General features: G+C 45.2%; 1 protein-coding gene across 1 annotated transcript; it reads right to left on the bottom strand.

Annotated features, from left to right (window-relative positions):
* Nucleotides 1-5,367: 5,367 nt before the first annotated feature.
* On the bottom strand, nucleotides 5,368-51,482 carry CCDC83 (coiled-coil domain containing 83). The gene is made up of 11 exons (XM_077842148.1): nucleotides 51,392-51,482; nucleotides 45,456-45,576; nucleotides 32,637-32,721; nucleotides 29,345-29,513; nucleotides 27,305-27,472; nucleotides 16,488-16,579; nucleotides 13,977-14,045; nucleotides 9,488-9,609; nucleotides 8,308-8,402; nucleotides 7,420-7,607; nucleotides 5,368-5,544 (listed from the first exon to the last, which is right to left on the bottom strand). The coding sequence occupies exons 2-11, from the start codon at nucleotides 45,539-45,541 to the stop codon at nucleotides 5,368-5,370; spliced, it is 1,251 nt and encodes a 416-aa protein (XP_077698274.1). The 5' UTR covers nucleotides 45,542-45,576; nucleotides 51,392-51,482.
* Nucleotides 51,483-64,336: the final 12,854 nt, after the last annotated feature.

The following is a 64,336-nucleotide window of genomic DNA, read 5'->3' as shown; positions in this document are numbered from 1 at the left end:
AGCCGTGGAGGGGATGATTGTGTTGTTAGAGGGCTCTGATTCCTCGTAGAAACTGATCAGACTACTTGAAAAAAAGTAAAAGCAGCATGCAAACCCGGGAAAAAAATTTTAAAGAAACAACCTTAGGGTATAAATTAGACAATAAAAGGAGTCAGAGCAATGGAGCTTTTCCTTTAAGTTATTCTGGCCAAAGTCATCACAAGAATCTGTCACTGGTGTAAATTTGAGAAATAAATATTGGACATTACATGTATTTTCTAAAAACTCAAATGTACCGAACACCCAAGGTGAGTAATACATCTAAAGGTGTTGCTGCTGTGAAAACGCAGTCATTAGGGAACAGAAATCACAGGGATGTATAAAATACTGGTTTAAGTATGGCAATATTGCATGCAACAGATTGTCACTGATAGCTTGAAAACTGTCCCTCCGGAAGCACTCTGTGCAGCACAGAATCACTAACTTCTTTCAGAACAGACAAATATTAATCATATCAGAAGGCCACTGAGGCCCACCACACAGATAGCCGCTGCTGCTCCTCCCCCAAGCTGTTAGCAAGGGAAAAGATGTTAAGCCAGCAGACCTGAAGACCTTTTGCTCCAAGTGCCCCCTCCCCTTCCCCGCCCCGAACCAAATAAGAAAAGTAGAAGCAAGAGCAATGCCAGCCAAGAAGAGCCTGTTCTTCAGAGGTCATTGCTGGGCAGAAGAGGATGGAAGCAGGATCGGGATGGTACCTGGGAGAAATGAGTTAATTACAGCTTGGGAAGCCATGGGGAAACTGCTGAAAGGGGATCTGGAACCCCAAAAATAAAAAAACACGCCATGAATTTTCAAAGAAAACAGTTAATGGCTCTGCAATCATATCAGCCAACTCCCTCAGCATCCTCAGATGCATTAGATCTGGCCCCATGGACTTGTGCACATCCAGCTTTTCTAAAATATTTAGGTAACTTTCTTTGGAGATAGCTGTGATGTCCGTGGCAATAGCCTACCATGTTCTTATTCAGTATTAAAAAGCACTTTCAAAAGATGAGTGAACACTAGTTCCATTATACAGACTGGGAGGGACAGGTTAAGTGACTTGCCCAAATAAGTAGCAGAACTGAGACTCGAAGTGAGGTCCCTTGCCTCACTCACTCTCTTGGGCCAATGATAATAAAATCCTTCCACCTCTTGACACAAAGATGAAGAGTCTGGAACTCTACAGCAAACTCTTTCCTGGAGCGAGACAGACCCTACTATAATCTGATACCAAAGACAGTGCGGCTGAAGTATTTTAATAAATACAACTGAGTTTGAGTTATTCTTATGAGGAACTTCTATCCTGCTGATGATGATATATATCGTGACTTTTCAAACTTCCTTTCACAGCATGGACCTCCCCCCTCATACCCATTCATTCACAACTGCCTGCCTTCCCCATGGCACCTACAACAGTTGCTCATGAAATACTAGGTAAGTATTTGTATTTTGAGCAGCTTGCTACATTTTAACCACTGGAAATAAGAGCTGGCACCAGCCTGCTCTCCATGCAGCACCAGCGAATAGTCCATGGACCACCCTAGAAGAGCTGCTGCTGTTGACTATATAAAGCTAGACAGTACCACGTGGTCAATATACATTTACTAATATAACGCTGTAAAAGGTATAGTTATAGTGCTACAGCATGTACTCTAGACTACCATATGCTAGTCACTGGTCACTCACCAGTTGGTGAGGTTCTCTGAAAAGTGACATTATGGTGTTCCCAACTGATGGGCTCTCGGTGACTTCCTGTAGATTAAACCTTGAGTCCATGTCAGGCTGGGTTCTTTCTGGCTCCAACACCATCCATAGAGTCTGCAATCAGCAGTAGGTTAGCGGTTGTGATGGCCTAGGTCTTGGCCAACAAGTCAGGCACTGAACAGGAGACTTCCAGGGCTAAAAGCATGAGTCTCCACAACTTGAACTAAAGAGCCAGACTTTGCAACAACTCCTACCCTCTGTAGGTGGGGAACACGACACACAGCCCAGTGAGTTACTCGACCATGCTAATAATTCATAAACCAGAACAGAAGGCAGCTTGCTGTCCCAGAGCTGCATTGGCTGTACAGAGCAAACAGGAGTAAGTAGGAGCTAGTTTTACTTGCGAAAGTGAGCAGATATGCTGAGCAAAATGATGCCATTTTTAGTCACCTCAGACTAGAACTGCATTTGTGGAGTGAAGCTACCTTCCATTCTCACCATAGGTCTAGAGCCTCTCTCTGCTTCAGTGATACCATAAGCTCCATACATTTTCATGGAGACACTAGCATAAAGCTGGAATAACAGCGGTGAAGCACATTCCTGAGCCAAACCAACACACCTGCAATTTCCATGTGTGTTTTTTATTTTCTGGAAAGTTTGAAGCTGATTGAACAGAGAGATGAGGCTGCAGTGACTGAGATCTCACTTGTATGTCACCGACAAACTTTTCCTTAGTATCTCTTCATCCTAACCCCAGGATGGCTTTGCCTAGAAACTCTTCCAAAACTGGGGCCTTTGCCAAGGAATCCTGCTTTCAATTATAGTTCTGGTGGGGACTGTTGGCAGTGTCCATGAATTATAGCTCCAATACAGAGTTTGAACTCTTCATTGTCTTGATGAGGAAAGAGCTGCAGTAGGGAACCACCTGTGGGGCTGGTCGCTTAGAACTAGAGCCACATTGGAGGGCAGAAGTGTTCATGCTGGGCATGAGGGGGCCAAGAAGTGAGAGACACAGACAGACACAGGAGAGTAGAGGGAAGGAAAGAAAACCCATCTAGTGTTCCAGAAATTGCTCGCTTAATAACAAGCCCCGCTGTAGCACTCTGGCATCGTCTCTTACTGTGGTGGCAAAAGCATGAGGCAAGGAGCTGCATGGTGGGATGGCAACTGGTCCATGGACAGAGTGGGAGGATCCCACAGGAGTGGGCTCTTCAGCATTAATTCCTGTCACTGAGTAATTCCTACAGGAGAGGCATTATCAGGCAACCCACAGCACAGAGCTGGAATTAAGGTGATAAACAGCACTCACAGGAAATCGTTTAAGAGTTTTTACAAAACTACAAATCCTAGTCTGGGAATTCCACGTTATGGTTAAACAAAAATATGGCATTGCATCATGAGATTCACCCAAACTCCCTTAGTTCTGCCCCATAGCACCAATTACAGAGGAACCAAAAGCAAGTGCCAAGCCCGTCTTCAAACAATGCCCCTCTTCAACACCTCCATGACTCAGAATGCTGAGCCATGAGCTAATCTTGCCCCTGTTGATAGTTTGTGCTACTGTAGCTTTTTAATCAATTTGCTTCTGTCTTTGCATCACTTTGGAAACTACTGCTCCTTTTTGTGTTTTTACACCTTCCCATGAAAGTGGCCACATTCAGAACCCCTACTGGGGACAAGTCCCAAAATACATAGGGTTGGCCATATAAAAGTGTTTCTGCAGTGTTACCCAACACAACTGTCATATCTGAGACTAAAGACCTTGGAAAAGCCAGACCAAAAATGAAATAAGTGATAGACACTCCTGGGGTGGTGAAGATTAACACTTACATAAACCAGATGTATAGCCATGTAATCCACAACTGCTTGGCTCAACAGGAAAATTATACAAAGAGGATTCAAGCCTGAGCACTCTGGCTGCAATCCAATTAAGCACATGCTTAAGGGCTTTGCTGGATGGGGGTCAAAATACTTAGCCCTTTGCAGGACTGCACTCAAAGAGGATTTTAGTGGATTCAAGATGTTTACACTTCCAGCCTATTAGCTTTAGTCCTTATCAAAACTGCATTAAAATGTGCCTATTTATTTGATACTCGGTGGACTGGGGGAAGGTCAGCAGTGGGAGGAGGGCGGAGTTCAGGTAATTTGGGTGATGTCCATGCTTCCTAATTATTGTACCCTTAACTTTGAATTGCCAGACTACCCTTTGCTGCCCTGGTGAGAGGTTTGTGTGTTGGGATGTGAGCTGGGTTGGGGCAACACCTGACAGAGAGTCCCGGTTATCAGCTGCCGACTGCAGCGAGGACAAGCCTACAGCTGAGCAGGGCACATGAGTGGAGAACAGACTAGGTCACAGAGGGCTCAGGGCTTGCTGCGAGAAGGTAAATTGCTTTGGTTCTGTTCCTGTAATTTAAGAGGAAAGCCTGTCTAACTTAGCTGGTCATGGAGTGTAAGATTAGATGAGACTGAATATGCATACAGGCTGTTTGCTGTTTTAAAAGCCCTTTTTCTTCCAACGTTTTGTTCCAACTACTAAACAAACATACTTTGTTCTAATCAGGCTGTTGGCTCCTGAAGAAAGGAAACACAGATGCCCGAAGCCCAGTCAGGCCTGCAGGGCGATAGGGGTTGGTAGACAGGAGGTACAGTACCCAGGTCCTTCTCAAAGAGCAGAAAAATCAGTAAGGCTATGTCTACACGAGAGACCTTACAGTGGCACAGCTGTACCAATGCACTGTACCACTGTAAGATCCCTCTATGCTGAGAGGAGAGAGCTCTCCCCTAGACATAATTAATCCACCCCCAACGAGCTGTCGGCAGGAGCGCTTATGCCGGTGAAACATCTGTTGCTCGGGGGGTGCAATATTCACACCCATGAGCTACATAAGTTTTGCTGACATAAGTGGCTGTGTAGACATAGCCTAAGGCACTCAGAGTGAGCAAGGAGACAGATACACAACCAGCCTCATAACCATGACAGGTCTGAACAATATGCCCAGCATGTTTTAAAATCCTTTAACTGAAGAATAGATACATTTTTAAATCCACTTTCTGGTGTTGCAGTTTAATTTCATGCCATTTATTAAAATGTGTCTGATCTTTTGATTTACGGAGGTGAAAAGAAAATCATTCAAGCAAATATTTTGGCAATAGTTTGGATTATTCTCAACATACTGTACATTGCTTAAACCGAGTAAATACTTAGCAGTTTCCACATTTTATGTCAGCCTTCGTTTATTGGTTTGTAATGTCTAATCAAACTAGAAATCTGCATCTGGGAGACTGCAAGTATGGACCATAGAAGTAAAATATTGACCCTGATCCTGCATTAGCTACACCCCATCCACATTAGTGGGAGTTTGCACTGCAAAAGGAATGTGCAGGTTCATGCCCTCAGTCTGTAGTACTAGAGAAAGAAACCTTTATATGAGCCATCTAGAGACATTCCTGTTAATGCATCCAGCTATTTAAATTATCTAATATTTAAATCTAATGCTTTAGGTACTTAAGAAAAGAGCTTCCATAAAGCATTGTGTCACAGATTACCTGGAAAACAGATCAAAGATTTAATGAACTGCAAATTACATTTCTAAATGAGCAACATAAATTAGTCTATTTTTAAGCAACCAGGATCTTTTGTTCCTAAGTAAATACAGATTTGATCATGCGGTATGTGATGTGGCCCTCTGATTTATAGGTATCAAAACTGTCTTCAAACTGGCATTTGCTTGACATTTCTCTCACTTCTTCATGAATAGGCATGGCTCTTCCCACTACACTCATCAGTTTCATCCCCAGGGGACCCAGTTTTGAGTATTCCTGGAGTTGCAGAAGAGAGAGGGAATATTGTTGTTCATCAGCAATTGCATAACAAAAGAGAGGCACTTCAGAAGATGACTGTTTTCCTTTTCAAAGAGACTTCCTCAAGGGGTTCCGTGTTCAACAATTTCCATATCAAATGTGCAAAAAGAAAAGGAGTACTTGTGGCACCTTAGAGACTAACCAATTTATTTGAGCATAAGCTTTCGTGAACTACAGCTCACTTCATCGGATGCATACTGTGGAAAGTGTAAAAGATCTTTTTATACACACAAAGCATGAAAAAATGGGTGTTTACCACTACAAAAGGTTTTCTTGGGGGGGGGAGGGATAGCTCAGTGGTTTGAGCATTGGCCTGCTAAACCCAGGGTTGTGAGTTCAATCCTTGAGGGGGCCATTTGGGATCTGGGGCAAAAATTGGGGATTGGTCCTGCTTTGAGCAGGGGGTTGGACTAGATGACCTCCTGAGGTCCCTTCCAACCCTGATATTCTATGATTCTATGATTCTCTCCCTCCACCCCACTCTCCTGCTGGTAATAGCTTATCTAAAGTGATCACTCTCCTTTCAATGTGTATGATAATCAAGTTGGGCCATTTCCAACACAAATCCAGGGATTAACAAGAACATCTGAGGAGGGGGAAGGGGGTTAGGAAAAAAAAGCACTGGATTTGTGCTGGAAATGGCCCAACTTGATTATCATACACATTGTAAGGAGAGTGATCACTTTAGATAAGCTATTACCAGCAGGAGAGTGGGGTGGGGGGAGAGAAAACCTTTTGTAGTGGTAAGCACCCATTTTTTCATGCTTTGTGTGTATAAAAAGATCTTCTACACTTTCCACAGTATGCATCTGATGAAGTGAGCTGTAGCTCACGAAAGCTTATGCTCAAATAAATTGGTTAGTCTCTAAGGTGCCACAAGTACTCCTTTTCTTTTTGCGAATACAGACTAACACGGCTGTTACTCTGAAACATATCAAATGTGCTTAGTTTACAAGTAAAAAAAGGAGTACTTGTGGCACCTTAGAGACTAACAAATTTATTTGAGCATGAGCTTTCGTGAGCTACAGCTCACTTCAGCAGATGCATTCAGTGGAAAATACCACAAGTACTCCTTTTCTTTTTGCGAATACAGACTAACACGGCTGCTACTCTGAAACCTGTCATTAAGTAAAAAAAGGTTTTCATTCCAACTGCCAGCCCTGCTAATTGGGTTTCAATGGCCTTAAATACGCTCTGTGCCCCTTTGCACTTACACCTGGGAAGCCCTAATCCAAAGCTATGTCTACACTGCGCAGCTTACAGCGACACAGCTGTGCCACTCAAGCCTTGCCGCTGTAAGGCGGGCAGTGTAGCCGCTCTTTGTCGGCAGCAGAGCGCTCTCCTGATGACAAAATCAAACCAGCCCCAATGAGGGGCGGTAGCTTTGTCAGGAGGAGGGCATCTCCCGCTGACAGTGTTTTTTTCATACCCCTGACCAACAAAAGTTTTAACGAGAAAAGTGCAATGTAAACGTAGCCCAAGCCCCTCCACAGAGAGTGAGGTCTGGAAGAGGTGGCCTGGCCATTTACCCCTCCCAACACAAAGTTCAGAAAGGTCTAAGGCCCAGACAAAGGAGAGCACTTGAACCCACACAATACCCTTAATGGCACTTGGGGTGCAGTGTCTCTATAGCAGCATCTCCAACTCTTTCCCTGGGGATTGTCACCCTGGCTGCTTATACAGTGTATATATAATCCCAAATGTGGAAGCCAACAGCACCTTTCACAATAACAGTACTGAAAGCTGAACCAGTCCTGCTGGTAGTTCATTTCCTGATTAGAAAAAGCTAGTGCCACACAAGTGAAAGAAGTCCCATTGATTTTGAACCTTTACCTGGGTATCTTTTTCATCTTCAAACAATAGGTAGTTGAGAGCAGGAGCCATTGGCTCTCCCCACAGATCCTCATAGCTGTCTTCCTGCTTCTCGGCCTCTGTCTCAGACTGAGTGTCTGAAAACACTTTGTTCTCTATGGCTAGGGGTGCTGTGCTCTTGGGGCTTTCATCTCCAGCATCTGTCTTTGCTTTTGGGGGGAAGTACAAGGAGATGTAATGGGGTTATACCTTGTGAAGGTTAGAAATAAAGCTTCTTATGGAAATTTTCTATAATCTTTACTATGAGGCTGCCAGGGAGACTCCCAAATATAGACTATGGACAGGTAAAAAAAAAGAGCAATGGACAAGTTTTATGCCATAATGCACATGCAAGCTGTGAGATACTGCTGCTCTCCCCGTAGTACCACTGTATATCGCACAATCCAGTAGAATCTCTCTCAAGTTGACCGTTAATTCTGCATGTGTCTTGGACAGACACACTGAGACCATCCTCTTAGAGCATGGGCCACTGTACTGCTGGAAGGACCATCTTTTGGATGAGATGTAAGACAGTATATGATGATTCATGGGCAGTAAAAATCCAAGGCATCGTTTTGCACAAGGCAGCTGATCCTAGCATCTTGGCCTGGCCCAGTTCCATTTTGGGAAACTACATCCTACTGACCTAAATATCTATTTCACTTAACACAATAGTGTATTATTTTCTTCCTGTCCTGCACTGTGAAGTAGAGCTGCTGCGCTGGCTGCTAAACCCGAGGTAACTGCATTTCAGTGGTAGATTAAATGATCACCAAGTACAGTAGAATGATTGCAAAGGACTTTGCAGATGAAAAGTACTTAATGTAAGATTACTTATAAAATTCCGTGACTTTTTGACATGTGCATTACCTCCATAATCTCTACACTGTAGTCCTTCCAAGTCCTCACTAAGCAATTCCTCTCCTTGAACTTGCAGGCCAGCTCCCTGGGTAAGAAATAAATGCCTAAGAAATTTAAAAAAAATACATGATATTAGAGCTCTGAACATATTTCCCTAGAAACTGGAACAATTAACTATGCCTTGTTTTCAGAAAAGACATACTCGAAAAGCCATCTGACATTTAACCGCAAGCTCAGAATAATGCAATGGTTTAAAAATGTGATTGAGGCAGCCAGGTAACTTAATGACTATGCTCTTTTGTATTCCTAATTCAAGTCTGCCCATACAACTCAAAGAAAACAAATGTTTTCTCGAATCAGTACACAGTCCAAACCACAGCTGGCAGTCTTCACTTAGAAGCAGTCCAAGGTTCTTCTAGCAAGGAGAGTTAGAGACCCCCTTTTGTGGTTAAGATGTGACTGCTACAGCAGGGCTGAAATCATGGGGCAGGGACAGTAAAGAGATGAGTGATAAACATAGTGTGTAACACCAGAGGTTATGATACCACATGTTCTAAATTAATCCTCTTTTCGGGAATAAGTTAGCTCCTTCAAATGTGAAGGAACTTCATGCTGTGCAATGTACCCTTACAGTGCTATGCAAGAGCCTCTTCCTTATTTCTGCTTAGTTCAGCATGTCATCTGCAGTACTTGGGATTGAAAAAACTAAATTAGCACATTAGCCTTCACGCCCCCAAATATTTGAACCAACAATAAGGAGAAGAGATATGCCCTAGTGTCCAGCCTGCACAGCTAGATATAGGGGGAGGTGTGACAGGAAGGAATTCTTCCTCCAGCACCATGGGACTGCAGCCCTAAAGTGTGAGCCTTGGAGGAGGAGATAATGGGAGGATCTGTACAGCAGGAGATAATCCAGCTTTGCCACCCCCACATCCTGATCCCTATGTGCTGGTGCATACAGAGTCACAAGGTAGCTGAGCTTCAAATCATGTCCTCTTTTGAATAAGAAAGCTGCATTGGTTCTACTGCCCTGGGTCGCTGAATGGCTGAGGAGGCAGCAGAAGTAGTTTCCAGGGCCCAGATTCTCAAAAGTATTTAGGCTTCAAATGTCCACTGAAATCAGTGGAAGTTAGGCATCTAAATACCTTTGAGGATCTGGGCCTAGGTCTGTAAATGGAACCATTCTTACCCTGATATTTTAAGATTCTGAAGTCTGCAGTTAAACAGGCTCCTTATCATATATATATTTTCTTCTTCTAGTAGCTGAGCAGATGCTTCCAAGTCACTTACTTCCTTTCGGTATATTTCAACCTGTCGCAGATGAGAAAAACATGAGGTAATCTTGAAAGAGAGGGGGACCTGCACAATGGGTCCTGATCCAGGAGCTTCCTGAGTTCTTATCCTTACAACCTATCCTGAACAATGATCTCTCACTCTCACAGATCTTGGGGGACAGACCAGTCCTCACTTACAGACAGTCCCCCAACCTGAAGCAAATACTCTCCAGCAACCACACACCACACAACAAAAACACTAACCCAGGAACCTATCCTTGCAACAAAGCCCGATGCCAACTCTGTCCACATATTTATTCAAGTGACACCATCATAGGACCTGTTCTGGTTTAACTTGGATTTAAACTTGGAGAGTGGTCAGTTTGGATGAGCTATTACCAGCAGGAGAGTGAGTTTGTGTGTGTATGGGGGTGGGTTTTTGGAGGGGGGTGAGGGAGTGAGAGAACCTGGATTTGTGCAGGAAATGGCCTAACTTCATTATCATGCACATTGTGTAAAGAGTTGTCACTTTGGATGGGCTATCACCAGCAGGAGAGTGAATTTGTGTCGGGGGGTGGAGGGTGAGAAAACCTGGATTTGTGCTGGAAATGGCCTAACCTGATGATTACTTTAGATAAGCTATTACCAGCAGGACAGTGGGGTGGGAGGAGATATTGTTTCATATTCTCTGTGTATATATAAAGTCTGCTGCAGTTTCCACGGTATGCATCTGATGAAGTGAGCTGTAGCTCACGAAAGCTCATGCTCAAATAAATTGGTTAGTCTCTAAGGTGCCACAAGTACTCCTTTTCTTTTTGCGAATACAGACTAACACGGCTGTTACTCTGAAACCCATCATAGGACCCAATCACATTAGCAACACCATCACGGGCTCATTCACCTGCACATCTACCAATGTGATATATGCCATCATGTGCCAGCAATGCCCCTCTGCCATGTACATTGGCCAAACCGGACAGTCTCTATGCAAAAGAATAAATAGACACAAATCTGACATCAGGAATCATAACATTCAAAAACTGGTAGGAGAACACTTCAACCTCTGTGGCCACTCAGTAAAAGATTTAAGGATGGCAATTTTGCAACAGAAAAGCTTCAAAAACAGACTCCAGCGAGAAACTGCTGAGCTTGAATTAATATGCAAACTAGATACTAGAAACTTGAATTAATATGCAAACTAGAAACTTGGGTTTGAATAGAGACTGGGAGTGGCTGGGTCACAACACATATTGAATCTATTTCCCTATGTTAAGTATCCTCACACCTTCTTGTCAACTGTCTAAATGGGCCATCTTGATTATCACTACAAAAGTTCTTTTCTCTTGCTGATAACAGCTCATCTTAATTAATTAGCCTCTTACAGTTTGTATGGCAACTTCCACCTTCTCTGTGTGTGTGTGTGTGTATATATATATATATATCTTCTTACTATATGTTCCATTCAATGCATCCGATGAAGTGGGCTGTAGCCCACGAAAGCTTATGCTCTAATAAATTTGTTAGTCTCTAAGGTGCCACAAGTATTCCTGTTCTTTTTACCTCCCTCTGTTGCCTTAGACAATACAGAAGGTCAAGAGGAGAAAGACCTGGGTCTACTGGTTAATCACAGGATGACTATGAGTAAGGCTGCGAGTCTGTCACGGAAGTCACGGATTCCGTGACTTTCCGTGACCTCCATGACTTCTGCAGAGGCCAGTGCAGGATCAGGGGCTGCCCAAGCTGAGCAGCCCCTGGGTCAGCAGCAGCAGTTTGGGTGTGTGGGAGGGGGCTAGCAGCAGGGGTTTGGGAGTGTGGGGAGGGCACTTACCTCGGGGTGGGGGGCGCTTACAGGGGGGAGACTTCCCGGCTCCCACTGGCATGACTCTGTAGCTCCTCTTAGGTGGAGGGGCTAGGGGTCTCCGAGCACTGCCCATGCCCAGAGGCCCCATCCCTGCAGCTCCCATTGGCTGCAGTTCCTGGCCAATGGGAGCTGTACAGCCGGTGCTTGCGGCGGAAGCAGCATGCGGAGCCCCCTGGCCTCTCTACCTCGTAGGCGCTGCAGGGACATGCGGAGCCAGGTAGGGAGCCAGCCCCGCCAACACCCCCAGCGGGGGTCCCAAGCCAACTCCTATAGCACCCGTGGCCCCCACACCCAAGTTTTAGTTAGGGGTATTTAGTAAAGGTCATGGACAGGCTACAGACCATGAATTTTTGTTTACTGCTCGTGATCTGTCCATGACTTTTACTAAAAATACACGTGACTAAAATGTAGCCTTAACTATGAGCCATCAATGTTGTGCACCCATGAAAAAGGCTAATGCAGTACTAGGATGCATCAGACAAGGTATTTCCACTAGAAACATGGAAGAGTTAAGGCACTGGTGAGACCTCATTTGGAATCACAGACGCTGGAGCACCCAGGGAAAAACATTAGTGGGTGCTTAGCACCCACTTGCAGCCAGCTCCCCCCTCCCTCCAGCATCGCACCGATCAACTCCTTCCTCCTGGCACCTCCTGCCCACTGCAATCAGCTGTTTCACAGCATGCGGGAGGCGCTGGGAGGAAGCAGAAGGAGTGGGGATGGGGCAGGCTCAGAGGAGGGGACGGAATGGGGGTAAGAGGTGGGGAGGGGTGGGGGTATGGAGGAAGGGGTCGGGTGGGGGCAGGGCCTGGGGATTGAGCACACCCCGAGCCCAGAGGAAGCCGGTGCCTACTGTGTTGCAATATTGCAGCACCAGGCTTTTTATACAAATTTAAATTACATTCCATAAATGTTTGAAGGACTGAGCCCTAAAATTGTATACTGGATGATCTCATACACTTCTACTTATTAAACAGTTGATTGTATGAAGTGGTGTTGTCAAGAGCAGAGCCAAGATTCTGGCTGTCATAGAATCATAGAATATCAGGGTTGGAAGGGACCTCAGGAGGTCATCTAGTCCAACCCCCTGCTCAAAGCAGGACCAATCCCCAACTAAATCATCCCAGCCAGGGCTTTGTCAAGCCTGATCTTAAAAACCTCAAAGGAAGGAGATTCCACCAACTCCCTAGGTTACGCATTCCACTGTTTCACCACCCTCCTAGTGAAAAAGTTTTTCCTCATATCCAACCTAAACCTCCCGCACTGCAACTTGAGACCATTACTCCTTGTTCTATCATCAGCTACCACTGAGAACAGTCTAGATCCATCCTCTTTGGAACCCCCTTTCAGGTAGTTGAAAGCAGCTATCAAATCCCCCCTCATTCTTCTCTTCTGCAGACTAACCAATCCCAGTTCCCTCAGCCTCTCCTCATAAGTCATGTGTTCCAGTCCCCTAATCATTTTTGTTGCCCTCCGCTGGACGTTTTCCAATTTTTCCACATCCTTCTTGTGGTGTGGGGCCCAAAACTGGACACAGTACTCCAGATGAGGCCTCACCAATGTCGAATAGAGGTGAACGATCACGTCCCTCGATCTGCTGGCAATGCCCCTACTTATACATCCCAAAATGCCTCTGGCCTTCTTGGCAACAAGGGCACACTGTTGACTCATATCCAGCTTCTCGTCCACTGTAACCCCTAAGTCCTTTTCTGCAGAACTACTGCCTAAGCCAACTACTGCCTTAGTCTGTAGTGGTGCATGGGATTCTTCTGTCCTAAGTGCAGAACTCTGCACTTGTCCTTATTGAACCTCATCAGATTTCTTTTGGCCCAATCCTCTAATTTGTCTAGGTCCCTCTGTATCCTACCCCTACCCTCCAGCGTATCTACCACTCCTCCCAGTTTAGTGTCATCTGCAAACTTGCTGAGGGTGCAATCCACGCCATCCTCCAGGTCATTAATGAAGATATTGAACAAAACCGGCCCCAGGACCGACCCTTGGGGCACTCCGCTTGATACCGGCTGCCAACTAGACATGGAGCCATTGATCACTACCCAACAATCTAGCCAGCTTTCTATCCACCTTATAGTCCATTTATCCAGCCCATATTTCTTTAACTTGCTGGCAAGAATACTGTGGGAGACCGTGTCAAAAGCTTTGCTAAAGTCAAGGAACAACACGTCCACCACTTTCCCCTCATCCACAGAGCCAGTTATCTCATCATAGAAGGCAATTAGATTAGTCAGGCATGACTTGCCCTTGGTGGATCCATGCTGACTGTTCCTGATCACTATGATTCTATGACAGGATTGTGACAACTGTGCAATTGTGACAGGATATGCATCTTCACGTCTTGATGTCACAAACAGAGAACCAGTCTTTCCCTCACAACTGTGGCTTACTTAGGACAACATCCTGCTCACCCTTCTCGCTGAAGTCCTTAGAGGCCTATGATAAGAAGCAAAGTGATGACTACAGACCACCACTAAATTCAATCTAATACCCTAATTATCATAGTGTGAAAAACCAGATACTCCTTTTACCTCTTCTTTCAGCCATTCGTTTTCTTCAATCTCCCTGTGACTGGTTTTGTCAATGTGCTTTACGGCATTCTGAGAAAACAGAATTTCAGATCTTCTCTGAAGACAGAACTTTGACAATGGCACATATTTGAGGAAAACATTTCTAATGGGCAGGTTAGTCCTCTAGGCAAGAAATAGCCACACAGGGAACTAGAAACTGTGCCAGGTTCCCCAAAACCAGAGGTGGGCAAACAATGGCCCACGGGCCACATCCGGCCTGCGGGACCGTCCTGTCTGGTCCTTGAGCTCCTGGCCGGGAGGCTGTCCCCCCTTCCCTGTAGTTATGCTGCCATGCGGGCAGTGTGGCTTGTGCCCACCCACCTCCCAGGCTTTCCAATAAGCCTGTCCTGCCGCTCTGAGCAGCATGGTAAGGGGGCGGGCTTGGATTAGGGGCCGGAGGTCCCGGAGGGGCAGTCAGGGGGCGGTTGAATGGGGCGGAGGTTCAGGGGGGGCGGTCAGGAGACAGGGAGCGGGGGGGGTTAGATAGGGGGTGGGGTCCTGGAGGGTCGGGAGGGACAGGCAGAAGGGGGTTTGGATAGGGGGTGGAGTCCTGGGAAGGGCAGTTAGGGACGGGGGTCCTGGGAGGGGGCAGTCAGGAGACAAGGAGTGGCGGGGGGGTTAGATGAGTCGGGGGTCCCGGGAGGCCTGTCAGGGGGCAGGGGTGTGGACAGGGGTCAGATAGGGGACAGGGAGCAGTGGGGGTTGGATAGGGGGTGGGATCCCGGGAGGGTTGGTTAGTGGTGGAGGGTCCCGGGAGGGAGCGGTAAGGGGACAAGGAGCAGATGGGGTTGGATGGGTCGGAGGTTCTGAGGGGGGCAGTCAGGGGGCGGGAAATGTGCGGGGGCCAGACTGTTTGCGGAGGCACAGCCTTCTCTTCCCGGCCCTCCATACTGTTTTGCTACCCCGATGTGGCCCTCAGTCCAAAAAGTTTGCCCACCCCTGCCCTATACCATTCTCTTGGGAGACTTGAAGGGGCTCCGCCATGGGGTAGGCAGGAGGGTTAGCCCTCAAATCAGCTATTCCTCACAGATGTTCCAATCCAATGCAATTTGTGACCAGTTATTACTTCTGATATCAGTTTCCCTAAACAAGAGCTTTCTCCCTCCCTTCATATCTGCTATTTCTGATTTACCTGCACTGAAGTCATAATCTTATCTGTGTAAAATCAGACTTTTGCAATGGAAGGAAGGCAATACCAGAAAATCAGTGTTGTGGCCCTGATCCTTTGGGGCTCCTTTCCGTACTAGTGAATTTGATTGTAGGATCAGAGGTTTGTCTTCATTATTGACTCAAGTAAGAAATGAACTACCAGGAATCCCTTGTTTAGCATCACATGTTTACAATCCATGGGTCTGATTCTCTTCTCACACCATTGTAAATCAGGAGTAACTTAACTGAAGTCAGTGAAGCTAAATCTCTAATCTTCAAAGGGATCTAATGAAGTGTGGAATCCTACTGATGGACATACAGATCCAGCAGTATAGATCACTTTGTTGACTGGATACTAACACTGGTATAAATGAGAGAAGAATCAGATCCCACATATACTGATGAAATCTAACAGTTTGTCTTTAGTCTATAGAAACCTGAAGTATGTTTTTCTAGCTTTCTGACTATTCTGGTACTCTCTTGGATCAATCTTAATTCTTGAGTGAGAAAACAATATGATATAAAACTTCAAGAAAAGAACATACTAAGGCTTCAAACTTGCAAACATTTATGCACACGTTTAACTTCAGTGGGACTACTCACATGTTTGAAACTAAAAATATATGTTTGCAGGAACAGGGCTTTGATCATTGCCAGTTTTGTTTCTGCAAAGACAGCATTCAGAAAATACTTATTCATGATTTTTTGAAATGTCAAAAGTTATTTAAGTTGAAATTCTAAACTGAAACTCTGTATTTGCCTCTTTTTGTTCCACATGTTCATGTTTACATTTATTTTTTGAGACTTTTTTACATTGCGAGAAATATCAATATTTGGACATTAACATTTGTCTGTAAATGTAAAACATGCCACTTTCTGTATTTTTTATTACAAATTCAACATTTTATTGTAAATCCCACACTCTTAGAAATTTTCACTAATTTTTATTTTTCAAAATTAAATTCCTAGTAAAAATGTCAAGTTCTTGAGTGAGCCTCTGTTCCTCAGTTTTCCCAACTGTAAAATAGAGATGATGCTACTGACTTTTGTAAAAGCACTTTGAGATCTACTGATGAATAGCACTATATAACAGCTAGGTATTATTCCTATCACAGTATATTTAAAATAAAGAGCACTACAATATTGGTTAACAAAATTTTACAGTTCATTTTATTCTGTTCCAACCCATAAGATACCCTGTCATTCCACAAATGAAGGCCCAAGTCAGTCTTTTTTTTAAAATCCAGTTTAAAATCAATAAGAGTGAATGAGTATTTGTAATCAAGATGCGATTAGCACGCAGTATAAAAGTAGAAAAAGTACCTCAGTAGCCCATTCCTTCTTTTCGTCCATTTGTTTCTCAACCAATCTGTCCATTTTTTCTTTTGTCATTTCCAGAGTATGTCTATAATATTCTTTCAAAAGCAAAGCAGAAGCCATTAGGTCACACTGATTCCCTCTGCAGATGATGAGATAACTGACTCTTACTATGGGACTCCACAGCCAGCATCTCTTTAGAGCATGTTGATATTGCAGTGAGGATGTGAGCGTAGCACAGGAAAGTGTACAATGCTAGGTATACTCTAGCTAGCATGGGTAACAAGAATAACATAGATGCGGAGGCACAGGCTTCAACCTGGGTTAGCAATGCAAGTAAAAACCCTAGAGGGAGTCAGAATATGTACCCAGGTGGCTAGCCCAAGCTCCCATCACCACCAAGTTCTGTGCTTCGTATAATTTTATATCCTATATAGATAGGCTACATACACACTATGAGCTAGGAATGTGCTTCCTGTGCTTATGTACACAGACTTGTGATAGCTCAGTGTAGCCCTGTTCTCACAGAAAACAGCAAATCCAACTGAAAAGGGTGAGTGCATACTTGGAACTGCTCAGCCATGCCTCCACTATGTATACTCACTCTAGGTCAATGAAAGGATTAGTACATGTACATGAGCAGGGGAATCACACGCTTAGCTTGTTGTGTAGATATAGTCTTAGACTTTTGTAAGGCTTTCACTTCATATTGCTCGACATTCTGATGAAGGAATTGGCACTATACAGTATTAATAGAGCACACGTTCAATGGATTAAGAACTGGCCAACTGACGAATCTCAAAAAGTAATAGTCAATGGGGAATCATTATCAAAATCTTAACTTTGGTTCCCAGAAAGATAATGGAGCAAATAAACAAGCAATCAATTTGTAAGCACCTAGAAGATAATAAGGTGATAAGAGACAGTCAACATGGATTTGTTTCGAACAAATCCTGTCAAACCAACCTAATATCCTTCTTTGACAGGCTGCCAAGCCTTCTGGATACTGGGGGTGGGGAGCAGTAGATGTGATATATCTCGACTTTAGTAAGGCTTTTGATACTCTCTCTCATGATCTTCTCATAAGCAAACTAGGGAAATATAGCCTAGACCAGTGGTTTTCAACTTTTTTCATTTGCAAACACGTAAAAAATTTTGAATGGAGGTGTGAACCCCTTTGGAAATCTTAGACATAGTCTGTGGATCCCCAGCGGTCCATGGACCACAGTTGAAAACCAATGTTCTATGGTAATGACAACCTTCGCAGACCCCTTAGAAAACCACCAAATCTACTGTAAGGTGGGTACACAACGGTTTGGAAAACCAAACTCAGTGAGTAGTTATCAATGGTTCACAATCAACCGGAAGGGCATATCACAGTGGTGGGCAAACTTTTTGGCCCGAGGCCTCACATCTGAGTATGGAAATTGTATGGCGGGCCATGAATGTTCATGAAATTGGGGGTTGGGGTGCAGGAGAGGCTGATGGCTCCGGCTGGGGGTGTGGGCTCTGGGGTGGGACCAGAAATGAGGAGTTCAGGGTGCGGGAGGGGGCTCCGGGCTGGGGCAGGGCTGCGGGGGGTGGGGGGTGAGGGCTCTGGCTGGGAGTACAGGCTTTTGGGTGGGGCTGGGGATGATGGGTTGGGGGTGCAGGACAGTGCTCCAGCCTGGGACCAAGGGGTTTGGAAGGCAGGAGGGGGATCGGGGCAGGGAGTTGGGGTGCAGGAGGGGGTCAGAGGTGCAGGCTCCAGGAGGCACTTAACTCAAGCAGCTCCCGGAAGCAGCAGCGTGTCCCCCCTCCAGCTCCTACACGGAGGTGCAGCCAGACGGCTCGGCATGCTGCCCCATCCGCAGGTGCCGCCCCTGCAGCTCCCATTGGCTCCCAGCCAATGGGAGCTACAGAACCCCTTGGCTGACCCTATGCATAGGAGCCAGAAGGGGGACATGCCGCTGCTTCCAGGAGCCACACAGAGCCACAGCACATGCGGACCGGGGCAAGCCGCCAGCTGGACTGCCAGAGCGGGGCAAGCCCTAGACCCCGCACCCTGGCAGGAGCTCAAGGGCTGGATTAAAATGTCTGAAGGACTGGATGTGGCCCCTGGGCCCTAGTTTTCCCACCCCCGGCATATATAGGTAGGGTCCTGCACGGATCTGTTCTGGGGCCGGTTCCAGTCAATATCTTCATAAATTATTTGGATAATAGCATAGAGTGTACACTTATACAGTTTGCGGATGACACCAAGATGGGAGGAGTTCCAAGTGTTTTGGAGGACAGGATTAGAATTAAAAATGATCTTGACAAACTGGAGAAACGGTCTGAAATGAATAGGATGAAATTCAAGAAGGACAAATGTAAAGTTCTACACTTAGGAAGGAACAATCAATTGCACAAATACAAAATGGGAAATGACTGCCAAGGAAGGAATACTGCAGAAAAGGATTGGGGGGTTATAATGGATCACAAACTAAATATGAGTCAGCAATATAATACTGTTGCAAAATAAGCAAATATTATTCTGGGATGGATTAGCAGGAGTGTTGTACACATGACACGAGAAGTAATTCTTCCACTCTACCGAGCAGTGAGAGCCTCAGCTGGAGTATTTTATCTGGTTCTGGGCACCACACTTTGGGAAAGAGGAGGACAAATTGGAGAAAGAGGGACGATCAGCGAATTATCTCAAGTGCCTATACACAAATGCAAGAAGCCTGGGAAACAAGCAGGGAGAACTGGAAGTCCTGGCACAGTCAAGGAATTATCATGTGACTGGAATAACAGAGACTTGGTGGGATAACTCACAAGACTGGAGTACTGTCATGGATGGATATAAACTGTTCAGGAAGGACAGGCAGGGCAGAAAAGGTGGGGGAGTTGCATTGTATATAAGAGAGCAGTATGACTGCTCAGAGCTCCGGTATGAAACTACAGAAAAACCTGAGAGTCTCTGGATTAAGTTTAGAAGTGTGGGCAACAAGAGTGATGTCGTGGTGGGAGTCTGCTATAGACCAACGGACCAAGGGAATGAGGTGGACGAGGCTTTCTTCTGGCAACTAACGGAAGTTACTAGATCGCAGACCCTGGTTCTCATAGGAGACTTCCATCACCTTGATATCTGCTGGGAAAGCAATGCAGCAGTGCACAGACAATCCAGGAAGTTTTTGGAAAGTGTAGGGGACAATTTCCTGGTGCAAGTGCTGGAGGAGGCAACTGGGGGAGAGCTTTTCTTGACCTGCTGCTCACAAACCAGGAAAAATTAGTAGGGGAAGCAAAAGTGGATGGGAACCTGGGAGGCAGTGACCATAAGATGGTCAAGTTCAGGATCCTGACACAACAAAGAAAGGAGAGCAGCAGAATACAGGCTCTGGACTTCAGAAAAGCTGACTTTGACTCCCTCAGGGAACTGATGGGCAGGATCCCCTGGGAGAATAACGTGAGGGGGAAAGGAGTCCAGGAGAGCTGGCTGTATTTTAAAGAATCCTTATTGAGGTTACAGGGACAAAGCATCCCAATGTGTAGAAAGAATAGTAAATATGGCAGGCGACCAGCTTGGCTTAACAATGAAATCCTTGCTGATCTTAAACACAAAAAAGAAGCTTACAAGGAGTGGAAGATTGGACAAATGACCAGGGAGGAGTATAAAAATATTGCTCGGGCATCCAGGAGTGAAATCAGGAAGGCCAAATCACACTTGGAGTTGCAGCTAGCAAGAGATGTTAAGAATAACAGAAAGGGTTTCTTCAGGTATGTTAGCAACAAGAAGAAAGTCAAGGAAAGTGTGGGCCCCTTACTGAATGAGGGAGGCAACCTAGTGACAGAGGACGTGGAAAAAGCTAATGTACTCAATGCTTTTTTTGCCTCTGTCTTCACGAACAAGGTCAGCTCCCAGGCTACTGCACTGGGCAGCACAGCATGGGGAGGAGGTGACCAGCCTTCTGTGGAGAAAGAAGTGGTTCGGGACTATTTAGAAAAGTTGGACGAGCACAAGTCCATGGGGCCAGATGCGCTGCATCCAAGAGTGCTAAAGGAGTTGGCGGATGTGATTGCAGAGCTATTGGCCATTATCTTTGAAAACTCATGGCAATCGGGGAGGACCTGGATGACTGGAAAAAGGCTAATGTAGTGCCCATCTTTAAAAAAGGGAAGAAGGAGGATCCTGGGAACTACAGGCCAGTCAGCCTCACCTCAGTCCCTGGAAAAATCATGGAGCAGGTCCTCAAGGAATCAATTCTGAAGCAGTTAGAGGAGAGGAAAGGGATCAGGAACAGTCGTCATGGATTCACCAAGGGCAAGTCATGCCTGACTAATCTAATTGCTTTCTATAATGAGATAACTGGTTCTGTGGATGAGGGGAAAGCAGTGGACATGTTGTTCCTTGACTTTAGCAAAGTTTTTGACACACAGTATTCTCCCACAGTATTCTTGCCAGCAAGTTAAAGAAATATGGGCTGGATGAATGGACTATAAGGTGGATAGAAAGCTGGCTAGATTGTCGGGCTCAACGGGTAGTGATCAATGGCTCCATGTCTAGTTGGCAGCCGGTATCAAGCGGAGTGCCCCAAGGGTCGGTCCTGGGGCCGGTTTTGTTCAATATCTTCATTAATGACCTGGAGGATGGCGTGGATTGCACCCTCAGCAAGTTTGCAGATGACACTAAACTGGGAGGAGAGGAACATATGCTGGAAGGTAGGGATAGGATACAGAGGGACCTAGACAATTAGAGGATTGGGCCAAAAGAAATTTGATGAGGTTCAACAAGGACAAGTGCAGAGTTCTGCATTTAGGACAGAAGAATCCCATGCACCGCTACAGACTAGGGACCGAATGGCTAAGGCAGCAGTTCTGCAGAAAAGAACCTAGGGGTTACAGTGAACGAGAAGCTGGATATGAGTCAACAGTATGCCTTTGTTGCCAAGAAGGCCAAAGGCATTTTGGGATGTGTAAGTAGGGGCATTGCCAGCAGACTGAGGGATGTGATCATTCCCCTCTATTTGACATTGGTGATGCCCCATCTGGAGTACTGTGTCCAGTTTTGGGCCCCACACTACAAGAAGGATATGAAAAAATTGGAACACGTCCAGTGGAGGGCAACAAAAATGATTAGGGGACTGGAACACATGACTTATGAGGAGAGGCTGAGGGAACTGGGATTGTTTAGTCTGAGGAAAAGAAGAATGAGGCGGGATTTGATAGCTGCTTTCAACTACCTGAAAGGGGGTTCCAAAGAGGATGGATCTAGACTGTTCTCAGTGGAAGCAGATGACAGAATGAGGAGTAATGGTCTTAAGTTGCAGTGGGGGAGATTTAGGTTGGATATTAGAAAAAACTTTTTCACTAGGAGGGTGGTAAAGCACTGGAATGCATAACCTAGGGAGTTGGTGGAATCGCCTTCCTTTGAGGTTTTTAAGATCAGGCTTGACAAAGCCCCGGCTGGGATGATTTAGTTGGGGATTGGTCCTGCTTTGAGCAGGGGGTTGGACTAGATGACCTCCTGAGGTCCCTTCCAATGCTGATATTCTGTGATTCTATGAAAGTTCAGAAGAGAGCAACAAAAATGACTAAAGGTCTAGAAAACATGATCTAAGAGGAAAGACTGTAAAAATTGGGTTTGTTTAGTCTGGAGAAGAGAAGGTTGAGAGGAGACATGATAACAGTCTTCAAGTATGTAAAAGGTTGTTATAAAGAGGAGGGTGATAAATTGTTCTCTGAGGACAGGACAAGAAGTAATGAGTTTAAATTGCAGCAAGAGAGATTTAGGTTAGACATTAGGACACATTTCCTAACTGTAAGGGTAGTTAAGCACTAGAACAATTACCTAGGCAGGTTGTACAATCTCTGTCATTGTAGACATTTTAAGAACAGGTCAGACAGTCATCTGTCAGGGGATGGTCTAGATAATACTTTTTTCTGCCTCAGTGCAGGGGACTGGACTAGATGACCTATCAAGGTCCCTTCCAGTCCTACATTTCTGTGATTCTTCATTACATCTACACAGTTACTTTTATCTTAATCCTTCTAGTTTCTTTACCTCACATGCACTTCACTTTATGAGTCATTTTAAAGAACCTGAGCAGAATAGTACTTCCAATGTCCAGTGGAAGCAGTATGTCTGTTATGCTGTTTGAATTACATAAATAGACTCTTGCATGTTCTTCAACAGTTAGGCTGCTGGTGTGCAGAGACCATAGCCTATCATGCTGACCAATATTGTCTCATTCTTTCCATCTATCTATAAGAAATAGTTACTAACCTGTTCTTTAACTGTTGTTCTTCGAGATGTGTACACATGTCTATTCCACTTCAGGTGTGTGCGTGCCTAGTGCATTGTTGTCGGAGATTTTCCCTCAGCAGTACCTGTTGGGATGGTGCATGCACCCTCTGCTGCTGCACGATGGTATAAAGGACAGAGCCACCCAAACCCCTCAGTTCCTTCTTACCGCACTGATTTCCGGTGCAGAGGGGAAGAAGGGTGGGTAGTGGAATGGACACGTACAACACATCTCAAAGAGTAGCAGTTACAGAACTGGTTAGTAACCATTTCTCTTTCTTCGACCGACTGCACATGTCCGTTCCATTCAGGTGACTCACAAGTACCTCGATATGGAGGTGGGATCAGAGTCTATCAGAATAACAACGGAAAGACCATACGTCCAAAGTTGGCATCATCCCTAGAGTGTTGAGAGGTAGCATAATGAGAGGCAAAGGTATGCACTGAAGACCAAGTTGCAGCTCTACGAATGTCCAGACTAGGCACCTGGGCCAGAAAGACTACACGAATACATGAGATCTGGTTGAATGTGCTAGCACCCTATTTGGTGGAGTTACACTGGCCACATAATAGCACAAGCATATCCAAGAGGAGATCCTTTGAGAAGAGACCAGAAGACCCTTCATCCTCTCTGCCATTGCCACAAACAATTGTGACAGTGATCTAAATGGTTTAGTCCTGTCCAAATAAAAGGCTAACGCTCATGGGCATATTTGGGTGGAGGTAGGGGTGGTGTTGCCCCTGCAAACTGCAAACCTCATCCAGGCACAGAATTTGCTCCCCAACTGAAGCTGGGACTCTCCCAATCAGTTTCCTCTGCTGTGCTAGCTAACCCACCCCGCCCCCTCACCTGCCTCCACCAATCAGCAGCTGAGACTATACGGCGTGACAATCCTTCTAACCAATAGTAGTGGGGCAGTGAACAGGGCCTATGGGGGTGGGACAGGCAAGGAAGGAGTCAGTCACGGTGGGACGAGAGAGTATAGGATGCCCCATGGTGGGAGCGCTTGGGGGAGCACAGGGGCCCCAGTGGTGGTGGGTTGGAGCCTGGCGGGGGGGAGGGTAGTGGGGTGGGAAAGGGGAATCAATCTCCAGGGAAAGGGAAAGGGGAGGGCATAGGGCTGTGCCCTAAAGATGGGGGCAGTGAGTGTGGGGGAAGCATCGGGGGGGGGGGAACAGTCGCTGGGGCAAGGAGCGTGAGGGGCTAAGAGCATCTAAGTGGATGCTTTTGCCATCAGAGAAGCAGGGAACACCCTCACCTCTCCCTGGGAAGAGACTGGGGACAGATCCTTCTGGTCCAGAGTTATCTGTCCACTAGCAATTGCAGCTCCAAGGACAGATGTGTGGCCATGCTGTGCTGCGAATTGTGCCAGCTGGTGCTGAGCTTGTGGGGATGAAGGCTGTGCTGCTGGCCAACAGAGATCGACCTGACATCCCACCCACCACGTAAGTCCCTTCAGCTATCACCAGTGGGCATCTCAACAGCTGAGTCATGTTACAGTAGTGCCCAAACACCTTAATCAGTAGGAGTCCCCCATTGTGCTATGCACCACACAAACCATTAAGAAGTCTAAACCAAACCAGTGTCCCTTAAGTGACTTGCTGTAAGATGTCAGAACATGTTAGTATTAGAGTTGAGTGAGTCTAATATTTATTTAATTTTTTTCTTTCTTTTTATAGGAATTAGATACAGTGCTCCTGTCAGTTACTTTCTAAGTTGTTATCTGCAAGAAAGCTAGAGTTTTCAGGTGCCTAATTAGCCTCTGGAATCATGGTTAAAGTTGCCCCCACAAATCTGAAAGGGTGCCCCTGCTCACGTGCAGCCCCATTGGCCTGATTGAAGCTCCCCCACCCGCAAATACAGAAGTCAAACTACACCTAATATTTACCTCTCCTAATGTCTAATGTATGAAGTCTCTCCTCATCCTTATAAGCACAAGGCTTCAGGAAGAAAAATTAGTAAATAGATTGTCTGATTGATGTAAAAGTGAGACACCCCTTTGATGAGAAATTTCAGATGAGGGCATACATATCTTGCCCTTAAAGGAGACTATACAGAAGGTCAGACACTGGAGCTCATGATTCACCCACTCACCTGGCTGTGGTGATTGCCACCAAAAACATTTAACCATTGGTTGAAAGGGAGGGCCTATTAGCTTTGTTAGCACCAGGTTTAAGACCCAAGGGGGGAAGTGTATCCTCTACCTGGGGATGTAACCTGGCCAAACCCTTCAAAAATCATATTGCCACAGGATTGGAGAAAAGCGAGCTATTATCAGTTGCAGGATGCCTGTAATCTGGAGTTGTAGTCCCGCTGTTGAATAACATTTCCTCCCAAAGAGATATAGGTCCCATCCTTTGATTTTGGGGCAGATGCTTGATGACCCTGGCATGCTCTCTCATTGACAGCAGAGAACACAAAAGATTCCAGAGGGGACAGGGGGGTTCAAACTTCTATGAGGGAATATAATACCTTTGGCTCAGTTCTTTTAGCTGTTTGCACCAGGGAGCACCTCGACCTTGAGTGCACTCTATCCTCCTTCCCAGAATGTTTGCTGGACTTTGGTGCCAAAGACCCTGTGCTTCCGGTCACTGAGTCCTTCAATGCTGCCTTCCAGTGCCTCTTCTTTGGTACTGGAGAAGGAGATTGGCATCAAGACTCTGAAAAGGCAGGAGCAGCACTCCTAACCAAAACAGATGTGCTCGGTACTCGCTCAGAATAGGGAGGCTCTGAGGATGGGCATAGGGCTGCCTCCATCAGAAAGTATTTTAGTCTAACTTTCCTATCCTTTTTTAGTTTTGGGCTTAAAGTCCCTGCATATTTGGTACCTGTCTTGGATATGAGGTTTTCCTAGGCACTTCAGGCACCTGGAGTGTCGGTCACTAGTTCCCAAATGGCAGGAACTTAAGAGTACAAAGAAAGTATCCCAGTAAAAGGAAAGCTACTATTAAACTATCCTAACATTAAAACTATTTATCTGTTAATCAAGTACCAACTATATACCACACTAGAATCAAGGGAAAGCTTGTAGTAGTATGGTGAATGCTCCAACCACCATCACAGGCAATAAGAAAGAACTGAGGAATGCTGAGGGCAGCTCTGCCATTTCTGCCATGTACCAGCAGCGCAAGGGCACATGTGCCACCTTGATGGGTACAACTGAAGTAAAAATCTCTGACAACTGTGCATTGGGCGTAGACACATCTGAAGTGGAATGGACACGTGCAGTCACTCAAAGAACCACCATCTTTTGTCTCTTATCTTTTGACTGTAAGCTCCTTTGGGCAGGGACTGTCTTTGTGTTCTGTGTTTGTATGGCACCCAGCAAAATGGGGTCCTGGCGCATGACTGGGGGTCCTAAATGCTACAACAATATAAATAGTAGTAAATCTTTCAAAAAATATGCTTTAGTTCAAACACATTATTGGATTAGATGCAAGAATCACTGTCTGAAAGAGACTAGATTATCATAATGGTCTCTTCTGGCCTTAAAGATCTATGAATCTATATAAATGTTCATTCTTTTTTCTGCTTTACATCTTGGTGCAATAACATTTTGAACTGTTTTAAAACAGGGAAAAGACAAAGTACAAAATACCTTGGTAGTTACTTAAAATACTAACTGACAGGCAAATATGCAATAGGAAAAACAGTTCAGATCTTCATCAAGATAAAGTATGTTTTCAGAACAATTACCCTGGGGAAGATAAAGAGAATAACTGAATGGTTCTTATCTGCAGCACTTGATGCTTGGTAATGGTTGGCACCGACTGCATGGGGACCAATCTCACAGTGGTGTCGCTGCCTGTCACTACCAGCTGCTTGGCTGTGGTAATGAATACTAAGAGTGTTACAAGGGAAAAAAATCAGGACTTTTTTTTAAAAATAAGAGTTACATAACACCTAAATAACTGGCATATTATTTAAAAGTCCGCTATACAAATGAATCTATATAATAGTTTTATAGAGCACACACCACTATATCTAAGCTCTTACATATGCTCCCTCAGAACTTAAACTATGCCTTGAATTTGCACATATTCATGTTGGGGATTTTGCAAAGCCGCAGACAAGGGACTTTGTTACCAGTAGGCTAAATTCAGTTCTTGCGTAACCTGGTGAAGCTCCATTGGCACCTGATTATACTAGGTCTGAATTTAACCAATCGCAGAAATGATCTAAAATTTCTCCTGTGTTAAAGGAGCTTTCAAATGGAAACCTGTGAAGCATGGTACACGATAAGAAGCACTCAGCACAGTAGCACAAACCAACACTTTCAAACTAAGGTACCTAAAATTAGGCTCCATAATCTATCACCTATGTAAAAGAAGCCTAATTTTCAAAAGGTATTGCACACCTGCAATGCTCCCTGGACTTCAGTGGAGCACCTCTGAAAAGTAAGTTGCTTTTATTTAGTTGCCTACATACAGGTATACAGGTTTAAATATTTTATCTTAAATGGATGTAATTAGTCTGAGCACAAATAACTTTCTGCAAATGAAGACTATAGCTTATTTATGCACTATATGTACTTGTATTGACCTTGCCGTAACTGACCTGTCATTTGCTCAACGTCATCTTTGAGTCCGTGGATATCATTTTCTAGGAGCTTGATCTGTTTGGCATGTTCTCCACTCCCCACATTTCTGTACTCTAACCAGTAATCCTTCTCAGCCTGTTTTACCACTAGTTTATGCTCAACTTCATTTATCTTGGAGCGTAGCTCTATTAATATAACAAAACCAGAAGGGTGAGTCCTTTTTTCTGTCATTTTTTGTATCAATTTTGTACCAATTTTTTTCAGTTAGGGAGCTTTCAATGGGAGTGGAGGAGGAAATCTCATATCCTACAATTTATTACAAAATCCTGGCCCTCTATATTCTCAGGGGCCACCATTTTCCCTGACGGCAGCTTGGTCTCACCTGGTTGGAAACAATAGGTGACCATGGCCATTTTGAAAGAGACCATTTTAACTGAGGGCACCAGTCCTACTAAGAACAATAGGAAATGGCAGCCAGTTCAAAAGAGGGCTGTGCTGGGAATTTCTGTAGTAGAACATTATTCCTCAGCCTCTGAGGAAAAAGAAACTTTCAGCTGTGAAGCATAACAGCAATAAATGGCTACTAATCTTAAAAAAAATCTCTACATGTAGTCAGTGCACAACATTTCAATCAGTTTTAACTACATGGAAAATTTGAAGAGTCAAATTTGAAAATTTGAAGAGTATTATGCCATTATAACTCGAGACATAAAAGGACCAACACAGGTTGTCTAATTTCTTACAGGAATCATTTAAAATTAATTATAACTCAAACCAATAAACTGATTTACTGATTTATTTGTAAATTCCTGGACAAATCATTCTGTACTCAAAGAGTAAGTGCTTTAATTTTGGGGAGGAAAAGCTGTATTCTTTCTATGTAACCAATAAGCTGAATCTCTGTGTCACATGGTGACTGGCCCTTAAGTGAAGATGAGGGATCCAGTCCCACCAGTAACACACCTCACTCACTTTGCCATGTGGAGAAAATGAACAAGGTCACATGACAGGCAGGTCATGAGGCTAAATCAGGCCTTCTGTAGTGGAGATAAAACAGAGGACTGTGGAGAGCCAGTACTGGGAATTGATTCTTGGTGGAAAGTGGGAAGAGACCCAAACGAACCCCCCAAAGGAGGGTCTGAGGTAGAGCCATCGCTTGGGTTCAGCGAATCGGGGCGACTGCCCTGGGCTCCACAATTTGGAGGGGGGGCCCCGGGCAAGAGGGAAGGGAGGCGGGATTTGGGCAGACAAGCGGGGTGAGGAGGCAAATAGGGAGGTGAGCGGCAGGGAGGGAGGGCGAGGAGGAGCCCCTCTATCAGAACCTCTCCCTCCCCCCAGCGCCTCCTGCGCACCGGCGAGCCTTGCCGATTAGCGCCTCCCCTCCCCTTCCAGCACCTACCGCCTGCCGCAGATCAGCTGTTTCACGGCCTCAGGAGGCACTGGTGAAGGGAGGGGAGAGGAGTGAGGGTGCAGCGTGCTTGCGGGAGGGGGCAGAACTGGGCAGGAAAGAGGAAGGGTGGGAAGAGGCAGGGAAGAGCCAGGGCAGGGGGCGCAGCCTTGGGGGAAGGGGTGGAATGGGGGCGGAGCCAGGGGGAGCAGCCCCCAGCAGATTAGAAACTCAGCACCTATGTTCCCGGCCCCGCTCCCCCCTAGGGATGGTCCTGGTCTGAAGGAAGAGACTGAGCAGAGCCAGGGAAGGGCGGAAAGCTGATTCCAGAGGGCAAGCTGAAGAGTTCTGAAATCAGATGAAAAGACAAGCCCTCAGGAAGGAGGGGGCTGTTCCCAGTTTGACACTGAGGGTGGAAGGCCGCGTTGTATTTTTTTCAATGTGGATACCCTTCAGGGAATTTTTCTTTACTGACTTTGCTGGCCAAAACACTGTAGCAATCAAACCAAGCTGGAAGATTGGGAGATGCAACTTGAGTGAGGGGAAACTGAGGAAGACACTAGCCTGACACCAGACTGGGGTTAGGTGGTGCTGCTTTAGTGCAAAATTCAACTCAGTCCTAACTATGGAAAACTGCAAACAGCACTTGCATAACTAACTTACTACTCACCTTTCAGAAGTATTTCTTGGTCCCTAAAATATTGCCATTTCTCCCTCATTGCTGCCTCTACATCATCCCTGGTTACAACCTCCTTTTGCTCTAGTTCTTTGTCCTGTGTTTTCAAGTTGCTTAGCAGACTGCGGATGTGTCCCAGCTGTTCTTCCTTCAGATAGTCATTCTATGAGAGGAACAAGAGTAAGATACATAATAAAAGGGGTTTAAAATCTCTTCCTGAGTAACAAATTGAAATATCACTTGGATCTGTGACAACATGGTTCCTTGCAAAAAAGTAGAGCTGAAGATGTTTTGTAAGTCCCAGAAGTTTCTAACTAAGCTCAAACCTGTTACTACCAGGAAAAGGGAGACAAATGACTGTTAGTCTGCTCAATATTCCCATTGCTAAGAATATAGGCTGCATGTTGCGTTTTAACAATAATACTTATTACTGACTTATTCGCTTAGATTCAGCAGAATTCTGGGCAACATACAAATATACCTTATAACAACATACCACTTAAGTTCTATCACCTTTGTTTTACACATGGTGAACTAAGACAGTGAAAGGTTAAATGACTTGCTCAGAGCCACAGAAAAAAATTAGCATCACAGTCAAAATTAGAACTACGGGGTATTCTGGTACCCGTGTCTGTACCCAGATCACTACACCATGTCTCTCTATCATGTCGCCCAAACTCCAGTTGGAAACAGTCTGCAGCTACCAATTTAGTGAGTTTGCTCCCAATGCAACACCATGAGAGATCTAAGTACACCTTTACCCGATATAACACTACCCGATATAACATGAATTCGGATATAATGCAGTAAAGCAGCGCTCCGGGGAGGGAGGCAGGGGCCTGCGCGCTCCAGTGGATCTAACCAAGTTCAATATAATGTGGTTTCACCTATAACGCGGTAAGATTTTTTGGCTTCCGAGGACAGTGTTATATCAGGGTAGAGGTGTACTATACAAGCCAAATACATAACAATGGGAATCCAATAAAATACACAGCCAGAAATCATCAGAGACACTCTGCTTCTCAAAGGATCAATGCCCAACTGACCAGAGAAATGAGGGTGAAAAAAAGAGGGAGCCCAAAACTAGGCTAAAGGAAACAAAGGGTAGTGCAGCATACTCTAAAATGAAAAGGAGTATTTGTGGCACCTTAGAGACTAACCAATTTATTTGAGCATAAGCTTTCGTGAGCTACAGCTCACTTCATCTGATACATAAAAGTAGAAAATGCAGTGAGGATGTTTTTATACACACAGACCATGAAAAAATGGGTGTTTACCACTTCAAAAGGTTTTTCCCCCCCCACCCCACTCTCCTGCTGGTAATAGCTTATCTAAAGTGATCACTCTCCTTACAAGGGTAGGTTTCAGAGTAACAGCCGTGTTAGTTTGTATTCGCAAAAAGAAAAGGAGTACTTGTGGCACCTTAGAGACTAACCAATTTATTTGAGCATAAGCTTTCATGAGCTACAGCTCACTTCATCGGATGCATACTGTGGAAAGTACAGAAGATCTTTTTATACACACAAACCATGAAAAAATGGGTGTTTACCACTACAAAAGGTTTTCTCTCCCCCCACCCCACTCTCCTGCTGAAATCAATTTATTTGAGCGTAAGCTTTCGTGAGCTACAGCTTCTTGCAATGTGTATGATAATCAAGGTGGGCCATTTCCAGCACAAATCCAGGTTTTCTCTCCCCCCACCCCACTCTCCTGCTGGTAATAGCTTATCTAAAGTGATCACTCTCCTTTCTTCCTACCCCCCCCCATGTTCCTCAGACGTTCTTGTTAAACCCTTTCCTACTCCCCCCCCCTCAGACGTTCTTGTTAAACCCTAAGGAGACTGATCAATTTAGATAAGCTATTACCAGCAGGAGAGTGGGGTGGGGGGAGAAAACCTTTTGAAGTGATAAACACCCATTTTTTCATGGTCTGTGTGTATAAAAACATCCTCACTGCATTTTCTACTTTTATGCATCAGTTGAAGTGAGCTGTAGCTCACGAAAGCTTATGCTCAAATAAATTGGTTAGTCTCTAAGATGCCACAAGTACTCCTTTTCTTTTTGCGAATACAGACTAACATGGCTGCTACTCTGAATACTCTAAAATATCCTCCAAGAACTAAAAAATTAAAGGAGTCCCATGAGAGACCGTGAGTTGGCTGCTAACTAGGGGGAAAATCACAAGAGACTACAGCTGTTGGTGGAGAGCAGAGCCAAATTAGCTGCTCCCAGTGATGTCAGCAGTCCACAGCTGGAAGAGAATAGATGCTGCAGGAATTTGGGAAACAGCAGCCACATGAAGCTACAGCTCTCTTAAGAGAAGACTTAAAATCAGTGGCCTAATCACACTTGACCACTTAGTAAAGTGCTACAAACAGAGGGCAAGGGGAGGATAGGGACTTTATTGTCCACTTCACCTTCTGGAAGAAGTCTAGTCTGCAAAACTGATTGCCAAGGTCCAACTCTTTCATTTCATTGAGAGAGACAGTCTTTCTTGATCAATACATTATATATATTTCTGGAGTCCAAAATTCATTGTGCTCTGACAGCAACCTAATTAGGCCTTGTACTAAATTTATCTTTGAAGTGTGATTCTTCTGGAACAGTGACCACATAAAATTAGCACCCTGGGGTTCCATTTTTCTTTGTTTCTAAAGTGACTCAATGTGGTTAATTTACAAGTAAGTTATTTCTCTATCTGGCAACATTGCAAACTCAGCCTGGAGAGTTGAGCTGGGCTCTTTTCCTCATTTTTCACTATATTTGAGGTTCTGCAGGCCAAACTAGTCCCACATTTTAATTTGTGCAACACCACTACATCAGAAGAGATTATAAAAATGACACCTTGTTATTCAACAGATCTGTATTCAGAGCCATTATCTGCTCACTTAAATGTCAGAAGTAAGATCATACTGATTTTTATTCCTCCTAAACCTGCACAGCCAGCATGGGTAATACAGAGGAAGTTGGATTCTACTTCTTCCTGCGCAAGAGCCACAGAATTGTTTACTAAGTTTCAAATCATTATACCCATGCAAACCATTTTTAGTTATTTTTAGAGCAGAACTCCATTTTGTTACATATAATTTAGAATGACAAAATTATACCTCCTTAAGCATATAAAGTGATTCACTAACCTTGTTTTCAAAATAGGCTTTGCAAAATATTAATTGCTACAAATACTGTAGTTACAGTAAGTGTGTAGTTTACCATGACAAATGATTTAGCTTTACTAACTAAAATATACTAGAGAGCATGAGATGGGAGAGAGATGCATGTTTACTTACTCTTTCATGATATTTTTTGTTCTTTTCTTTTAGTTGCTTTAGTTCAAACAGAAGCTGATTAATTGCCTCTTCTTTTATCTGAATTCTGAGGAGAAAGAAGCATGTATGAAGAGTCATAACACAGCTACAGAAGAAAGAGAGAGTGAGTAGTTATTTTAAAGTAAGTTAGATACAAATACTAGTTAGTGCTTTTTGCCTGTAGATCTCAAATTGCTTTGCTAAGGTGGGTAAGCATGGTTATTCCCATATTACTGGGCCACAGAGCAGTTAAGTGACTTCCCCAGCATCACACAGTGAGCCAATGACACAGTCAAGAGTAGGACCCAGGTCTCTTGACTCTGTCAGGTGATTCCCAGGATCATGCTGTCTCCCTAATAGGCCAATGCCTCTTCAATGCAGAATTTTGAGTGGAAGGTGGGAAACTCCATGGGTGTCTATTCACAGATTCTTTTAAGTTGTCCTGCCAAGGGCTGGAGTTTGCTCCCTGTAGAAACAGCTGGGGATTCGGCTTCCTGAACACCTTACAAACTATGCATTCCCTGCTGGTGGGCTGCACTGAAACACGCAAACATATGCATGTCCACATACACACACAACTTGTAACTGCAAAAGAGGGAATTATGTAATGGTTTGGCCTGCAGTAAAATTCTGGGCAGACATTTAGTCAGACCAGCCGTGATCATGCAGAAAGGCTGTTCCCCAACTGCGTGGAAGGGCTTCCTTGATGTTTGCGGACAGGAGGCTATGGAGAGTACACAGCAAGCTTGCTGTTCTCACCAGCCCTGTCACAATTTGCACAGCAGAGGTTAGCATGTGGCCACTGATTGCTAAATAAAAAAACCAGTTCCTATCCTTTTGTAACTGTGGTTCTTCAAGATGTGTGGCACATGTCCATTCCACGGTAGGTGTGTACATGCCCCAGGCACAGTTGTCATATATTTTTTTCCCTCAGCAATACCAGTCAGGATGGCTTGAGCTCCCTCTAGTGCCACACACACCCCTGCATCCTGCAATAGGTGGGCGGGGCTGCCCGAAACCCCCTCAGTTTCTTCAGACCAGATAGACTCTGAAAGAGAGGAAAGGCAGGTGGGCTGTGGAATGGACATGTGCAACACATTTCAAAGAACAACAGTTACAGAAAGGTAGGTAACATTTTTTTCTTCTTCAAGTGATTGCACATGTCCATTCCACTGTAGGCGACTCACAAGCAAACTCACATGGAGGTGGGCTGGGAGTCTAACTGAACAGTGATTATAAGACAACCTGTCTGAAACCGGGACTCTCTGGTATAATGGGAAATGGCATAATGAGAAGCTTGGTCTTGCCGGCTACTGATGCAGGGTAGGCAAGCTCCCCCCACCCCTGCCTCTTCCCCCAGCATGCTGGGTTCCTGCTCCTCCTCCTCTCCCTCCCTGCCACCAATCAGCTGATGGCCCTTGAGAGGGAGGGGGAGAAGAAGAGCTGCAGCGGGCTCGCTCCGGGGAGGAGGCGGAGAAGAGGTGGGGACGGGGCCTTGGGGAAAGGGGGTGGAATCAGGGCATATCCCCTCCAGCCCCCTGCCTGAGCCACTCTGGGCAGGGGATTGGGAGCACCCCCACAACCCTAGCCAACACCCCCAGCCCTCTGCCTTGACCCTTGCACCACCACACACACACTCCCAGCCCTCTGCCCTGACCCCTGCATCCCCCTCACACACCCAGCCCTCTGCCCTGACTCCTACACCCTCCTCACACACCCCAGCCCTCTGCCCTGACTCCTGCACCCTCCTCACACACCCCAGCCCTCTGCGCTGACTCCTGCACCCTCCTCACACACATCCAGCCCTGACTCCTGCACCCCCCACACCCCATGCCCTGACTCTTGCATACCCCACAGTCCCACCCCCACCCTGAGCACCAAACGGGAGCTCCTGCACCCCCCCTCCACATTCCCACCTGCACCCCTCGCACCAAATGGGAGCTGCCCAGGTAAGCACTCCACACCCAAGCCTCCTGCCCCAACCCTGAGCCCCCTCCCTCATTCTAGCTCCTGGCCAGACCCTACACCCCAACACCCAGCCTGCTCCTTCACCCCCAGCCCTGTGTTCAGTGCACTCCCACCCTCAGCTCAGTGCAGAGAGAGAGGAAGAGAATGGGCTAGAACCAGGGAGAAGGTAGGTACCTACTCTATGTGGGCAGGACAGGGATCCAAGACGGGCAGCAGTCTGAGCGGGGCCGGTAACCAGGACCCTGGCTGGCAGCAGCCGGCAGACAGAACCTCAGACCGACAGCGGGCTGACTGGCAGTGGGCTGAGTCCACTGCTGGTCTGGGGTCCCGGCCACCGGCCCCTCTCAGCACTGGGGTTCTGGCTGCTGGCCCCTTGCCAGCCAAGGTCCTGGCCGCAGACCCCGCTCAGCCTGCTGCCGGCCTAGGTGAACGGAACCCCAGGCTATAGACTTATAGAGAGAGACCATCTAAAAAATGTTAAAATGTATTACTGGCACGCGAAATTAAATGTGAATAAATGAAGACTCAGCACACCACTTCTGAAAGGTTGCCGACCCCTGCTCTAGCTGGTGGGGTTATATTAGCCAGTTGGTAACAAACAAATGCACAAAGAGATATAGGATGAGAGTCTCTGCATGGAAACTTGTAGGCTCTTAGCTCTGTCTGCAATCACAATGAATTGTGTGGAGGATCTAAAGGACAGCACCCTAGGTAGAAAACTAAAGCCCTTCTCACATCCAGTGAATGAAGTTTTTCCTCATTCCTGCGCATATGGGGTTTTGGAAGAATGTCAGCAGATTGACTGCCTGGTTAACATGAAAATCAGAGACTACTTTCGGGAAAATTTTGGATGAGGGAAGAGATAGACTCTGAAACTAGGGCTCTCAACACGTCCAGCCTTCTGGCAGAGGTAACTGCCACAAGAAATATTATCTTTATAGAGAGGTGAAGGAGAAAGCAAGTTGCAAGGAACACAAAGGCTGGTCCAATCAACTTTGCTAGGACTAAGTTCAGATCCCAAGGAGGGATCTTGTATGTGTGGGTACAATCTGACTAAGCTTGTTAGGAACTGGGTGACCATGGGGTTGGAGGAAAGAGATTTACTATCCACTGAGACATGGAAGGCTGAAATAGCTGCCAGATGCACTCTTATAGAGCTAATAGCAAAGTCTGTTTTAAATCTAGAAGATAATCCAGTACAAGGTTCAGGAGTACCCACTCGGGAGATACACCTTTCCAACGAGACCAAATTGAGAAGCACTTCCACTTAGCCAGATAAGTGTTCCTAGTTTGGGGGTTTCTGCTATTCAGAAGCACATTCTGAAGGTCCTTCAAGCAGGACCTTTCAAAGGGTGTCAGCTATGAAGCATCCACGCTGTCAGATGGAGAGCTCAGAAGCTGGGATGGAGCAGGTGCCCATGATCCTGGGAAATTAAGTCTTGATCCAAGGGGAGAGACAGCGGAGGCTCAACTGACAAGGTTAGAAAGGTTGAGTACCAGTGTTGACGAAGCTGTGCCAGTGCATGCAGTAAAGAAATCGAAGGGAAGGTGTACAGGAGGAAATTCTTCCAAGATAAAAGAAAAGCAGCTATTAGTAAGCCTGGACTGATCCCTTCCCATGAACAGAACTGAGAGCATTTTCTGTTGGTTCTTGCTGCAAACAGGTCCACTTGGGGAGTCCCCTAGAGCTGGAAGATGGACCTGGATACAGTGATCAGTCGTGGCAATCAGCAAAGGACCTGCTCAGCAGATCTGCTAACGTGTTGTTTTCCTGAAAGGGAAGCAGCCCTGAGATGAACTTAGCTGTACAAAAAACCCAGAGACAAACTGGCTCCTGGCACAGCTGAGTTGAACATGCCCCTCCCTGCCTGTTTATGTAAAACATGGTTGTTCAATTCTCTCTTAAAATTAATAAATTCTTTCCTACTATGTGGAAGAGGAAGACCAAGTAGCCTAGATGCACCACTCTTAACTCCCTAACATTTATGAGAGTCTTTAGATCTCAAGATGGCCAGAGACCCTGAGTCTGCAGGGACCTGGTATGAGCTCCCTAACCCAGGGATGACACATCTGTAACTACAGTGAGGCTTGGCAGTGGGAGGGGAAAAGGGAACCCCTATGCAAACTTTCAGAGGGCCCATCCAGCAATCTAGAGATGACAAAATGAACACTCGCACTCCTCAATGAACTCTATTGTCTGTACTGGTTTCAGGATTGATTTGTTCCAATTTACTACGAGCGCCAGCATGTTGAATATGGACAGGACAGTGGATATGCTGGACAGGACTTGAGTTTCAGACCGACCTCTGATCAATGAGGTTGTCCAGGTACTGTAACATATGGACACTTAATTTTTGTAGATGCACTGCCACCACCATTATGCACTTCATGAACACCTGAGGAGCAGCTGACAAACCAAATGGAACTATTGTTAACTGATAATGGCAACTATTCACCATGAATCTGAGAATTTTCCAATGGTTGTGGCATATTGTGACATGGAAGTAAACATCCTTTAAGTCAAGAGCAGCATACCAGTCCCCCTGTTCCAGGGAAGTAATAATCTAGGCTAGGGTAACCATGCAGAATTTTAGAAATTTTCTAAAATTTCTTCAGAAATTTGCTCAACTCTCTTAGATCTAAAAGAGACCCCCTTTTGCTCTGGGGATAAGGAAGTAGCGGGAATAGAAGCCTTTCCCCCTGAGGTACCACAGAACTTCCTCTGTGGCCCCTGCCTGAAGAAAAGATTGGATCTCCCGTTGAAGGACATTCTCTAAAGTGGGGTGCATGGGAAGAGGGGGTTTAGAAATGAACTGGAGGGCATATCCCAGTTCCACCATGCTTAAGACTCACCGGTCCGATGTGATGTGGGTCCAAGCACTTAGGAAGTGGGATAAACTGGTAAACAAAAGATGAGAAACTGATGGAACTATGATCACTGGTACACTGCCCTAGACCAACCCATCAAATGCCTCTTTGGAAAAGTCAGCTGTACAGGATGATCCCACTAATGCTGAAGAGAAGTGTGGTTGAGGGCACCTCTTATAACCCGTGCCTTTTTTTCTTGGTGGATCTTGGGATCAGGGAACAAAATCCTGGTGCCTACAGACAAAACTGTTTTCTTTTCATCGCTGGGGTATAGATTCCAAGGGATTTGAGTGTTGCCCTGGAATCTTTAAGGCTATGAAGCCTATCTGCTGTTTTCTCTGAAAACAGCAAGAGACCGTCAGAAGGGAGGTCCTGGATAGTCTGTTGGACCTCCAGATGACTGCAAGCATGAATACATTCTCATAGGACTAGCTGGTGCCAGGGTTCAAGCATCTGAGTCTGCGCTATCCAAACGGTCCTGGAGAGTAGTTCTGGAAACCAGCTTCTGTCTTCAGCCATTATTGCAAACTCCTGTCTACAGACCTCTGTGAACTTGTTTTTAAATTTTATAATGTTCTCCATAAGGGTCAAGGAGTGCCTGTTGGTTTACAGTTCTGAGTCACAGACTTTCTGAGGAATAAAGTTTCTGACCAAACAAATACAGTCTCTGATTCTTTGCCTTTCGGTGAGGAAGCTTGTTGTGCTGTTTTTCCTGCTCATTAGCAGCTGCCACCACAAGAGAAACTGGAGGGGTGGGAGGATGAGAGTGAAAATATTCATAGGCTTTAGAGGAGACAAAATATGTCCTCTCAGCTCATTTTGCTTTGGAATGCAAGGAGGAGAGTGTCAACCAAAGAACCCTGACTGGCTCCATGGTAGCTTCATTAATTGGTAAAGCCACCCCTGGCCAGGAACGTCCACCAACTTGTGAGAACTTTCATTCACCTCTTCTGCCTGTATGTTAAGTACAGAGGAATTCTTTTTAAAAGATCTTGATGAGCCCTATGGTTCTCTGGCAGTGGTGGGTCACTTGACTGCTCAATAGCCTCGTCTGGTAATGAGGATGAGGAAGCAATAGGCATCTGAGGTGATTGGTCTATGACTTGTGGTGGAGAAGCTGCCCAAGTGATTTCTGGCTGCTTGGTACCAGTCTCAGTACCACTTCCTGTAGAATGGTTCACTCAGTGCCGATATCTTCTCTGCACTCTCCATGATAACGAGTGAGATGACTGAGGGGAGGTCCTAGCTGGAGGGGGGATGCCTCATGATGTCCAGTACAGCCACTGGTATGGGTCTGGAACCCATCTTTGCCTGAACCATTGACCCTTTGAAAGAGGTGAATGCTGAGGTTGCTGCACGGCCTATGGTCCCAAAGTCTCTAATGGGGGGTATTTTCTCCATCCCAGATAGCACACAAATGACCTCACCTCTGAGTCCAAAGAAGAAAAGTCAGATACTTCTGACAACTGAGGGGCAGATCTAGGTTGGCCTGTGAGAGGTAGCCTGAGCCTGGGGATGGTGGTGCCAGGAAAATCACTGGAGGCTTTCCTATCAACAGCATGGTCCTTTGCGGAAGTTTGGTCCTTTGCGGTACTACAGAATCTCGAGGCAGTGAGGTATGAGCTGTAGACATCAGTATCAGCTGCAGACCTTCTACCTGCCAGTTATACCACTACTGAGAGGTTAAGCAGGTCCCATGCAGCTGCATATTCCTCTGGCATGGTTGGGAGTGGCACCGTTTGATGGCTCTGCAAAAGTCTTCAGGGGCTTGCCTTGGCACACCTGGCAGAGGCTCCGGAGGCAGCAATCCCCTCTTGGGAGACGAGGAGTGTTCCTGGAACAGCCACTTCCCTGAATGCTCTGTAGAGTGTCCACCTCTGTCTGACTTCAGTACTGACATAGTCAAGAGACGTACCAAACCTGAGGAAGGCCTAAGTCTTTTCTTCAGTACTGGTGAATGGGAATGAGGAGCCATAGACATCTCTTGAGCGCTCCATAGTGAAGCTGATGTACTTGGGATGCTTTCCCTGTGCGATGATTCTGGTAGTGGGCAAAACACTGCCTCCATGAGCAGGCACTTGACTCTCGTTCCTCTTTCTTTTTGGAGCAGGGCTTGAATCCTTTGCAGATGTGACATCTGTCACTAATGTGGGATCCTCCCAGACATTTCAAGCAGGGTGGGAGTGGGTTGCTGACCGGCATGGGTTTAATGCAGGTCTGGCAGAACTGAAACCCTGGCAAACGAGGCATCGTTCCACTACCAATCCCAGTATCAAACGATAAAAAGTGGTCAAAGACTTAGAACACAAACCTAGCACTAAAAACGTAGTAGTAGTTTACAACAGACAGGATCTCTACAGAAAAAAATGAGGGAAGCACGTGACTTAACAAGTCTGGAATTGCTCCAACAACCACCACTGGCAGTAAAAAGGAACTGAGGGGGATCAGGGGTGGCCACGCCCTCTTATCCCAGTATGCAGAGTGCGTGGTGACAGAGGGCACTCAATACACCCCAGTGGATACTGCTGAGGGAAAAAAACTCCAACAACTGTTCATGGGGTGCACACACACCTACAGTGGAATGAACATGTGCAATCACTTGAAGAAGAACTTCCCAAACCTTGATGAACAGCTTCATGAGTCTCCCTGTGGCACTGGCCTAAGAAACTGCATTTCCTGTTTTACAATTTTATTTCTACAGGAAAGAAAGAGGAGGGATGAGGAGTATAAATAAACCATACTGATTGTAGGGCTAACAGCAAAGCACCTTGGTATGCTGAAGTAAAACATTCTGTTGTATTGACTGTACCGATAAAGGACAGGCATAGTAGTTCAGTTATCTAGTTTATCATGCAAACACTGGGCCACATTTTCAAGGGTTCTGTTTCCATAGCTGGGGCCACATTTTCAAAAATGCTTTACACCCAGCAGCTCCCACTGTAATACTTATGGCTAGATTTTCAAGAGAGCTCCACATGCAACATTCTGAACTCTGAAAATCTGGCCACTTGCTTTGATGCTGAACTCTTCTGAAAATCTGGCCCAGTGAGCCTAATGCAGTATTTCTTGCTCATACACACTTCTGTTAGCTTCCAGGGGAGCTCTGAATAAAAAAGAAATGCAGGCTCAGACCTCAAAAGTAATTTATTCTGAATTTGCTGATAAGCCTAGCACAGTGAACCAGCTCACAACATTCATACCTCTTGATGGATGACACTCATTTTATTTTATTTTTTGGTTATCCACTGAGTAACAGCTGTTGCTCTTAAAAACAACTTTTTCCAGTGGTTCCCCTTAGGCTATGTCTACAGTAAGAGTATTTTACAAGTATATAGGAATACTGATATACTATACCCATACAACATTACTGGTGTGAACATAGCTTACACCAGCAAAGCTGTGCTCTTATCAGTATATCTTATTCCACACACCCCACGCATACACCCCTGAGTGAAACAAGCTATACCAGTAAAAGTACAGGTTTGCCAGCATATGCTGTGTCTGTACTACTGGCTTTTTTCAGCACATCTGTGTTGGTCAGGGATCTCATCTCTTCATATTCCTGACCAACATAGCTACACCGGCAGAAATCTGTAGACACAGCCAACTCTCTCAAGCTCTGAAATCTCCTAATATTAAATATATTAGGTTACTACTTATGTCAATTTCCAAAACCATATTTAATCTATGTCATACCTCTTTCCAGAACTGTCTTACCCTGAGGCCAAATAAAGACATGTGTAACCAATTACCCTTAGATCCTCTACTGTTCCAACAAGTATCATTCTCTTTTTTTCCCATTCCTACTAGTGTGTATTTATTCAAATAGAGATATTTTCCCTCAAGAAGTTTGATCTTTGAATCATGCAGGGATTTAGTCATGTAAGTTACAAGTTATCAGTGTTGCATTCTCTGCTGTCAATATGCCACTCTGGGTATCTGCTCCAAGGTATTCTTCAGATCCTCTCTTAAACATTTTAAGGATATTAAGAGGAAAGTATACATTGAAGACATGGAAGAGTCTTTGGCTACAGTAAAAATGTACTACAGATCAAAGAGATTATGGTTTGGCAGCATGGTATGCCCATTGTTTACTAATTTACTATTTAAATTACATTCATTTTTATCAAAATTCTTCAGGTCTATTTTGCTATTCTGAACATTGATGCTGATCTTAATTTCTATCATAATGGGTGAAGGAAGCTTCAATGGGACCTCAAGACTGGCCGATATGATGGTATTAATGTCTCTGTTTCTGTTTTTTCAGTATAAAAAATATCTAGATGTAGAATAAATTTTCAGGGTTTGTTGTTACTATAAGTAACTTTCTTATTCTGAAAGGGCTGTCCATTAAAATGTCAGATTCAAAGAGCTAATGAACATGCTTGATTAACAATCTCTTCGGTACTGTTTTTCTGGAATAATGTAAATTGCATGCAATATTTTATAATACGTAGAGAGCAGTATTAAACCACACTAAAATCCAGTACCAAAATAGTCTGGTAACTCACGGGTGGCACATCACCAGGCCCCACTAGTTCACAAGTGAGTTGATACTATCATTGAATTAGGAAACTCTATTAATGATGCAAATAATAGCAAAAATCTATGAACAGCAACATTAGGAAATTTCAAGCCAAGGGAGAAAAAGAAGATGTGGAAGTTTTTTAGCACTTGACAAATTAATCCTCAAGATACATCTGAGAGGTAGGTTCAGACATATTATTATGCTCAGTTTTACAAATAAGAAAACTGAAGCAGATGTTAAGGGTCTGATTTACAAAGGTACCGAGGAAAAAAATAAGATGTGCATATCTCCCACTATGATATTAGGAGATTAAAAAATAAATTAGTGCAATTCCCATGTCAATGGAAGACTCTCCTGACAAATGAGTCATCTATTTGGATGCTGAAACTGCCAAACCTGTGAACTGACAAGAAAGCTATTGTTTTTCTCATCCTAATAACATATTTTGACTGTTTTTAGTGGGATGTTGTATTGCTTTGTTTGTTGATTTATTGGGTCACATTCATCCCTATCTTAACTCAGCTGAATCTGGTCTGTTACTCTACGGGAGCTCCCAGTGTGCCCCTTGCAAAATGCTAAATAAAGTTCATACAGTACTACAGAAACCCTACACAAAGTCCTGCAAACTCTGGCAAAAGACACTCGATCTGTAGGCATCTGCTATTCTGCTGATGGCCTTGTGTTCCTTTTCCAGACATTGAACTAGTACTTGTTATTCTTCAAATGTTGATGTGAATTGTTCAATGTTTGCCTGCCGCTGGGGGGGTTTTCCTTTCAAATTAAATGTGATAAAAGTCACAGAGCTAAATATTAACTTGTTCTCCTGTCATTCATCTTCCAAAAAAATCAGACAGCAAGTAAGTCAGGTTATTTAATAACATATTGGTATATTCTCCTCTTTCCTCCCTTCTTCTCCTCTGCTTTAACATTTTTCACTATAGGGCTTTCCCTCCATCATTTTCAAAGTCAACAGAGGGCTGCCAAACATGCAGATTTTCCCAGTGCAAGTAGCTTACAATGAAGGAACTTTCCATGTGGCCATGTCCACAACTGCAATCTTTAACCGTAACTGTGTAACTTAGAGGTATGGTCACCATAACTGGTTGGTTGCAAGTAACACTGTTTAGCTTGTGTCCACACAGCAGCTTTTTCTGCCATCATGACATCTGTGTTTGTGTGGCCACACCTACCAGGCAGGTTACCTGAATCCATACACATGCATGCTGGAGAAATCTGTTCAGCTATCTTTTATTGCCTCAACAAAGAACAGAATGCCTAAAGGACATGCAGACAGATACAGGGAGCAAGGCATGCTGGGATGCCTTCCCTAGGAAGTAAGATCAATCACACTGGTTACACAAACACAGTTTTGGAGGCCTATCTCTACTGAAAAAGGGAATAGGGTGTTGAACTGGTTACAAGAAGGCAACCAAGTGCCAGATATGCCTCTAGCAGGGAAAAAATACGGTTAACTGTCATGCTGATTAACCTAGTTGGAAGTGTGGAGCTACAAACTGTCTTCAGAGCCAACCTTGCCAGTGACCACTTACAGATTCAATTCAAAGTTGTACTGTGAACAGGCCTTTAAATATGCTATTGGTCTTGATGGATTCTGTGCCATCAGAAGATGTTATCCATAATAACCAGGGATTGTACATTTTGACAAGATTTTGTGGGATATCTGATTGCATAGCTATGGGAAGAGGAAGGACTCAACTTAGTTACGGAGGCACAGTTGGGGTGTCCAGCCACAAAGCAAAATATGTGCTCCCAACCAGTTACAGGAACTGAACATTGTTTGTAGCAGGGGATTTGCATGCTTAAAATTCACCAGTTAGTAACAAATTATTAACAGTGTGATGAATGCAAATAAATAATGCCTTTAGCCACATGTGCCATTAACCAGTTAGTAACCTGACAGAAGATTCCTGTGTGGGCAAGGCCAAAGATGCTGTCTCTTTGTAACCAACTTTCCATCTGTTTCTCAAATCCTGGAGTGATTTATCTGTAGTCCAATTATGCTTAGACAGAGCTACATACAATGTTAAAGCTGCAATTTTGCCCAGGGCTCTAGGTCTACCGAGGATGCTAAATAACACTGATGACTAGGAATTATTTTGTTGCTGTTTCTGATCTTTGTTAATACTTCAAAGCAATGACAACTCATTAACTGCAAGGCAACAGTAATCCGAATCTGTTTTTGAAAAGAAGTCCAGGAGGAGCACAAGAGAAAAAGGATGGAGTCTATGATTTGGGGAAGATCATTTCAAGATTATCTATTTTAGGAGGTATATTTGTGAGATTCAACAGACTCCATCAGGGTTTTTGTTGTCATTGTGTCATGGCTGGATCCTGCTCCTATTGAATTAATGGGAATAAGTAAGGAGGTCCATGGTATGCCGAGATTGGCATCTCCTAATAAAAGCTTTCTGAAATATGATTTTAAAAATGCGTTTAAAAGTCACACTAAACTTACTGGGATTCCAGATGGAGGTATATGTGAGAGAGAAGGTAACTTGGAAACTTTTCAGAAAACTTTATCACTGGGCTTTAAAAAAGGAATCTCTGCCCTTCATTCTGCTATCTCTCGCATCGGTTTTAGGCCAGCATAACTATTGATTTTACATTAAATAACTTCTAATTTACACTGCTGTAAGTGAGATCAGAATTGGGTCCTTTATGTTCACTGAAGAACGTCTGCAGGCTGGATATTTACCCCATTAAGGCTGCTTTTTATTTTAAAGTCACTGGGATTTTCCATGGGTAGCCTAAGGATGACACAAGGAGAGTGCCCTTGTGCTCATGTGATTCCCAGCTGCCAGAACGGCCCCCATAGGGTCTTGGCAGTGGCACAACTTTAAGCAGCCCTGAAGTTGCTCTGTTACTTCTTGGGATCAGACTGGTGCCTGGCAGCATGAGGATTTAGGGGATGTAAAGGTATCTCATAGCCTCCTTTGTGCTCCACCCTGAGCTGCACCAAGGGACCAAACTGCCAGCCCTGAGAATCTGGCCTAGTGACTTCATAACCATGTGAAGTCTAGGAAATCCTAGAAGTGTACAATTACCAGAACCAGATGTCAACTTCAAGATTTTTTTTATCAAAAATTTACTATTAACAGACAAAAAGCCCATTATGTACAAGTGTATAGATATGTTGCTTTAAAAAAACTTTTTGACGAAATTCAAGCAAGAGAAATTCCTAATTTCTAACCCGAGGAAAAAAGAAAATGTTTGACCCATTTTAAATGTTTTCTCCCAAATGCACGGGTTTACAATTTGTACATTGTATCACAAAATGTTATTAAAAAATCACAATCACATTTCTCTGTGTTAAAACAGCAAATATTTCGACTGGCTGAGGTAAGTGCTATTTGCTATCTGTTTTACATGTGACATATGTTTTATACAACTTGAGAAATTAAATTTATGAAACATACTGAAAAGCGAGCAAGGCTTCTGGGAAAGATGGTCTAGCTTCTTTAAACTGCCCAACCTGATTCCCTTTTTTCTTCTTCTTTCCCATGTTTTATGCCACGTGTTCTGGAATTTAGAACATACCTAAGAAAAACAAACAAGGGAAATTAATCATCTGTATAACTTCATATTCTTACCTGGCTGTGGCACCTGCAACAAACAGCTCTGAAAAAGTGGATGTTTTATCAGCGAAAAGAGAAATAGTGAAATAATATTAAATCACAGGCTAAAACAAATCACTTTTCCAAAAATCTTTTCAATTTCAGATAGGTTATTTTTTCAAAAACCTAATATTAAAAAGTTACTTAGTGAGGTAAAATAGTAGTTTAGAAAACAAATGTCCTTACCTATGTTTACAAATAGCAGCATGGTCTGAAGTAAACTGATGAAATTCAATAAGGACAAATGCAAAGTACTCCACTTAGGAAGGAACAATCAATTGCACACATGCAAAATGGGAATTGACTGCCTAGGAAGGAGTACTGCAGAAAGGGATCTGGGGGTTATAGCGGATCACAAGCTAAATATGAGTCAACAGTGTAACACTGCTGCAAAAAAAGGAAACATCATTCTGGGATGTATTAGCAGGAGTGTTGTAAGCAAGACATGAGACGTAACTCTTCCGCTCAACTCCATGCTGATAAGGCCTGAACTGGAGTATTGTGTCCATTTCTGGGAGCCACATTTCAGGAAAGATGTGGACAGATTGGACAGAGTCCAGAAGAGAGAAACAAAAATGATTAAAGGTCTAGAAAACATAACCTCTGAGGAAAGATTGAAAAAAATGGGTTTGTTTAGTCTGAAGAAGAGAAGACTGAAGGGGGACATGATAACAGTTTTAAAGTACATTACAAGGAGGAGGGTGAAAAATTGTTCTCATTTGCCTCTGAGGATAGGACAAGAAGCAATGGGCTTAAATTGCGGCAAGGGTGGCTTAGGCTGGACATTAGGAAAAACTTCCTGTCAGGGTAGTTAAGCACTGGAACAAATTGCCTAGGGAGGTTGTGGAATCTCCATGATTAGAAGTTTTTAAGAACAGGTTAGACAAACAACTGTCAGGAATGGTCTCATTATTACATAGTCCTGTCTTGAGTGCAGGGAACTGAACTAGATGACCTCTTGAGGTCACTTCCAGTCCGACACTTCTGTAATTGTGTGGTTAAATATCTAATATACTTTTTCATTGTTTATGCTTCTCACACACACATACTTTTTGCATTTATTTCAACTTGGACAATGAAAATGAGCCCATTTCACCTTATTTTTCTATTTGGTTTCACTGTCAGAATCTCACATTCTAATCCAATATTTTAGGATTTGAGTTTCAAACACTGCAAAAAAATGTGTAATGTTGACTGGAAATTTTAAACAATAATTATATAAAAACATTTCTATTGATTTTAGGTTTTGAAAAATCCTGCTTTTATAAAGTTTAAATTTAGGACCTCAGTTCAGTCACAGAATCCTGAAAAAGTAGGGCTCAAAGGAACCTCAAGAGGTTATTTAGTCAAACCATATAGAAGGGCTTACAAGACTGGGCCCAGAGTCCCATTAGTAAATAAAGGCCAAATCCTACAAATATATACTACTGCTAGTGCTTCGTAACATGAGTGGTTGCATTGACTTAAGCAGAACAAATTATGGCAGTAAGCACTAGACCCAATTGTAAATGCTTTCAGGATCAGGCCTTTCATGCTAGTGGGGAGCTATGGCCGCCATTTCAGGAAAATACATAAGCTCATGGTAAAGTCCATGCCTTCTCAGGAAGGCACTTAAGCACGTGCCTACGTTCTAGTGACATGTACTTAGTGCTGTCCTGAACTGGGGCCTATGTAGCAACTAGTAATTGCATTCCTTAGTATTGGAATTATTTCATTCACACAAATCCAACCAGCAGTTGTTTATTTTCTAGCCATTTTTCTTCTGTTTCAGGTCCATTTTCATCAGGCCAGCTCTAGCTCACTTCTTAGTACGCATCTCTCTTCCCCTTCCTTATATTCTCCCAGAACTATAAATGTTTGCTGTATCTCTGACATGGTTTTGATTGTCAGAGCTGGGAATAAAACTGCTTTCTGAAGGGATATATATGCATGTCAACAGTAATCCCTACATGTATTGTCTTGCAATGCCAACCTCAGGAATAAAGTGACAGCGATTCTGTTGACAGGCTGATAGCATACATATATGAAAAACAAATCACAAGGAAAGGACATCTATAGAGTTTCTTCATTATTACATTTCAGCTGTATTTCCATTTTAATATGAAATTGCCCAGCTGCTTGAGTTCCAAATGTTAATTAACACAAAAAAAAACTTTAACAAAGGTTGCTACTAGTCAGTGCTAGTCCACAGAACTAATGCCATTACACACAGCACAGACTAGGTTCTCTGGTCCTGCAGTGGACATAGCTCTGCCGGACCCAAAAGGGTAGAACAGGTGGCTTAAGCATCAGGGCTTCTCTAACCCACACCAGCTCCTTAGATACAGCCTTAACTCCGAGTCACAACCATCACCTCCACAATAGGACAGGCTGTTTCCCATTAAAATTAACACATACAAAAATTGTTGTGAAGCAGCACAGCATACCCAACACAAGTGCATTAAAACAAGGAAATGAACTTAAGCCACCTAATTCTAGACACTGTCTAGTCCTCCACCCATAGGTCCCAAGCTTACTATTACTACAAAAACTATTTACCACAGACCACGCAACCTGCCAGTCTACACTCCAGCTTTTGTAAGATTATTTTTCCCCCAATATGAGTGGTTATTGTTTGGCATAGTAGTTGGTTGCGCTGGTAGAAGGTAGATTGGTAAAGGGCACGTGCACAAGGGCAGTTTAAAGAGAGTGATAGAAGGCTGGAAATCTGAGAGAGGCAGATTTAGGGTTGGACAAGACAATGGGAGCTAGGAACCTATCATTTATGCCTTTGAAAAATCTCCTCCTTGATGTTTTATTCAAAGACATCTTCATGACTCTGAGTAAGCTGCATATAGAAAATCTACCTGCACTGAAGGACTGAGTCAATTTTGCTGGTTATGATTATGTGGTTCGAGGAAAGGGCTGATTGTTTCAAATCCAATGCTTAGACCAGGCAGCCACCCGTCCCCATCCCCAGCTAATTATTTAACAGTGACAGCTAATTCTTATTGTAAGAGTCTAGTCCTGGAAACTTCAAACTCCCAGCAGGGACACATGACTGGGCTGGGATCCTTGCAGCCATATGCTGTGCAGACCTATCCAAAGGGGCCCAGATCAACACTTTCATGTTTGCATCACAGTAGTAAATATTTGCATTATGGAACCACATTGTGATGTGTCTGCTGCAGCATCATAACATCTGCTGTACATGAAGAAACCACCATGACCCAGGAACCAATTTAGGTATAAGGCCTTGATCAGCAGACCTGTCCTTAGTATGCCTACAGCCCCCCTGCAATTACTTGTTAAGTTCATTTTTATTGATCAAATTCAATGTTGGTCACAGGCAGAGATTTAAAAAATAAAGAGAGCGGTGGGTGCTGATTTTAAGGCTGGAATTTTCCAAGGGGCTTAACTGAGTTAGGTGCTCAAATTCTACTGAAATTCAATGGGAAGTGGATGCCTGACTCTCTTAGGCTTCTCTGGAACTTCCAGCCCAAGCACACAGGTGCACAACCTGTTCGGAAATGCAGGCAAGATCAAGTTAGGTTCTGGGCATCCTCATTTCACAATACAGAATCAAAGGGGGAAAAAATAACCATTTGCCTTTTCCATCTGTGCATCTACTGTAATGATTTTCCTAAGAAATAGAAAATGGCAGATCGTTCTCTTCCCCCGCCCCCACACCTCCTCCCTGTCTCTTCCATATTTATGGTCTCTGGGTATTGCTCTAAATGGATTCCATGCGTCCATGCTTAGTGCGGAATACAGGGGTCAAGAAAGTATTTCAAGCAGCAAGTTTTTGGCAGTGCTTGTTTCTGAAGCTCAAGCCACAGCTGAGCTCGATGATTTATCTGTGAAATTCCTTCAGTGAGGCGAACATCACACAGGCCTCCAGGCCAGACCAAGGTAAATAACATACTGTAATAACACATTTAATAGATAATGCAAACCAAAGAAAAATACATAGACGAGAGGGAGCAGGATACATTTCTGGGGGCTGAGAATTGATTACAGATTTAAAGACAAGAAGAAAATTTACAGAACGATGAAGATTTATTTATCTTCTCCCAAACTACTGTCAGGCTTGTCTACATTGTCACTTTACAGTGCTGAAACTTTCTCGCTCAGGGGTGTGAAAAAACACACCCACCCCCGAGTGATGCAAATTTCAGCTCTATAAAGTGGCAGTGTAGACAGTGCACCACCGCTGGTAGCTACTCCCCTTGTGGGGGTGGTTTTTCTACAGCTCTCTCCCAGGGCTGATGCCGCGACTACACAGCCACATTAGCGCTTTAACGTTGGTAGTGAAGACATAACCTCAGTCACAGCTCTAACACCACCACCACCATTACAATCAGTACTCCTGCTGCTGTGATCTCCCCACCCATCAGCAATACTCATTCTTCCACCACAGCCAAACTACTGTAACCATCACACTCATGACACACCCCATCACTGTGACCATCAGCATGATTATCACCCACATCCAAATTTTGTTAACCATCACTGCCACCATCCCTATCAACTGTGCCCCCCACTACTAACACTACACTTCAAACACTGTCACACACAACCTGCTCCCTCAACTACTGTCAGTTACCCTCACACTCTACGACCACATCACAGGCTCTGCATCTCCCACCTGTCATACACAACTGTGCCCCCAACCATAGTCCCGTACTGTCTCCACTGTTATTTCCTAAACCTCTACCATCACTACGGTCTACTTCCTGCAGCCTCAGCCACTATCAACATGTACCTGCACCCCCACCCATCCTTGTTGTCATGCACCAGCACACCCACCACTACCACCAACACCCACCTGCACCCCCAGATACACGCACCAACCCACATTGTGAGTGCTATCACCCATCATTGCTGTCACCACACTCCCAGTCACCATCAACATGCAGCAATCAGTGCTGTCACACACCCGCGCCCTCAGCTGTCATCAACACCCACTTGCACCTCAGACACCATTTCTCTCACCCACCCGCACCCCCGCCACCAACACCCACCCGCACCCCCACCCCCGCCACTGCTGTCACCCACCCGCACCCCCGCCACCGTCACTGCCATCACCCACCTGCACCCCCACCACCGTCACCAACACCCACCCGCACCCCCGCCACTGCCATCACCCACCCGCACCCCCACCACCATCACCAACACCCACCCGCACCCCCACCACCGCCACTGCTGTCACCCACCCGCACCCCCGCCACCGTCACCAACACCCACCCGCACCCCCACCACCGCCACTGCTGTCACCCACCCGCACCCCCGCCACCGTCACCAACACCCACCCGCACCCCCGCCACCGCCACTGCTGTCACCCACCCACACCCCCGCCACCGTCACTGCCGTCACCCACCTGCACCCCCACCACCGTCACCAACACCCACCCGCACCCCCACCACCGCTGTCACCCACCCGCACCCCCGCCACCGTCACCAACACCCACCCGCACCCCCGCCACCGTCACCAACACCCACCCGCACCCCCACCACCGCCATCACCCACCCGCACCCCCGCCACGTCACTGCCGTCACCCACCCGCACCCCCGCCACCGTCACCAACACCCACCCGCACCCCCACCACCGTCACTGCCGTCACCCACCCGCACCCCCGGCCGCTCCCACCCTGGCGCTTCTCTGACCCTCCTCCTCCCCCCGCCCCCGCCCGGCCCCACAGGTCCCCTTCGCCCCCCGCCCAAGCTGCCGCGGGCCCAGGCGGACGGCGGGGCAGTTACCCGGGCCTGGCCGGCTGGGGCGCCCCCACTTCCCGGGCTCCGCGGCCGGCCTCGCTCGGGCTCCTCAGCCCAAACTTCCCCCGGTCACTGGGGCAACCTCAGCCCCCACCCGCTCCGCGCCCTTTGCGGCGCCGCCGCCGCCGCTGTGGCGTGAGCGTTCAAGCAGCGCCCCCTGGTGGGCCCGTGCGGGAGCTGCAGCCTGCCGCGGGGAGCGGCGGGGACAATCCCCGCCCCATTCGAGTAGTCGGGCTCTGGGGGGCTCTGCAGCACCCCGATCCCACCCCCCCCACACACTTCGTATGGAGGACAACGGCATCTGCAGAGCTACCTGCCTTGCTGTGCCGGGAGCATGCATCTCCCCAACTCCCTACCTCAGTACCTGCTCCCCCAGGCAGGGCCCTCTGTACCCACCCAGGAGGCAGCAGGGTTGGGGCCAAGCACAAGCGCCTGCCAAAATTGCTTTCAGACTCTTCTGTGATTTGCTGAAGGTCAGCAACAGAAAGGGCCACAGACACCTCTCAGGGGGTCAGAATTGTCCCCCCGGGTGGGAATTCACAGATTCTCCTGAGGAATTGGTGAGGGTGAGGGAAGAGCCGACCCAACTCTTGCACCAGTATTGCAGCGTTGGAACTTCTTGTTGTTTGTATTGTTGCCGTGCCTGGTAGCCCCTGGGCACAAAGCAGGTTCCCACTGTCTTTACTGCTGTACCAACGCAGAACAAAAAGACAGTCCCTGCCCCAAAGAGCTTCTACTCTGTGTTTGTACACTCTTTAGCAGAATGAAGGCCTGTTCTCAGCTGGCCCTTAGCCACTACTGTAACAAACGTTACTAATAATGTAATACATATGAGATGAAACACAAAATGAACAAATGGTAAAGTCGAATGACAAATATTTAGACAAGTAAAGGCCTGGTTTCAGCAAGAGATAATTATACTTTTATACCTTATACCTACATAGATGATAGATGCTGGTAGCACTTTTCAGGCCAAATGATCCCAAAGTGCTTTACAAACTCTCTTTGGAGTCACACTAACAAATTAACAGATTACAAAGTCAGAAGAGTTTTGTGATCATCTAGTCTGCCCTCCTGTATAACACAGGCCAGAGGGCTGCCCTGAATTAATTTCTGTTTGAACTAGAGCAAATCTATGAGAAAAACATCCAGTCATGATAGAAAATTCACCACATCATAATCCTCGTATGCAGCATACTTGTAGCTGTGTTGGTCTCAGGATATTAGAGAGATGAGGTGGATGAGGTAATATCTTTTTTTGGACCTCTGTTGGTGAGGGAGACAAGCTTTTGAGCCAAAACAGCTCTTCTTCAGTTCTGGGAAAAGAACTCCCAGCATCACAGCAAAAAGCCAGTCGGAACAGATTGTTTAGCATGAGTATTGGCACATATTGTAAGGGACCATTCAAGATAGAGTGGCCCGTTAACACTTCTGCAATCATAGAACAAAAAGAGGGGATAGTAGGTTATAGATTGTAGTAATAAGCCATAAATTCAGTGTCTCTGTTCAGTGCATGTTGTTTGGTGTCTATCAGAGTAATTAATTTATGCTTCCATGCTCATCTTTTGAAAGTGTTGTGTAGGTTTCCTTTGGGCATGTCTACACTACAAAATTATGTCAACCTAAATTACATTGGCATATAGACACGCCAGTAATTAAATCGCTTTTGCATGTCCACTCTGTACTTCTTGTGTCAGCAGTGCATGTCCTCACCAGGAGCATTTGCACTGATTGTATTGTCAGTGTGGAGCACTGTGGGACAGCTTCTCAAAGCCAGTAACATTTGATGTGAGGAATGCAGTGTCTACACTGACACCGCATTGACCTAACTACATCGACATTGATCTATGCCTCACGTGGAGATGGAGTTATTAAGTCAGTGTAGTGGGGCAGTTACGTTGGCATGTACGAAATTTTATGGTAGACACTTACACAGTTAGGCCAACGTAAATTGCCTTGTGTCAACCTAACTCTGTAGTATAGACCAGGCCCTAAGGATGAGGACTGAAAGATCAGATATAGAGTGATCATTTTGTGAAGTGTTTACACACACAGGTGATGGGGTGTTTTTGTCTACAAACTCATTCCTCACGAGCCCACCACACAAGGACATGCTTCCCAAGATACACAAACAAGGGATCCCAAGCAGACCCATCATATCTGGCCACAGCACTCTTACTGAAGGACTATGGGGACTCATAGAAACCATTCTCAAACCACTCACCATACAAAGGGCCAACTTCCTCCAGGACACAAATGACTTCCTCCACAAATCCATGATATTAACAACTTCCCTCAGAACACCATCCTCGCCACCATGGATGTCACTTCCCTAGACACCAACATCCCTCATAATGACGACATAGCTACCTGCCTCAAATATCCACCCTAAACAAGTTGCCAAACTCATCCATTTCATCCTCACTCATAACAATTTACATTCAACTACAAACACTTTGTCCAAACCATGGGAAAAGCCATGGACACTAGGATGGCTCCCCAGTATGCCAACCTCTTTATGGACCACCTTGAAGAAGAATTTCTGAACAAATGCACCAAAAAACAAATCATATACCTGAGATACATTAATGATTTTTTCATTTTCTGGACAGACAGCTTAAACTCCCTCATAAAGTTCCACCACAACTTCAATAACCACCACCCATTCATTAAACACTCTCTGGAACACTCCCACATGAGCCTGAACTTCCTAGACACCACAATCAGCTTCAACAGTAAAACCTTACAGACAGCCATATACAAGAAACGCATGGATCACCACACCTACCGTCACAGATCCAGTAACCATCCCAAACACATCAAGAAATCTGTTATCGACAGCCAGGCGCTCAGATATCACAGAATATGCTCTAAGGAGAAAGTCCAGGATATACAACTTAACACACTCAAAACCACCTTCACCAAACAAAGACACTCCACTAGAGAAGTAGATCACATAATGGAATGGGCCATCAAAATAACCCAACAGAACCTGCTTCAATACAGAAATAAAACCTCCTTCAACCACATACCTCTAGTTGTCATCTACCAACCCACATTGGAACCGATATAGGGTATCATCAAACAACTACAACCCATACTCAATGGGGACCCCATTCTGAAATAAATCTTTCCTGAATCCCCACTTTTGGCCTTCAAACAACCCCCAACCTCATCATCAGAAGCAAGCTCCTCACTGACAGGGACACCCAAACTCAAAGCGGCATCAGACCCTGCCAGAATAACAGATGCAAAACTTGCAGACATCTCTCCACTGCTACAACGATCAACACCCCCTACAACACACCCTTTAAGATCCATTGATCCTACATATGCCTATCACAACATGTAGTGTATCCCATCCAGTGCATTAAATGCCCCAATAAAAATTATGTGGGTGAAACCAGACGATCACTATGCTATTGAATGAACTTAGTCTCTAAGCCCTGGACTACACTAGGACTTTAGGTCGAATTTAGCAGCGTTAAGTCGATGTAAACCTGCACCCATCCACACGATGAAGCCCTTTATTTCGACTTAAAGGGCTCTTAAAATCGATTTCCTTACTCCACCCCTGACAAGTGGATTAGCGCTTAAATCGGCCTTGCCGGGTCGAATTTGGGGTACTGTGGACACAATTCGACGGTATTGGCCTCCGGGAGCTATCCCAGAGTGCTCCATTGTGACCGCTCTGGACAGCACTCTCAACTCAGATGCACTGGCCAGGTAGACAGGAAAAGAACTGCGAACTTTTTAATCTCATTTCCTGTTTGGCCAGCGTGGCAAGCTGCAGGTGACCATGCAGAGCTCATCAGCAGAGGTGACCATGATGGAGTCCCAGAATCGCAAAAGAGCTCCAGCATGGACCGAACGGGAGGTACGGGATCTGATCGCTGTATGGGGAGAGGAATCCGTGCTATCAGAACTCTGTTCCAGTTTTCGAAATGCCAAAACCTTTGTCAAAATCTCCCAGGGCATGAAGGACAGAGGCCATAACAGGGACCTGAAGCAGTGCCGCATGAAACTTAAGGAGCTGAGGCAAGCCTACCAGAAAACCAGAGAGGCCAACGGCCGCTCCGGGTCAGAACTCCAAACACGCTGCTTCTATGATGAGCTGCATGCCATTTTAGGGGGTTCAGCCACCACTACCCCAGCCGTGTTGTTTGACTCCTTCAATGGAGATGGAGGCAACACGGAAGCAGGTTTTGGGGACGAAGAAGATGATGATGATGATGATGATGAGGTTGTAGATAGCTCAGAGCAAGGAAGCGGAGAAACCGGTTTTCCCGACAGCCAGGAACTGTTTCTCACCCTGGACCTGGAGCCAGTACCCCCCGAACCCACCCAAGGCTGCTTTCTGGACCCGGCAGGCGGAGAAGGGACCTCCGGTGAGTGTACCTTTTAAAATACTATACATGGTTTAAAAGCAAGCATGTGAAAGGATTACTTTGCCCTGGCATTCGCGGCTCTTCTGGATGTACTCCCAAAGCCTTTGCAAAAGGTTTCTGGGGAGGGCAGCCTTATTGCGTCCTCCATGGTAGGACGCTTTACCACTCCAGGCCAGTAACACGTACTCGGGAATCATTGTACAACAAAGCACTGCAGTGTATGTTTGCTGGCGTTCAAACAACATCCATTCTTTATCTCTCTGTGTTATCCTCAGGAGAGTGAGATATCATTCATGGTCACCTGGTTGAAATAGGGTGCTTTTCTTCAGGGGACACTCAGAGGAGCCCGTTCCTGCTGGGCTGTTTACCTGTGGCTGAACAGAAATGTTCCCCGCTGTTAGCCACGGGGAGGGGGGAGGGTTGAGGGGGTAGCCACGCGGTGGGGGGAGGCAAAATGCGACCTTGTAACGAAAGCACATGTGCTATGTATGTAATGTTAACAGCAAGGTTTACCCTGAAAGAGTGTAGCCACTGTTTTATAAAATGTGTCTTTTTAAATACCGCTGTCCCTTTTCTTTTCTCCACCAGCTGCATGTGTTTCAATGATCACAGGATCTTCTCCTTCCCAGAGGCTAGTGAAGATTAGAAAGAAAAAAAAATGGGCAGAACGCGGTGGGGGGGGCACCAGCCAACCAGCCACTCCGTCACAGAGGATTGTCCAAAAAAAAGAAGGCTGGCATTCAATAAATTTTAAAGTTGTAAACTTTTAAAGTGCTGTGTGGCGTTTTCCTTCCCTCCTCCACCACCCCTCCTGGGCTACCTTGGTAGTCATCCCCCTATTTGTGTGATGAATGAATAAAGAATGCATGAATGTGAAGCAACAATGACTTTATTGCTTCTGCAAGCAATGATTATAGGGAGGAGGGGAGGGTGGTTAGCTTGCAGGGAAGTAGAGTGAACCAAGGGGCGGGGGGTTTCATCAAGGAGAAACAAAGAGAACTTTCACACCGTAGCCTGGCCAGTCATGAAACTGGTTTTCAAAGTTTCTCTGATGCGTACCGTGCCCTCCTGTGCTCTTCTAACCACCCTGGTGTCTGGCTGCATGTAACCAGCAGCCAGGCGATTTGCCTCAACCTCCCACCCCGCCATAAACGTCTCCCCCTTACTCTCACAGATATGTGGAGCACACAGCAAGCAGTAATAACAGTGGGAATATTGGTTTCGCTGAGGTCTAAGCAAGTCAGTAAACTGCACCAGCGTGCCTTTAAACGTCCATATGCACATTCTACCACCATTCTGCACTTGCTCAGCCTGTAGTTGAACAGCTCCTGACTACTGTCCAGGCTGCCTGTGTACGGCTTCATGAGCCATGGCATTAAGGGGTAGGCTGGGTCCCCAAGGATACATATAGGCATTTCAACGTCCCCAACAGTTATTTTCTGGTCTGGGAATAAAGTCCCTTCCTGCAGCTTTTGAAACAGACCAGAGTTCCTGAAAATGCGAGCGTCATGTACCTTTCCCGGCCATCCCACATTGATGTTGGTGAAACGTCCCTTGTGATCCACCAGAGCTTGCAGCACTATTGAAAAGTACCCCTTGCGGTTTATGTACTCGGCGGCTTGGTGCTCCGGTGCCAAGATAGGGATATGGGTTCCGTCTATGGCCCCACCACAGTTAAGGAATCCCATTGCAGCAAAGCCATCCACTATGACCTGCACATTTCCCAGGGTCACTACCCTTGATATCAGCAGATCTTTGATTGTGTGGGCTACTTGCATCACAGCAGCTCCAACAGTAGATTTGCCGACTCCAAATTGATTCCCAACTGACCGGTAGCTGTCTGGCGTTGCAAGTTTCCACAGGGCTATCGCCACTCGCTTCTCAACTGTGAGGGCTGCTCTCATCTTGGTATTCATGCGCTTCAAGGCAGGGGAAAGCAAGTCACAAAGTTCCATGAAAGTGCTCCTACGCATGCGAAAGTTTCGCAGCCACTGGGAATTATCTCAGACCTGCAACACTATGCAGTCCCACCAGTCTGTGCTTGTTTCCCGAGCCCAGAATCGGCGTTCCACAGCATGAACCTGCCCCATTAGCACTATGATGCATGCATTGGCAGGGCCCATGCTTTCAGAGAAATCTGTGTCCATGTCCTGGTCATTCACGTGACCGAGCTGACGTCGCCTTCTCACCCTGTATCGCTTTGCCAGGTTCTGGTGCTGCATATACTGCTGGATAATGCGTGTGGTGTTTAATGTGCTCCTAATTGCCAAAGTGAGCTGAGCAGCCTCCATGCTTGCCTTGGTATGGCGTCCGCACAGAAAAAAGGCGCGGAATGATTGTCTGCCGTTGCTCTGATGGAGGGAGGGGCGACTGATGACATGGCTTATAGGGTTGGCTTCAGGGAGCTAAAATCAACAAAGGGGGTGGCTTTACATCAAGGAGTATTTCAGGCAGGACTTCACGGAGGGTTCCAATAAGAAATGGTGCACCTAAGTTATTGTTCTTATTGGAACAATGAGGTTAGTCTGGCCTCTGATTGATACATGGATAGATTTACCTCGCTGCACCTTCTCTGTGAGTGACTGCAGTGTGACCTAGAGGAATGAGTCCCCTAGACGGCAGACGGGGGGGGAAGCAAATGAGTACAAAACAAATCTGGTCTATTTCTTGTTTTGATCCACTCCACCTATCTTTTACATCTTTGGCTGGCAGGAGACGGTGCAGAAGGACTGCATGCCATCCACATCTCATGGCTGCCCGGCAGAAGATGATGCGATAAGACTGCTAGCAATCCATATCACCTGCCTGCTCACCATAAGACAGTTCAATAGGACTGACTGCAGGACTAAAGAGAATGACCTGGTCAAGTCACTCCAAATTTAGTCCCTGCGCCCATGTGTGTCTAGGAGCACCTCGGACATGACGAGGACGGCTACCAGTCGTACTGTACCGTCTGCTGCCCCAAGGCAATGGGTTGCTGCTGCTGTGTAGCAATGCAGTACCACGTCTGCCAGCACCCAGGAGACATAGGGTGACGGTTACCTGAGCGGGCTCCATGCTTGCCGTGGTATGGCGTCTGCACAGGTAACTCAGGAAAAAAGGCGCGAAGTGATTGTCTGCCCTTGCTTTCACGGAGGGAGGGAGGGAACGGGGGCCTGACGATATGTACCCAGAACCACCCGCGACAATGTTTTAGCCCCATCAGGCATTGGGATCTCAACCCAGAATTCCAATGGGCAGCGGAGACTGCGGGAACTGTGGGATAGCTACCCACAGTGCAACGCTCCGGAAGTCGACGCTAAGTGCACACTCCGCCGAGTTAATGCACTTAATGCACTTAGAGCATTTTCTGTGGGGACACCCACACTCGAATATATAAAACCGATTTCTAAAAAACTGACTTCTATAAATTCGACCTGATTTCGTAGTGTAGACATACCCTAAGGTGCCACAAGGACTCCTTGTTATTTTTGCTGATACAGACTAACACGGCTACCACTCTGAAACCTGTCATACAGGAAAATCACAAAAGACAAAAACACCCCTATCATTGTGAACACTTTTCACAAAGTCATAGGTGCTGGAACTAGGGCTGCTGCCGCACCTCATGGCTTGAAGGGGTTTCTATTATATAAAGGGTTTACAGTGTGGTTCAATGGCTGTCAGCACCCCCACTATAAAAATTGTTCCAGCACTCCTGAAAGCAATCACTCTATATCTGACCTTTCAGTCCTCATCCTCAAATGAAACCTGCACAACACTTTCAAAAGGTGAGCCTGGGAACTTAAATTAATTACTCTGCTAGGCTAAACAGAGACACTGGATTTATGGTTTATCACAAAAATCTGTAACCCCCTCTTTTTGTCCTATGACTGTAGAGGTGTTAACAGGTCACTCTACCTTGAATGTTCCCTTACAATATGTGCTAATTACTTATGCTAAACAATCTGTTCCATCTTGCATTTTGCTGTGACACTGGGAGTTCTTTCACCAGACATGAAGAAGAGCTCTGTGTGGCTTGAAAGCTTGTCTCCCTCACCACCAGAAGTTGGTCCAATAAAAGATATTACCTCACCCACCTTTTCTCACCACAACCCTTGATAAGTTGTTCCAATGGCTAATTATCCTCACTGTTATAAACTTACCCTTATTTCCAGTTTGAATTTGTCTAGCTTCAACTTCCAGCCATTGGAATATTCCATTCTCTGCTAGACTGAAGAGCCCATTATTAAATATTTGTTCCCCATGTAGATATGTATAGACTGTAATCAAGTCACCCCTTAACCTTATCTTCATTAAGATAATTAGATTGAACTCCTTGAGTCTATCACTATAAGGCATATTTTTCAATTCTTTAGTCATTCTTGTGGCTCTTCTCTGAACCCTCACCATTTTACAAAACATCAACATCCTTCTTGAATTATGGGCACCAGAACTGGACACAATATTCTAGCAGTGGTCGTATCAGTGCCAAATACAGAGGTAATATGTAACCCTTCTGCCCTTCAGAGTTGGCAGCAACAAGGGCCGGGTTCAGTATCTAGGGGTTCCATTCCAATAACACAATGCAAAAACCGGCTCGAGCCCCCACCCAGTGACCTGGGACAAATATATACCACCCCTGCTGGGTGCCTCTAAGAGGCAATACTTCCCCTCTCGCAAGCACAGAGTCTGAGTGTAGCAAAAGCCTTTTAATAACAGAGAGAAACAATGTGGCATTAATTTGGGGGAACACCACCAACAGGATTCATAACACAATCCATGAGCAAAAACCCATCCCAAGCAAATTGGGCCTTGTCCTTTCCCTTTGGTTCTTGAGTCCAGCAACCCAAAAGTCACCCAAAGTCCCAAAAGTCCAACACACCAAAAGTCTCTGTCCCTGGTAAATGCAGCCCCAGAGTTCAAAAATTTATCTGCAGAGTTTTATCTCCCAACCTGGGTGGAGGTGGGAGGGTTAAGAGGCACCTTACGTGGTCCAAAGCTGATTACCCCACCTCTCCATGGAGCTCTGCTCCGCTCTGCTAGCCATCCCACAATTCACTCTGCTCTGCTTTGCCAGGCCACCCCGTGAGCTGCTCCAGCCTTCCCGCAAACTGCTCCGCTCCACCAGCCATTCTGCTCTGCCAGCTGTCCCATGAGCCGCTCCAGCTGTCCCACAAACTGCTCCGCAATATATCTTCAGGCTCCCCCACTACTTAACACAACACTCAGTGATTTTAGCTCTTAGTAATTTTAGCTTTTTTGTGAATTCAGCTTGTAGTAGGGGAGCCTCAGTGCTAGTGCACCATTGGCCCAAAGTAAATTCAGCTCACCAGCCTGTAACTAGACTCCTAATGGAATCAAAATTTAGCTCTGACATTCCACAGTAGAGGAAGAAAGAGGTGCAATTAGCATGTAAGGCCTTCACCAGGGGCCCACACCCCCCAAGTATTAATACCAATACCCAGCCTCTCTCAATTCACTGCATTTTGGAACCCATGTCCCTTGCCTAGTGAGTGCTCTTTAGTTGGTGGCGAGTCCCTCCATCATAACAAAAGACCAAGTACAGTTCCACTGTTCTTGATTCACATAATCAGGATAATAACAATTTATTCTTCCTGCCCCAATAACAGAGAAACTGGGGATCCCACAGCAGCCAAAGTCACCATTTGGGCAGCTATGGGTTCATGCTAGGCAGGGTGGATGTGCCTATGCAAATGAGATCAACCCCTGAAGTTCTTTTCCACAACTTGCCACACCTCACCACCAGATGTCAGGGTGGAGCTCATTCTGACTCTGCTTACAATTATAATGTCTCTACTCCTACTTAATATTCCCTTGTTTACATATCCAAAGAGCCCATTAATCCTTCTGGCAATAGCATCGCACTGGGAACTCATGTTCAGTTGATTATCCACCACAACCCCCAAATCTTTTTTGGAGTTGCTGCCTCCCTGGATACAGTCCCCCATTTTGTAAGTATGGCCTACTTTCTTTGTTCCTAGATGTACAACTTTCCATTTGGCAATATTAGAACACATATTGTTTGCTTGCGCCCATTTTACCAAGTGATCCAGATTATTCTGTATCAGTGACCTGTCCTCTTCATTATTTACCACTCTCCCATTTGTTGTGTCATCTGCAAATTTCATCACTGAGTATATGCTCTTTTCCAGCTCATTGATAAAAATGTTAAATAGCTGAGGGCCAAGAACATCCCTGCGAGATCCCACTAGAAACACACCCATTTGACTATGATTCGGGTTTACAATTACATTTTGAGGCCTATTATTTAACCAGTTTTTAATCCATGTCATGAATTTTATATCATTGTAGTTTCTTCATCAAAATGTCATGCGGTACCAAATCAAACACCTAACAGAAGTCTAAGTATCAACAATATTACCTTTATCAACTACACTTGTAATCTTATCAAAAAAAGTTATGTTAGTTTGACAGGATCTATCTATAAACCCATGTTGATTGGCATTCATTATATAGCCTCCTTTAGTTCTTTATTAATCAAATCATGTATCAACCATGAAATTTTTTTGTCTGAGATCAATGTCAGTGTGATAGGCCTATAATTACCCTGGTCATTCTGTTTGCCTTTTAAAAATATAGGTACAACATTAACTTTCTTCCAGTCCTCTGGACCTTGCCCCATGTTCCAAGAGTTATTGAAAATCAACATTAACAGTCCAGCAAGCTCCTTGCCATCTCTTTTAAAACTCTTGGATGCAAGTTACCTAAACCTGCTGATTTTAAAATGTCTAACTTGAGTAACTCCTGTTTAATAGCCTCCTGAGATACTAGTGTAATGGAAAGTGTTTTTATCATCATACAATATGAGTACATCATCTAATTTTTTCCAAATACAGAACAGAAATATTTATTGAACACTTCTGCCTTTTTTCCATTATTTTTGACAATTCTGCCATTTCCACCTAGTAACGGACCAATACCATTGTTAGGATTCTTTTTGTTCCTAATATACTTTTTAAAATGGTTTCACTTGCCTCTGAAATACAAGTGCTTTTGGCATGAAGCGCAGGAGCAAAACTCCCCAACAATTTAGGACAGGAAATAGAGAAGAATGCCACATAAGCAAGTGATACTCCAGAGGAGATATAGGTAGGTCAAATGTAGTCATCCAAATTAGAATGGGACCAGGGGAGCAGACCACTACTCTTGTGCAAAGTGCTCTAGTATTTTTAATGACCACAAGAGATCAGAACCTCTGTTTCAAATCTCTTCTGAAAAAGGGCACAGAGCCCCCTCACAGCATGTGGAGCACTGAGTCATTTCGTATATCTCCAGCACCATTGTCTGCAGCAGCTAAATTTTCATTGGTGGTCTCACTTCCAAGTTCTGGCCTGGCCTGATTCTAGATACTACACTGAAGGGCCTGCTGCAAAGGCCTATGTGGCTACCTTGGATAATATAGTATAACTGCAAGCTTGATTACTTGAAAGGCAGCCATAAGAAGCCAGTGAAAACATATACTATGATTCAGAAATTTGCTCTGTTGCTTTAAAAATATTAACATTGCATAATCCATGGGATGGATTTGGCTCCTTTTCTCCCAGTTTGAATGTTTTCTTGCTATTTATTTAAGCTGACCATTCATTTAAAAATCTGCATTACATCTTGTCTAGCACTGCTGCATTCTCTCTACAAGGTTCCACTCCTACAATATCAATATTTGCCAAAGGTTAATTACACTTTAGTCGCACAGAGGGAAACTATTTATACAGCCTCTCAGAACTGAGGATGCGCAGAGCTTTGAAAGAATTCATGTATTTGCCATTAATTGGGCTATTATGGTTTCCATGAAGTATGTCTCTTAAGATAACAATGGGATGAATGTTTTGAGGTTCTATCTTGCCCTCAGCCCTCAATGCCTCCAGAGACTGGGCATCAGGATTAAGAACCTGGTATTTTCCCTATGGATACCCTCTTTCCCACACTGGGTGCAAGAAGATTGAGTAGAAGGGAGCTCAGTGTCAGCCCCCAAGAACCAGAGCCAAGTTTTGCCCCTGATGTAACACCCACCCTCCTCCACCCCAGCAACCCCACTGATTTTAACATGATTTCAAGAGTGTAAGTCAGGGCAGAACTTGGTCCTTTCGTGTGTGCTGGAGAAGGGAAGGTATTAACAGCACGATACCCAATGTCTCTCTCCCCTCCTCCTCCCCTTAGAGCCGCAGGGGAGTATTTATGCCCTATGCAGGCAGTTGAACACAGACCACTCTCTTTCCCTGAAGTGAGTTTTGTTCTGAAGTGCCCAAGTGCACAAACGAGGGTGGAGGTTAGTTCACACTCCTCTGGAAGTGAATGTGGAGTATGAGGCCTTTTGTTCTATGTGAGGAGTTTTGGGGGTTTTTTTTCTTGGAATTCTGTGTTTGAGTGGAGAGCCAGAAGCTGGTGCAGTTGGTCTTAACAGAGTATCCAAGTTTGTTTGTTTGTTTTTTTCCAGAGAAAACAGAGCCCTATGAGTTTTCAGATGGTTGTTCAGGCTGATGTTAGTTCAAAGCGTGTGTTTAGTCTGACTAGGTTCCAA

Source organism: Eretmochelys imbricata, chromosome 1 (assembly GCF_965152235.1).
Source record: "Eretmochelys imbricata isolate rEreImb1 chromosome 1, rEreImb1.hap1, whole genome shotgun sequence".
Lineage (NCBI taxonomy): Eukaryota > Metazoa > Chordata > Testudines > Cheloniidae > Eretmochelys > Eretmochelys imbricata.
The sequence above is the reverse complement of the archived record's forward strand: the minus strand, read 5'-3'. Positions and strand labels throughout refer to the sequence as shown.

Bases quoted from the DNA above. Each gene is read 5' to 3' on its own strand.
- CCDC83 (XM_077842148.1), bottom strand. From the start codon at position 45,541: ATGGGAAAGAAGAAGAAAAAAGGGAATCAGGTTGGGCAGTTTAAAGAA. The intron at 29,514-32,636 runs GTAAGTAAACAT...TTCCTCTCATAG, and splicing joins ACAAAAAATATCATGAAAGA to AATGACTATCTGAAGGAAGA. The intron at 14,046-16,487 runs GTACTTTTTCTA...CTGTTTTCTCAG, and splicing joins AGAAGGAATGGGCTACTGAG to AATGCCGTAAAGCACATTGA.